The sequence below is a fragment of a genome, unplaced genomic scaffold, assembly GCF_019419815.1.
Source record: "Pyrus x bretschneideri cultivar Hongxiangsu unplaced genomic scaffold, Pyrus_bretschneideri_v1 Contig71, whole genome shotgun sequence".
Classification (NCBI taxonomy): Eukaryota; Viridiplantae; Streptophyta; class Magnoliopsida; order Rosales; family Rosaceae; genus Pyrus; species Pyrus x bretschneideri.
The window spans coordinates 259898-331986 of record NW_025999811.1 but is presented as its reverse complement, the minus strand read 5'-3'; the positions used below and the strand labels follow the sequence as shown (position 1 = coordinate 331986).

Genomic DNA, 72089 nt, shown 5'->3' with positions numbered 1-72089 from the left:
ACCTTAAATGATGATAAAACTAAGAAGGTCGTGTACCTTTCCTTTTTCTGGAAATACAAGCATGATAAAATAAATGTTATATGGAGGAGATTTGGAAGTCCGAAAATAATCTGAGGTGGAGGGTACCGACCTGTTATCTTAACGGGTTGTGTCGTGTCACACCCGTTATCTTAACGGGTCCTTAACAGGTCGTGTCACTTTACCCAATGGGTAAAGTGACCTGACCCGTTATGACCCATTATGACCCGTTAAGAATTTTTTTTTTTTTTTTTTTAAATTTGCACATACCACACATTGCCACATAAATATTACTTCAAAACATTAAAACATTTCTCGTTCAAGTACTATATCTACACTCGAAAATAAAAGCCTAATAAAAAAAAATAATACATACACTACTAATATATTACAAATATTAAATGTGCAAGGATAAAAAGTTTTTGTTTTTAAGATTGTAAGTCTTTCTCAAAAGTTTACACCTCCATTTACAAAATCTTCAATTTACATTGTATTCAATTTACACCTACATCTATATAATTATTATAGTTTTTACTTTTTAGGGATATAAAATTATTAAATTAATGTATATAATTATTAATATTATAGTTGATTCATACTTTTATTAAGTATATAAATTATAACATAAGATTTTGTGATATCCACATCCACTAGTGTAAATATTTTAAATTGAAGATCAAATTTATTCTTTGTATTCATATAGGGTTAAGGAGTGTAGCTGTAAAAATTCATCAAAATCAGAGTTAAAATAACCGTTAAATCTTGATTTTTCATTTATAACCGTCAAAAAGCTTTGTCCCATTACTTGATCTCTGAATGTTTTTTTTTTGTGATTTTTTGCTGATGTGATCTCCAAGCATATACAAACAATTTTGACGGTTTGGATCGTTGAAATTAGTTTTGGAGAATTCGTAAAATGATAGATTGACTAACACTTAGAGTTTATTTATACTTTCATTAAGTATAACATAAGATTTTGTGGTATCCACTTGTGTAAATATTTTAATTTGAAGATTGAATTCATTCATTGTATTCATATAGGGTCAAGGAGTGTAGTTATAAAAAATCATCAAAATCGGAGTTAAAATAACCGTTAAATCGTGATTTTTCGTTTATAACCGTTGAAAAGCTTTGTCCCGTTACTTGATCTCTAAATGTTTTTTTTTTTTTGTGATTTTTTGCTGATGTGATCTCCAAGCATATACAAACAATTTTGACGGTTTGGATCGTTGAAATTAGTTTTGGAGAATTCGTAAAACGATAGATTGACTAACACTTAGAGTTTATTTATACTTTCATTAAGTATAACATAAGATTTTGTGGTATCCACTTGTGTAAATATTTTAAATTGAAGATCGAATTCATTCATTGTATTCATATAGGGTCAAGGAGTGTAGTTATAAAAAATCATCAAAATCGGAGTTAAAATAACCGTTAAATCGTGATTTTTCATTTATAACCGTTGAAAAGCTTTGTCCCTTTACTTGATCTCTGAATGTTTTTTTTTTGTGATTTTTTGCTGATGTGATCTCCAAGCATATACAAACAATTTTGACGGTTTGGATCGTTGAAATTAGTTTTGGAGAATTCGTAAAATGATAGATTGACTAACACTTAGAGTTTATTTATACTTTCATTAAGTATAACATAAGATTTTGTGGTATCCACTTGTGTAAATATTTTGAATTGAAGATCGAATTTATTCATTGTATTCATATAAGGTCAAGGAGTGTAGTTATAAAAAATCATCAAAATTGGAGTTAAAATAACCGTTAAATCGTGATTTTTCGTTTATAACCGTTGAAAAGTTTTGTCCCGTTACTTGATCTCTGAATGTTTTTTTTTTGTGATTTTTAGCTAATGTGATCTCCAAGCATATACAAACAATTTTTACGGTTTGGATCGTTGAAATTAGTTTTGGAGAATTCGTAAAACGATAGATTGACTAACACTTAGAGTTTATTTATGCTTTCATTAAGTATAACATAAGATTTTGTGGTATCCACTTGTGTAAATATTTTAAATTGAAGATCGAATTCATTCATTGTATTCATATAGGGTCAAGGAGTGTAGTTATAAAAAATCATCAAAATCGGAGTTAAAATAACCGTTAAATCGTGATTTTTCGTTTATAACCGTTGAAAAGCTTTGTCCCGTTACTTGATCTTTAAATGTTTTTTTTTTTTGTGATTTTTTTCTGATGTGATCTCCAAGAATATACAAACAATTTTGACGGTTTGGATCGTTGAAATTAGTTTTGGAGAATTCGTAAAACGATAGATTGACTAACACTTAGAGTTTATTTATACTTTTATTAAGTATAACATAAGATTTTGTGGTATCCACTTGTGTAAATATTTTAAATTGAAGATCGAATTCATTCATTGTATTCATATAGGGTCAAGGAGTGTAGTTATAAAAAATCATCAAAATCGGAGTTAAAATAACCGTTAAATCGTGATTTTTCGTTTATAACCGTTGAAAGCTTTGTGCCGTTACTTGATCTCTAAATGTTTTTTTTTTTGTGATTTTTTGCTGATGTGATCTCCAAGCATATACAAACAATTTTGACGGTTTGGATCGTTGAAATTAGTTTTGGAGAATTCGTAAAACGATAGATTGACTAACACTTAGAGTTTATTTATACTTTCATTAAGTATAACATAAGATTTTGTGGTATCCACTTGTGTAAATATTTTAAATTGAAGATCGAATTCATTCATTGTATTCATATAAGGTCAATGAGTGTAGTTATAAAAAATCATCAAAATCGGAGTTAAAATAACCGTTAAATCGTGATTTTTCGTTTATAACCGTTGAAAAGCTTTGTCCCGTTACTTGATCTCTGAATGTTTTTTTTTTTTGTGATTTTTTGCTGATGTGATCTCCAAGCATATACAAACAATTTTGACGGTTTGGATCGTTGAAATTAGTTTTGGAGAATTCGTATGCCATCAATCAAGTTCCGTGTGTGTGTGTGTGTGTGTGTGTGTGTGTATATATATATATTTATTAAGTAGATTTAAATCTATTTATTTTGTACGTATAAATTATAATTGACTGGTACACGGAATAGTACATACATCACGTGTCACGTGTGTCATTATAAAAATAGTGAGATATGTCATGACAGTCATGTGTGTGATAAAAAGTTAATAACTTAAAAAAAAAAAAAAATTTCTCACCACTTCTATTAATTTTCATTTTTCCCTCTCTTTTTTGTTTCCTTTTCAACTTTTTCTTATCATTTTCACTTTTCCCTCCAACATCTTTCCCTAATTCCCTCACTTTTTTGTTTCATTTTCAACTTTTCTTAACATTTTCATTTTCCCTCCATTTTTTTTTTCAAAAGGGCGGCAAGTTGGCAACGGCAAGAAAATGATTATTGAAATTTGAATGGAAAGAAATCACATCAAATTTCAATGGATGCAGAATCATGCAATGCATCATGCATATTAAATTATTAATTAATAATTATTATGGTTTTTATAAAATTTAATATATATATATATAATTATTATAGATAGACTTAATATTTTGGGGGTATAATTATTATAGTATATATAATTATTATAAATTATATATATATAAATATATATATTTATTATAATTTTTAGGGGTATAAAATTGTAAAATTAATGTATATAATTATTATAGTATTTTTTTAGGGTTATAAATTATAAAAATAATATTCTGCTTATCGTGTATCGTGTTACCCACGTGTATACCCGAACCAACCCGTTATCTTAACAGGTGCTTATCGGGTTACCCGATTCGTTATCGTGTCGACCCAAACACCTGTTAATTTCGTGTCGTGTCGTGTCGGATTATCGGGTCGTGTCAGAAATTGCCAGGCCTAGGTGGGACCGACATTACCCTTCTTAATGCTTGGAATTTTGCTACCAAAATTCTAAAAATTATGTTGTTTTCAAACACTGTATAATATCAAATCTTTTTGGGATATCACCATCGCTTCCAAGATTGATTTTTCATCTCTCTCGTAGTCATACACACACATATATATGTTATATTTATTAGGGTTTAAGCTTCAACCAAACAAACATGATAAAATAAACGTTATATATGCCATATGCCATTCCCGAAATTATCTGTGGTGACAAAAATAAAAAAGGAAACTAATAGATTTATAACTTTATAGAACCATGTTAAACTTTTGCCGAAATATGTATGTGGCTAAAAAAAAGTTCGCCATCATGCCATTGAATACATACATATGCCGGACCAGGATCCTCTCCTAATCTAAGGATGAGGATCCTCATGATCAAGGGATGTGAGCCGTTTGATGAAAATCCAACGGTTATAAACAGGAAGGTCCCTTTAAAGTTATAATAATTATAACCGTTGAATTTTCATCCAACGGCCCACATCCCTTGGTCATGAGGATCCTCATCCTTAGATTAGGAGAGGATCCTACAAAAACTTCCAAATCATGACGAATATACTTAATGCCTTTTTCATAACTTTCTAATTTTAACATCCCAAATTATATGTCCACAACCACATGGGAGACTCAATTAATTAAGGTAGTTGCGATAAAGCTAATAACATGTATAAACCCAATAGGATAATGAAATCGAAAAAAGATGCAATATCAATTAATAGTCTGTAATATTCCTTCAAGTCAAAGGACAAGTTTTAATATACATAGCTATCTCAAATTTCAATATGAAATTTAGGTTAAAACACAATTCACGTAGTAAACCAATTTCTTTTTGCCGTGAAACATGAGTATGGAAATTGAGCAAAACTTAAAACATGTCATCGATTCAAGACATCAATTTTTAGGGTTTACCGGGTAGGTCTTTAGTTGTATTATGACCTACTCTGATACCAATTGTTAGACTTCATATATTTCATAAACAACTAAAAACACTAACCTGAAAGAATACATAAATTATGCTCAATTGATAAAATACTCGAAGTCAACATGGCATGTAGGAAAGATGAACCATCTTTGATAGAACCGTGCGGAATAGGCTCAACCATGGTCTTCTCCTTCGGTGGAAATCGTATTTGAATCCTTAGTTGACCAAAGTCTTCTGCACACTCAACACTCTATACTCGAACTAATGGGGCGTTCATATGAGTTTTCTATGTGTTGTGAGAAGGGACCTTAGCCTTGTATTTATATGAACTTAACCCTAATGAATCTTACCATAATAATGTCATTAGAATTCCTTGCAGTCCAAGGATAATTGATACACCAAATCTCATTCTAAATAGGATAGAATTAGGAGCCCTTTTCCCCAAGGAAATCTGAAATATATTAACTTTACTTGGGGTATAAGCTATAGCTATTAACTAAATCCTAATCTTATTTATATTCCAAGCAATCCTTAAATTAACTGTGTAGACCTATTAACCATTGGATTATGGTCCAACGTCCAACAAACCCCTCTACGCTTTAAAAAAGTAACTAATGCCAGCTACCGAAAGGAATTATAATGCAAATCTAGTCGCCAGTCCAGATGGAAGCCGGGAGGTGGTAGTCCGCTGCTCGCATAGAGAAAATGGAGTTGCAGAATCTGTACAGTGTCAGGTATTTGAGAAATTGGTTACCAGTGTTTGAAGAAACTAGATGTAGTATTGGTTGTGATGATGATTTTGTAAGAACATGCATGCTTGAAATGCAATCTGGACTTTTCTTGTTTGGTGAACATGAACGACGTCCTATTGCTCTTTTTGAGCAGTTTAATTTAGTGGATGAGCCAGCTTTCTGTGCTAGCTAGTCGTATTTCTCTGACATTTACATCTTGATTGATATGTTACTGACACGTACCTTGTCTGGCTGTTAAGCCCTTAAAACATTTGAGAGAGGCGCCTTTCTTAAAAATTTAATCTTGATAGCTCGTGGGGCCGTTGTGGCTTATTCTGTGGCCATGGTTTTGGAAATTAGGCACCCTACTCAAGGATTTAAGTCTTCCTGATTCTATATTAATTTGTTGGGATAATTATACTCAATAGCTGAGAGTCGAACAAGATGATCTTACTTCAGTTTTCCTGCACTGTGGCACCAGTTAATTATGTTCTAGTATACGTGATGAAATTATTTGCTTGTGTGAAGTAAGGAAAGCAGAAAAATGCTAATATGAAATTATTTGCATGTATCATGTATTAAGATGATATACATGAGCTTGTACCCCAATGGGGAACTAGTAAATTAACTTTATGATCATTTAGTAACTGCATCCATAGACACTTAACTACAATTCAGATTGATTAATTTTTTTCGTTTGCTTAGGAGAAGGGGAGCCTCCATGCTTTTTGCCTTGGTGGTTGTCATTTCTATCTTTGGTGTCTCTGCCGGAAATGTTTTTCATCTACATAGAGCCTTTCCAATGAATCACCATGTCAAGCTAGAGCAGCTCGAAGCACAGGATACAGTCAGGCACCACCAGTTTTTGGGTGGGGTTGTAAACGTGTCGGTCGGCTTACCAAAACATATAATCTTTTCATACTTTATCCTGTGTTTTGTATGGTAAGGTTTAGCGGACGGGTAATCTCAGTTTTAGGTTTTCCTTGCTTCAAACTGCGCAGGACATTTACTTATTTGATTGCGGGAAATTGATCCTATCTATATGTTGGAGGCTGTTGCATTGGAACAGGCATAATTATAGCAATTTGTGTCACTACCTTATCACATTCTACTCGTGTAACTTTTGTCTAGATTTTGTAGAAAGTTATAGCAATTTGAGGTAGTACCATACATAACTTATATAAATTTTCTCAGACATAAATATGGCAAGTTCTTTTATCATCTTTCTCTTCTATTTTAGTCTCTAATTAGGTTTTACCAAAATTTTAATTGTATAGAAAGTCAATGACAAATTTTCTTGCATGATTTTATGAATCTAGGATCTATTTGACGAAGGTGAAAATAGGCTCTCCACCAAGAGAGTTCTATGTGTTGATTGACACGGGCAGTGAGGTGTTTTGGGTTTCCTGCAGTTCATGCAATGTATGCCCTAGATTTACTGGACTTGGGGTAAGTTTTTATTTTGTTTTTCTTTCGTTGTATGCTATTTTTTTAATGTTTTTAAACTTTGCCAGTTCAAATCTCTGCTACAACAGTTTAGAGAGATTTTCAGACTGGTACAAAATTAATTGTCTATTGTAGATATTGATGTATTTATTGGCTAGTGTCCTTAGTGGTTGGTTGTATATTGCCTTATGCAATTGGTCCAGGTCATTAGAGTGTTAGAAGTGTTTGCGAGGAGGTTACAAAGGGCGTATGACTTGTTAGCTAAGTAAGCTTACACTCTAATTGTATAAATAGCTCGTTTGACTTGTAACGATTCCTGATTTCATTTTATTGAACACAAAGCCTTTCATTCTCTTACTTCCTATTCCTCTTTTATTCTTTTCATTTTCTCAAAGGGTAAATCCCACAAAGAGTAATCCTGAGCAAGTAAATCCCATGAAAGGTAATCCCTGCATTCATTGTTTTGTTTTGGTTTTCTGGAATAAAGTTTCTTGAAGCCGCTCAATGATGAAAGCAAATGGTCTCTTTGAATTATTTTCTGCTATGAATATGATTCCACCTCATGCAAGCTACATTCCTAATGCTCCTGTTTATCCTCAACCCCAAGCTCTAGTTTCAATGCCTAATGCTCATAGTATTGTCGGATAGTCCCTGAGACCCTTTCCTTCTCAGTCCACAAACACATCCAGCTCTCAGTCCAGAAATCAACAGGCTCCATTTCAATGTGTACAACTCCTATATATAGCAGCTGTTTTGGTGAAATTCCATCAAAAGTCTACAGAGATGTTGGGACTTCATAGTCCTCTGTTTAGCAGAGCCACCTTTTGTGGGTCTAAAAGTAGAGGTGGTTTTTCGCATGCTGTTCAATATGTCCAATTCCCACAATCAGAGCCAGTTAAGAAATCTTCCGGATTGTCCATTGTCTTCACAAATGGATCTGTCCAGACATCATATTCAGCCGTAACCTTCAGAAGGGTGATAGTATTGTTCAGTACATGCCCACAGGTTGCAGACATTCTAACAAAGGGATTGCATAGTCCTGTGTTTGTGAGACAATGTGCTAATCTCAAAACTGGGGTTCCCTATTTGAGATTTGTTTTTCTGGGGGGTGGGGGCTAGTGTTAAGTGATTATTTGTATATGGCCTTATGTAACAGGTTCAGGTCGTTAGAGTGGTTACAAGTTTTAGTTAGGAGAGGTTACATAATTACTTAAAGGCTTCCGAGCTAAGTAAAGCTTAGATTCTAGTTGTATAAATAGCTCTGCAGCTTATTTGATTTGTTCCTGATTTCTTTTTACTGAATACAAAGCCTTTCATTTTCTTGCTTCATGCTCCTCTTTTCTTCTTCGTTTTCTCAAATCCTTCAACGTAGTTAATAGTATTGAAGTGTAATTTATTGTTTGGATTGAGGTCATGACTGACTATGTATATGTTTACCGGAGTTTTGTTTCAATGCTAATCTTCTCTGTTATTTCGTTTTCCCAAGTGTACTTTAACATGTTTAACAGACTCCAATTAGTCTCTATGACTATGACAATTCCTCTACTGCGGGACTGCTCCCTTGTTCGGACCAAAGGTGCAAACATTGCTCTGACGAGAGCAACCAGTGTGAGTATAGTATTTTGTATATGGGCGGATAAGAAGCCACCGGTTATTTCGTATCAGATGAGTTTTCTCTTGATATGATTCCGGTGCACTCCCAAGGTGCACATGGATCTTCAACACCCATTATTTTTGGGTGAGTAAAATAAATAATAAAATTTCATAGCATCTGTTTATTACTAATTGGCTCAAACTGAAAATGCTCAGCATCTCTTTATTAGAGCTTAATTGTTAGAATTAATGCTAAATTGAGGTATACTTTATTTAGTGTACTTTGCCTGGTAGTGTTGCCACATAGCTAGCAGTTGCCACATAGATAGTATAGCAAAAGACGAAGATGTTGTGAACATTATTTCCTTGATATTTTCTGAATCAGGTGTTCTACCACGGTGTCCAGTCTTTTTGCTGAGACCGACCTTTCACTCGATGGGATATTGGGATTAAGCCAAGGCCCATTGTCTGTCGTATCACAGTTATCCTCTTGAGGGATAACTCCGAATGTCTTCTCCCACTGTTTAAAGGGAGATGGCGATGGTGGAGGTACACTTGTACTGGGGGAGATTTTGGAGCCGAGTATTGTGTATACTCCCCTTGTCCCCAAGTAAGCACTCTATATCCTTGAACTTTTTTGTTTAATTGGAACTTTTGATGAATATTTCATCTTTTTGAGTTAACATAACTAGTTTTAATTTCTATTTCAGAAAGTCTTATTATGCAATCAACCTTGAAAGCATTGCAGTCAATGGGCAAATCTTGCCCATTGATCTAGTAGCTTCCAGTAGCATTCAAAGCAAATGCAAATGAATATTATTGTATTCAATTTTTGTTATTTAATGTGTATTTTTATTTAATCTCTCCACATTAAATTTTAATTTTATTAATATGCACACATTTAGTTCTTTAATTATAAATGAACATAGAAAATATTAAAAGAAATTTGTGATACAAAATATATAAATACATGATTGTGTTGTGCCGAAATATATATAATTGACTTTTTTGTACCTACATGATTGTACCGAAAAATATTATAATGAACCTAAATGTATGTACCGAAATATATTATAATGAATTAATGTACCTAAATATCAATACCGAAATGTATATACCGAAATGTACGTACCAAAATGTACGTACCAAAATATATGTACCGAAATGTATGTACCGAAATATATGTACCGAAATATACGTACCGAAATTTACGTACCGAAATTTACGTACCGAAATGTATGTACTGAAATGTACGTACCAAAATATATGTACCGAAATATATGTACCGAAATATATGTACCGAAATGTATGTACCGAAATATACATACCAAAATTTACGTACCGAAATATATGTACCGAAATGTATGTACCGAAATGTATTATATTAAATTAATGTACCTAAATGTCAATATCGAAATGTATGTACCAAAATGTATGTACCTAAATATAATATATTGAATTAATGTACATGAAAGTCAATACTCAAATGAGAGGTATTATGTTTGAATCTCGTGGATGGCGAATTCGATACCAAACTAAATTGTTCATTGTGTGGCTTAGCTGAACCCCCCTCGCCTTAGTGTAAAATATGTGGTTGTACTAAAAAAAAAAAAAAAAAAACTCAAATGTGCGTACCAAAATGTATGTACCGAAATGCATGTATATGTTTAATGTACCTATATGTTTATATCGATGGATATGCCGAAATATTCAAATATATTAATGTACCTAAATGAAGAACATACAAAATTGTTATTGGACTATATATTATAAAAAAAAAAATTAGTTGCCTAAATGTAGACATTAAAATATTATGATAAATTAAATTTAAATATAATTAATACATTAAAATAGGAATAAAAAGATAAATAAAACATCAAAATATAACTAATAAATGAGATGATTAAATGTACTAGGGACTAAAATTGAATTTTAATCTTACACAAAGTTATAATCTAAAACTCATCTTTTTTAAAGATTAAAATGAAGTTTTCTATTAAAAAATCTCTCCATCAATTGAGACTCGATTGGCTGGCATGGAAATGTGCCCCACATCTGGGACACTTATTAGTGCCAATTTTTCCATTGAAAAATGATTTCTTCACCACTTTTAATCTCATACATCATTTTATTTGTTAACATTGAGCTCTAACAGACCTTCAAAAAGTAAAAATTATAAGCTTGAGTAAAAGATGGTAATCTCTCGTACCTTTCATTTAGTAATAGGCCAAAATTGCAATAAAGTTTGTGACATATCCTAACATATTTAATTGGGCTGATATTTTCCCTAAACATGTATTTTTTTCTTCTTCTTCTTGAAAGTCATATTTTAGGTTCTATTTAATATTTACCCAAATTCAATTAAATTAATCTAATTGTAGGTCTGGAGAGCACTAGTAAAATAGAAATTAAATTATAAGGCTTGACTCAAGATCTGACTAATTTTAGACACCATATCATTTTAAGGCATGAAATAGAAGTAATATTAGACACCATACCATTAATGTTGCACAAATTGTATATGTTTACCGGAGTTTTGTTTCAATGCTAATCTTCTCTGTTATTTCGTTTTCCTAAGTGTACTTTAACATGTTTAACAGACTCCAATTAGTCTCTATGACTATGACAATTCCTCTACTGCGGGACTGCTCCCTCGTTCAGACCGAAGGTGCAAACATTGCTCTGACGAGAGCAACCAGTGTGAGTATAGTATTTCGTATATGGGCGGAGAAGAAGCCACCGGTTATTTCGTATCAGATGAGTTTTCTCTTGATATGATTCCGGTGCACTCCCAAGGTGCACATGGATCTTCAACACTCATTATTTTTGGGTGAGTAAAATAAATAATAAAATTTTATAGCATCTGTTTATTACTAATTGGCTCAAACTGAAAATGCTCAGCATCTCTTTATTAGAGCTTAATTGTTAGAATTAATGCTAAATTGAGGTATACTTTATTTAGTGTACTTTGCCTGGTAGTGTTGCCACATAGCTGGCAGTTGCCACATAGATAGTATAGCAAAAGACGAAGATGTTGTGAACATTATTCCTTGATATTTTCTGAATCAGGTGTTCTACCACGGTGTCCGGTCTTTTTGCTGAGACCGACCTTTCACTCGATGGGATATTGGGATTAAGCCAAGGCCCATTGTCTGTCGTATCACAGTTATCCTCTCGAGGGATAACTCCGAATGTCTTCTCCCAACTGTTTAAAGGGAGATGACGATGGTGGAGGTACACTTGTACTGGGGGAGATTTTGGAGCCGAGTATTGTGTATACTCCCCTTTTCCCTAAGTAAGCACTCTATATCCTTGAACTTTTTTGTTTAATTGGAATTTTTGATGAATATTTCATCTTTTTGAGTTAACATAACTAGTTTTAATTTCTATTTCAGAAAGTCTTATTATGCAATCAACCTTGAAAGCATTGCAGTCAATGGGCAAATCTTGCCCATTGATCCAGCAGCTTTCAGAACATTAGATGATCAAGTTACCGTTGTTGACACTGGAACCACATTGGTCTTTTTGTAGAAGAGGCATATGAACCTCTTGTTCGTGCGGTACGTTTGTTTACTTTGTTTGATTGCCATTGTCACTTGCTATTCTTTTTTTTCTTTTATATCATTTCCCTCTCATTCTTGAGTATGTGGTTGTGCAATCTCTATTCTTCGTTCGAAACTGATTTTGTGTTTGTTGTTTGTGCAGATAACTTCGGCTTCCAACTTTGTGTCTCCCATCATTTCAGGAAAGTCACAATGTTATCTGATCTACACCAGGTCAGTTCTCTCCTTTTCTCACTTAGAGTCACTCTCTTAAAGAAAACGCAATGACATAATGTATTTCCATTAACCTTTCAGTTTGGGGAAGTCATTTCCTTTGGTCACACTCATCTTTGCAGCTGCTGCGTCAATGACTTTGACACCACAAGACTACCTGCTATATTCAGGATCTCATGTAAGGTTTCCTAACCAAAAGAAAAAAAAAATGCTATTTGTTCAAAGCAAATGATTATTATTGTACTAATGATGTATGTAGTGGTAAATTAACTGGTTTGTTCTATTCTATTGGTTACAGGTTGGTGCTGCTATGTGGTGTCTAGGTTTCAAGAAAACTCGGGAAGCAAGCCGAGGCTTCACGGTGTTAGGAGGTTAGGCCTCAACACTATTAAAAATTTCAGCAAAATGTTCCAATATTTATTGTCTTTACTCTTACTATTATTATAGTTGTTTTGTAACTTGGATTGCAGATCTTGTTCTGAGAGATAAGATTGTGGTATATGATTTAGCCCGTCAACAACTTGGATGGGGTTAATTACAATTGTAAGTCTAATTAAACTACTCTTTTCGTTTCTAATTTGCTTCCCATACACACTTTTTTGTATGTTGAGTTTATGGTAAATACTCACTAATGTTGTATTTCTTTTCAGGCTCATCTCAGGTGAATTTCTCTACAGCTTTTCACCCAACACACCGAAGTGGAAGCAGTGGCTCATCAGGAGACACACTAGTCAAGTTGCTAAAAACTGTGACTGTGCTCCTCTTGATGCATTTGTTCAATCTGTATATATGATTTACACAACTTTCAGCATTCAAGCTTGTATATAGTTTTAACCTAATTTCCACCAACTTCCCTTTACTTTGGATTTTGTCAACTTTTACCAATGTAGCTTTACAATTATCTCACAACCACCCTCACTTCCGTCGATTGGAAAATTTTTTCCTTGTACTCATAATACAAATGGTACTCTACTTATTATTATATAAGTGATGGAAAATTTTACTTTTTATATTATTAATATTTTAACATAAGAATATCATCACTTGTACAAAGACACATAATATACTACTCCGTGTTCCGATCACATTAAAAAATAGGGTTTTTGAACATTAGTCCTTGCAAAAGATTAAAATTAAAAAAAAAAAAATCTGGTGCTAGATTACATATTCAATTTAATCCCTTGAAGTGTACTTTTATCAAAATTTATATTCAATTTTTGTTATTTAATGTGTATTTTTATATAATCTCTCCACATTAAATTTTAATTTTATTAATATGCACATATTTAGTTCTTTAATTATAAATGAACATAGAAAATATTAAAAGAAATTTGTGATACAAAATATATAAATACATGATTGTGTTGTGCTGAAATATATATAATTGACTTTTTTATACCTACGTGATTGTACCGAAAAATATTATAATGAACATAAATGTATGTACCGAAATGTATTATAATGAATTAATGTACCTAAATATCAATATCAAAATGTATGTACCGAAATGTACGTACCTAAATGTATGTACTGAAATATATGTACCGAAATGTATGTACCAAAATATATGTACGGAAATGTATGTACCGAAATATACGTACCAAAATTTACGTACCGAAATATATGTACCGAAATGTATGTACCAAAATGTACGTACCGAAATGTATTATATTAAATTAATGTACCTAAATGTCAATACCGAAATGTATGTACTAAAATGTACGTACCAAAATGTATGTACCAAAATATAATATATTGAATTAATGTACATGAAAGTCAATACTTAAATGAGAGATATTATGTTTGAATCTAGTAGATGGCGAATTCGATACCAAATTAAGTTATTCATTGTGTGGCTTAACCAAACCCCCCTCGCCTTAGTGTAAAATATATCTTTGTACTAAAAAAAAAAAAAAAAACTCAAATGTGTGTACCAAAATATATGTACCGAAATATATGTATATGTTTAATGTACCTATATGTTTGTATCGATGGATATACCGAAATATTCAAATATGTTAATGTTCCTAAATGAAGAACATAAAAAATTGTTATTGGACTATATATTATAAAAAAAAAAAAAAATAGTTGCCTAAATGTAGACATTAAAATATTATTATAAATTAAATTTAAATGTAATTAATACATTAAAATAGGAATAAAAAGATAAATAAAACATCAAAATATAACTAATAAATGCGATGATTAAATGTACTAGGGACTAAAATTGAATTTTAATCTTACACAAGATTATAGTCTAAAACTCATCTTTTTTAATGATTAAAATGAAATTTTCTATTAAAAAATCTCTCCATCAATTGAGACTCGATTGGCTGGTATGGAAATGTGCCCCACATCTGGGACACTTATTAGTGCCAATTTTTCCATTGAAAAATGATTTCTTCACCACTTTTAATCTCATACATCCTTTTATTTGTTAACATTGAGCTCTAACATACCTTCAAAAAGTAAAAAATATAAGCTTGAGTAAAAGATGGTAATCTCTCGTACCTTTCATTTAGTAATAGGCCAAAATTGCAATAAAGTTTGTGACATATCCTAACATATTTAATTGGGCTGATATTTTCCCTAAACTTGTATTTTTTTCTTCTTCTTCTTGAAAGTCATATTTTAGGTTCTATTTAATATTTACCCAAATTCAACTAAATTAATCTAATTGTAGGTTTGGAGAGCACTAGTAAAATAGAAATTAAATTATAAGGCTTGACTCAAGATCTGACTAATTTTAGACACCATATCATTTAAGGCATGAAATAGAAGTAATATTAGACACCATACCATTAATGTTGCACAAATTGTAAAACTTGCAACTCGTGCATGAGACGATTCGTTGAACCCAACCCTTTACAGATATGCAATTATTACAAAAATGTTTTCAGATTCATCCAACCTTATCAAGACCTAAAATTATTGAAAACAATTCTTAAGTTCAACTATATACACTCGTAGATTTGGAGACACTGCAAGTGCAAAACGATCATAATCATTTTTCTTTAGGTATTAAAAACTTGAAAACCTATGGAGAAAGGTTCACTCAAGCTGATTTTCCTTATTGCTTTATTGGTTGCATCTGCTGGTAAAATACTTTGCTCGAATAACTTTTATTTCGCTCACTTTTTCTCATATTTCCCTGATCATCTTTTCTCTTTAAACTTGTGCAACTTGCCACATACATAATATATGTTAAAAGCATGTGATATTTCTAATTAATAATTAAGGAAATAATTGTGGTAGGTGTACAAGTTTGAGTCGAAGCAGGGGACCTATGGCAACCTGGTCTCTGCAGAACAGTTGATGATTGTGATGACCCCGCCAAATGTAAATGCAACGCTGGTCTATGTGTTTGTCCTGAGGAAGTGGTGAAATTAACGTTTGAAGCCTCATCTGCATACTCGCAAGAGCATAAGGAAACCCCGCAATCAAAAGTCTCTTAATTCTCACATTAGATTGTTAAAGTGTTTGTGCGGTCCTATTAAACCACACAAGTTACAAATGTGAGGACTATTTGAATAAATAATAAGTAACACCAACTTATTTATAGTTGGTTCAATTTCATTGTGTGCATGCATATTAACAAAAATACGCTAGTAAGACAATTTGTCACATCCCGGTCCAGAACGGATCACTTCCCGGGCCCGCTCCACCAACGTAGCACAATATTGTCCGCTTTGGGCTTACCATTCCCTCACGGTTTTGTTTTTGGGAACTCATGAGCAACTTCCCAGTAGGTCACCCATCCTGGGATTGCTCTAGCCTCCTTCTCGCTTAACTTCGGAGTACGGAATCCGAAGCCAGTGAGCTCCCAAAAGGCTTCGTGCTAGGTAGGGATGAGAATATACACTTAAGGATCACTCCCCTGGGCGATGTGAGATGTTACAATCCACCCCCCCTTAGGGGCCCGACGTCCTCGTCGGCACACTTCCGGTCAGGGATTGGTTCTGATACCAAATTGTCACATTCCGGCCCGGGGCGGTCACTTCCCGGGCCCGCTCCACCACCGTAGCACGATATTGTCCGCTTTGGGCTTACCATTTCCTCACGGTTTTGTTTTTGGGAACTCATGAGCAACTTCCCAGTAGGTCACCCATCCTGAGATTGCTCTAGCCTCCTTCTCGCTTAACTTCGGAGTTCCTACGGAATCCGAAGCCAGTGAGCTCCCAAAAGGCCTCGTGCTAGGTAGGGATGAGAATATACATTTAAGGATCACTCCCCTGGATGATGTGAGATGTTACACAATCTATCACAATTTTATGTTTCAAAATACAACATAAACGTTTAATTGGGAATTTAAGGCGTTTTAATTCTCTATTCATGTATCTATTGTGATTTTAAATGATTCTCTCCAATTCCTAGTGTATTCAATAACGATTTTAAGAGATTTTATAAGAATCCACATAAATCTGGATGTATTTTATTGGGAATTTAAAGGTGTTTAGAACCGTAGTATAAGTGGTGATTTTAAGTGATTTTTAAAGTTAAAGATTCTGAAGAAAAAAAAATTAAGAAATTTTATAGTGTATTTTAAGAAGGGAATTGTTATTGGCACTCCAAAAATTTCATTCTATACTCCAAACTTTCTATATGTGGAAAGAAAAATACACTTGTGAGGAGTGTAGAATGAGATTTTTGGAGTGTCACTAACACTTCCCTTTAAGAATACCTCTAGATATCAACAAATTGAAAAAATTATAGAGAAAAGGTTTGCTCAATCTTGCTTTCCTCGTTGCTTTATTGGTTGAATCTGTTGATAAAACACTTCACACAAATATTATTTATTCACTTGTGATGTAGCTACGGCACGGTGGCAGCCGGTGCTCCGAGCAGTGCCAAACCCAATGATAATTGCGGAAAGATTCCGACGCAAATTGAATTTTGAAGATTAAGCTTTGCTTTTATTGTTTGTCGTTTTTTGCATGTCAAACATCTTATGTTTATTAAGCCGCTGGTGCTTCCACCTTTTTCTCTTCCTTTTCATGGCAACCTAATTGAAGTAGGAAAAGGTATGTATGAGTAGGAGCATTACAATTTAGAGAGCAATGAGTGAGGTGATTGTACAGAATATGATGATGAAACCCATCAGGCCACCTTTGCTTTGTACCCTGTTTTTAATCATCTTTTCAAAGAATGTGCAGCACGTGTGACACTTGGATCGCAATTCGCCTTTCGACGTTTTATTCTATTTTCCATACTTTAATTGCTTTAATAATAAAGAGTGATTGTGACGATGAATTAAAGAAAGAGATCGAAATACCATTCTTTGCTTAGTCAGGTCTCAAAAGCATGCATTGAAAAATTGGTACAAATAACTTTTCTTGGATGTCTAAATAATTTTTAGGGTTAATGACAAAAAATTACCTCAAGTTTGGGTCAAATGACACTTTAATACCTTATCTTTTAAAATTGACAATGTCATACCTCATCTTACGAATTTGTGTCAATGTTATACCTTCCGTTAGCTTGGCCGTTTATTTCTCAGTTAAATGCTGATGTGGCTTGATCCGGAACCCATTTTTATTAAAAAATTAATAAAAAAATTATTAAAAACAAAAAAAATCATTTAATATTATTTAAATATTAAAATAATAAAAACCCTTTTTTTTTCTTCTCTCTTCTTCTTCTTCCCTCTTCTTCCCTCTTCTTCTTCTTCTTCTTCTTCTGCAGACGAACTGGGCGTGGGCTTTTTTTTTTTTTTTTTTTTTGTTCTTCTCTCTTCTTCTTCTTCTTCCCTCTTCTTCCCTCTTCTTCTTCTTCTTCTTCTTCTTCTTCTACTTCTGCAGGGGGACGAAGTGGGTTTTTTTTTTTTTTTTTTTTTTTTCTTTTTCTTCTCTCTTCTTCCCTCTTCTGCAGGGGACGAACTCGATTTTTTTTTTCTTTCTTTTTCTTCTCTCTTCTTCTTCTTCTGCAGGGGGCGAATTGGGTTTTTTTTTTTTTTTTTTTTTTTTTTTTCTTTTCTTCCCTCTTCTTCTTTCCCTCTTCTTCCCTCTTCTTCTTCTTCTTCTTCTTCTTCTGCAGGGGGACGAACTGGGTTTTTTTTTTTTTTTTTTTTTTTTTCTTCTTCTTCTCTTTCTTCTGCTTCCCTCTTCTTCTGCGGGTTAGGTTGGGGGGGGGGGGGGTGGGGTTGGGTGGGAGGGGACGGGTTTGCTGCTTTTTTTTTCTTTTTTTTTTTCCCTTCTCTCTTCTTCTTCCTCCCTCTTCTTCCCTCTTCTTCTTCTTCTGCAAGGGACGAACTGGGTTTCCTTTTTTTTTTTTTTTTTTTTTTTTTTTTGTTTCCTTCTTCTTCCTGCTCCTTTCTAGGTTGCAGGGGGTTGAGTTTGTGGTGGGGGGAGGGGGGATGAACTGGGTTTGGTTTGGTTTGGGTTTTTTTTTTTTTTTTTTTCTCTTCTTCTTCTTCTTCTTCTTTCTCCTTCTTCTTTTCTGGGTTGCTGGGTTGCAGGAAGATGATGGGAAGAGAGAGGGGGGAGATGCACGAAAGGAGAGGAAGATGATGTTTAATGTTTTTAATTTTTTTTATGTACTTTTTTTTATTATTTTAATATTTAAATAATATTAAATGATTTTTTTTGTTTTTAATAATTTTTTTATTAATTTTTTAATAAAAATGGGTCCCGGATCAAGCCACGTCAGCATTTAACTGAGAAATAAACGGCCAAACTAACGGAAGGTATAACATTGACACAAATTCGTAAGATGAGGTATGACATTGTCAATTTTAAAAGATGAGGTATGAAAGTGTCATTTGACCCATACTTGAGGTAGTTTTTTGTAATTAACCCTAATTTTTAAATTAAATAACATTTTACAAATATGATTTACATGATGATAAAGAAAATGAACAATTTGTATGGTTGAGATACATTAATCATAGATGAAAAAACAAGTTTAGGTTCCTCCATAGGAACACAAGGATTGTCTATAATTTATAACTAACCACTCAACAATTCACAAATTAGGTTTATCCTAATCTGGCAGAGAAGGCTACTGCATGCATCAAAGTTTCGGAGAGAAATGACCACAAATTAGTTTCGTCAGTTAAGCAAGGCTCCTTAAAAAGACAAAAACTAAAAACAAAGAGAGGAGAGAGCTTTAAGAGGCCTATTTATGTTTCTGTTTCTGTTGAATTACATATTAACGGTAAAAGAAGTTAAAGAAGCTCAAAAGGTAAAGAAGCAATTGTGGAAATTGGGACCGAATTAAGGACAAACATAAAGTTACTTCTTTCCAGAGCTTTTCTTTTCTCATGTTATCAAGAGCTGAGCTGCTTCAACTTGTCATGAAATTATTCGAAGAGATGGAAAATCGCATGGTGAGTAGAGTACACATGAAAAACACTGTGATCTATGAACATGACTAGAATGTCCTTCATATAACCTCCCTTGTTTCTCTGCATTATATGTTTGTATTAGTTTGAAAGGTGCCTTTGTAGGGTCTTGGCCAAGCCCTCAAGCTTTCAATCAAAGCTAAAGCAATATTGAGTGTGCCACTTTTAGTTTAGTCTAACATAATGAATTTTAACTATCAAGTAGATTGATTACTTGCGCCACAAGTTATTGGGCTTCTGAGTTCAAATGGATTGTTTACAGATGGGTTAAATCCATAAAAGGCCCTTTTCCGTGCCTTATGGACAAGGACTTTTGAGACAATAATAACAATTATCGAAGTTACCAATGAGTTGAAAACAATCGAAACAACTTTTTGGGTTGAGTTAAGGACAATGTCACCGAGACATTTTGTGGCTCTACCCAAGATATGCAAGCAGTGTCAAATTGCTACGCCATCTACAAGATAAATCATCTAATAATCACCTCTCTCTAGACCCTCCTTTGCACTGAGGAAGATCCAAAAACTATTACCTTCTATGTTAAACTCAAATATGTTAAATGCTTTATACTAGTTAACTATTTTTCTTATGCCTGGAAGCCTGATCAAACCCTAAATTTTACAGAGTAGACTAGAGTACGTTGAAGAAGTTGAGAAGACAGTGCCCAAAGAATCAGGAACTTCTCATCTAGTTGAGAAAGACGAGATCTTTTACTTTATCTTCAAAACAAATTCTACTTACTTGATGAGTACTGGCCTTCCACAAAATTAAATAAGAGAAAACGTTATTTACTGTAGAAAATAATAGAACTCGAATTTTACATTAAACACAGCGTTCCAATTTCTTTGTCGGTAAATTTTTTTTGAAATTTAGATTTTGCGCATGAAAAAACACTGTATGAGTAACACCCAAAAAAAGAAAATAAATAAATAAATAAAGAGAAAAAAAAAGGTGTCGTTAAACTAACAAAGGATAATCCGTTTGCTTAACAAATGAAATGTAGATTATAGCCAATCCAATTCGGATTAGTACTATATATACTACCCTTGGGAGACAAATATTATCGTAAAAATTTTGATTGTTCTAGTAAGATAGTTCGAATGATCCCAAGTATACCGACAGTAAGGAGAGTAGAACTAATTAAGGGCACCCAACTGGTATTCTGATTTTCCCTAAAAAAAAACTAATATTCTGAATCTCTGATTTCTTAACATTAACTTATGTAACGCATAACAAATCATACACAAATGAAATGCCAGCATGCTAAAGGGGATTTAAAATATTAAGATAGGAATCGGTTGCCTATTGGAGTACCCAAAATTAATTGGGTCATAGGAGCAGATGGCAATAGTTTCATATAGCACAAACAATCTTAATTAAGAAAGCAAATGTTGTTTTAATGATGTTTCAGTTTTAACATGGAGAGTAATCCAACTATTTATAAACCATTGCAAACTCTATTTTTTTTCCGATTTAAGATTCATATTCTCAACAATTTACAAATTAGGATACAAGTTTGTTCTAGTCCGGCAGAGAATGCTATGCTACTGCATGCGTCAAAAGTTGAAACGGAGAGAAATGACAACAACTTGGTTTCGCCCAGCATCTTCATAGTGTCCTTAAAAGACAAAAACAAAAATCAAAAGAGGGGAGTGTTTTAAGAGGCCTCTTTCTGTTTTTGTTTATGTTGAAATTGGGTAAAAGAAGTTGAAGAAGCTCAAAAGCTTAAAGAGTTAGTTGTGGAAATTGGGACCAAAAGCACAAACATAGAGTTAATTCTTATCCACGGCTTTTCTTTTCTCATGTTATCAAGAGTCGAGTTGCTTCAACTGGTCATATAAATTAATTGAAGATAAAAGAAAACTCACATGGTGGTGAGTACACAACTGTACAAGTAACATGTGGTTAAACTAATGAAGGATAATCCGTTTACTTAACAAATCTAATGTGAATTATAACTAATGCAATCCTCCGATTTAGTAATTTATACACAAACATACGAACACACACACGCACACGCACATACATGAACACTGAAAGAGTAAAAAGCTATGCTAGGAGCAGAAGGGGAGGGAGTGACTGTGGACTATAGTAAGCTTTCAGTTTTTAACAGGAGGGAAAGGGAAGGGTGGTAGGAACAGCAGAAAATGTCGTCAATCCTTAAAAGTCGAACGTCGACCAAGAAGAAAAGAAAAGGCAAACAAAAGCTCAAAAAGTAGGTATAGGACCACAATACATATAGGCCCCCATTCAAATGAGTTCCCCCTTTGCATAATACGTGTGTACCACTACTAGCAGAGAGGAGAAGGCCTGTTTCTGCTTAGGATTAACAAAAGAGGCTTCAAAGCTTCAATTGACAATTCAGGAAAATAATGGACCCCAAAAGTAGAGACCCTTCTCAAATTTGGGCTAAAAGCTAGTTCTCCAATCCAATCCATTTACTAAGCTCTTCAATGCTGAGGACTTGCACTTGCTGCAGGAGAAAAACTTCCACCTTGTGCACCCACAAATATAAAGCTACAGAATACAAGAGAAGTTAAAATAAGAAACTTTCCCGGACTTTTCTCATGCTCTCTCTCTCTCTCTCTCTCTCTCTCAGGAAGAAGAAATAAGAATCTTCCCATATATACAAAAAGCAACAAGGACACAACTACCGTAATCTATTTTTGTCCCGATATTAATTTCATTACTTTCAATTCAAAACTTAATTGCGTTCTTAATTTCATGATCGAGCGGTGTTTATGCCTTTCAGCCTTGCTTTGTGAGGTTTATTTTTTTGGAAGGGTCTTTAATAAAAAGCTAACTAGCTCAACAAACCAGACTGGAAACCATAAACCACATTTCTGGTAAAAAAAACATTCGAAGATGGATCAAGAAAACCAATTTTAAACATAAGTACCTTAATTTCTGTTTCTTGCTTGCTAGCCCCTCTATGCTTTAAAAAAGTAACTAATACCAACTACCGAAAGGAATTATAATGCAAATCTAGAGTCTCCAGCCCAGATGGAAACCGGGAGGCGGTAGTCCGCTGCAATCGCATAGAAAAAAGTAAATGATTTTTAAATTAAAAGATGTATTTAATTAGGATTTTAAAGATGTTTAGTATTAACTGGCGATTTTAAATGATTAAGTGAAAGATTTTCAAGCAAAATAGAGAGATTTTACAGTGTATTTAAGAATACCTCTAGATATCAATAAATTGAAAAGAAAAAAGAAAAAAAAGAGTAAAGGTTCGCTCAATCTTGCTTCCACGTTGCTTTATTGGTTGAATCTGTTGATAAAATATTTCGCACAAATATTATTATTCACTTTTGATGTACCTATGGTGCGGTGGCAGCCGGTGCTCCGAGCGGTGCCTAACCAAGTGATAATTGCAGAGAGATTCCAACGTAATTTGAATCTTGAAGATTGAGCTTTGTTTTTATTGTTTGTCGTTTTTCGCATACCAAACATTGTTAGTCAAATCTCAAAAGTACACATTGAAAAATTAGTACAAATAACTTTTCTTGGATGGCTAAATGATCTTAAGTTGAAAATTTTTTACAAATATAATCTTTAATTACATGATGATAAAGAAGATAAACAAGTTGAATAATCTTTTACAAATATAATCTTTAGTTACATGATGATAAAGAAGATAAATGGTTAGTATGGTCGAGATACATTAATCATAGATGAAAAAATAATTAGGTACCTCCTTATGAACACAAGATTATCTATAATTTATAACTAACCACTCCACTTCTTAAGAAAACTCCCCATCTCTTTTTTATCTCCTGCATGCATATCGTCAAATACATTCCAACTTTCTTGATCAACAATGACCTAGATGAACAAGAGAAACCATTACAATTCGGTACGATTGTAGCGGTACGATTGAATCGATATATAAGTTTCGGTATGAATGCATCGATACATAAGTTTCAGTACGAATGTATTGGTACATATGCTTCAGTACGAATGCATCGGTACATAAGTTTCAATACAAAAATCGGTACTAAGTTTCGATACGATTGCTTCGGAATATAAGTTTTGATACGAATGCATTGGTACATAAGTTTTGGTACGAATGCATCGGTACATACGTTTCGGTACGAATACATCGGTACATAAATTTCAGTACGAATATATGGTACATAAATTTTGGTACATACATAAGTACGTAATATGCATATGTATACACACACACACACGTATGTAATATGCATATACATATGGAAAAAGTTTCGTTCAACCTGATTTTGCTTGTTATTTTATTAGTCTCTACAGGTAAAATATTTGCTTGAATATTTTTATCATATTTCCCTGATCACCTTTTATATTTCTAATTAATAATCAAGGAAATATTGTGGTATGTGTACAATGTGAAGTCGAAGCAGTGAATTGTGATAACCCCGCCATATGTAAATGCAACGCGGCTGGTTTGTGTGTAGGGAAGTGGATATACTAATGTCTGAACCCTCATCTGCATACTCGAAATAGTTTCGTTCAGACCCTAATGAGGAAACCTGTAATCACAAGTCTTTAATTCTCTCATTAGATTCTTGAACTATTTGTGCTGGCCTATTAAAGCACACAAGGTACACATGTGAGGGTGAGGACTATTTGAATAAATAATAGAAGTTTTACGTTTTGCGTGCATGCATATCAACAAAAATACGCTAAAAAACAAAGTATTACAATTTTGATGCTTCAAAATAAAAGTTAAATTGGAAATTTGACGCGTTTTAATTCTTTTTTATATATAAAGAGAAGTTGGCATTAGCTTTATATTGATTCACTATGCCAGGCAAACTCATGGAGCAGGCTTCTATTGAGGACTTGTCCTCTAACCCCATAATACCTTTGAGTCCCCTATTTTATGGAAGTACTTCGTTGGCAAAACTTTTGTTATATTTAAAAAGCAAATGTTGTTTGAATGATGTTTAAACATGGTAAGTAACCAAACTACTTACAAGCAATTGTAAACTCAATTCGTTCTCCTTTGTAAGGTTCATATTCTCAACAATTCACAAATTAGGATTTAAGTTTATCTTCGTCTAGCAGAGAATGCTAAAGCATGCACCAAATAGAAACGAAGAGAAATGATCACAAATTAGTATAGCCCCGCATCTTAATCGGCTCCTTAAAAGACAAAAGCAAAAATCAAAGAGATGAGAGAGTTTTAATATGTATCTTTCTATTTTTGTTTCTGTTGAATTAGGATAAAAGAAGTTAAAGAAGTTCAAAAGCTCAAAGAAGCAGTTGGGGAATTAAGCACAAACACAAAGTTACTTCTTTTCCAGGGCTTTTCTTTTCTCATTTCAAGGGTTAAGTTGCTTCCAACTTGCCATGCAAATCAATCGAAGAGAAATGGGAAATCCATGGTGTTGAGTACACTTGTAAAATACGTAACATGTGGTGAAAGTGGGCAGAGGACCACAACACCAGCCCACAAGGCCTGTAGAGAGGAGGAGGCCTATTTCTGTTCAGGGTTAACGAAAGAAGCTTAAAAGCTTCAATTGACATTTCTGGAAAACAATTAATGGAACCCAAAAGTAGTGACCCTTCTCAAGTTTGGGCTTAAAGGGCTAGCTCCAATACAATCCATATATTAAGCTCTTCAAGGCTGAGGACTTGCACTTGCGCTTTCTGCAGGAGAAAAATTTCCACTTTATGCACCCATAAACATAAAGCTACAATATACAGGACAAGTTAAAATAAGAAACTTTCCCGGGCTTTTCTTTTCTCATGCTCTCTCTCTGACAGCCATTTCCTCAAAGATAATCTTTCATTGTCCAGATATTAGATGCATTATTTCGTCTTCAACGCTTCAATTTTCTTCGATCTTTAATACCTATTCCATATTTCCAGATTTCAAGGACCGGGTTCCAAGTATGAAGCCTTCAATTAATTAAGTGATCGTATATCAATTCTTTAAGGACGAGTGAAGAACTGATTTCGAAGCAATTTCCCAGAATTTCGAAGCAACTTCTCACTCCCAGAAAGAGTGGACGACTGATTTCGAAGCAATTTCAGTCACAGACTCACAGACAGACCTCTGAGGCTCTGACCTACTCGCTGCAGGCTGCACTTCAGCATCCCCTGCACTGCACCATCCGGCGTCCTGCGTCCACCACCAGAGTCCCAGAGTCCCAGACCCAGACCAGTTGGACCAACCAGACCTTCAGACCCTGCAGAGTGCATACCCAGGGCCAGACCATTGTTGTCCCCGTTCGATTCTTTCCCTCAGCCTGTCAGGTCTAAACGCCGCTCCCTATAGACTTTTTTATTTCAATTTTCTTATTTTTTTCACTTTAATTTTGTTTCAGAGAAATTGAATTGTAGTATTTTTACAAATTTGTTTTAGGTAAAGGCTAAAAGCAGGTGAATTTTTTCATGTTACTGGCACGTACCTTGTCTGGCTGTTGAAGCCTCTCAAACATTTGAGAGAGGTGCCTTTCTTAAAAAAATAATCTTGATAGCTCGTGGCTCTGGTTTTGGAAATTAGGCACCTTTCTCATAGATTTAAGTCTTCCTGATGCTGTATTAGTTTGTTGGGTATAATTATATTCAATAGCTGAGTGTCGAACAAGACGATCTTACTTCAGTTCTTGCTCTGTGGCACCAGGTAATTATGTTCTGGTACAGGTAGATGAAATTATTTGCATGTGGGTAGTAAGGAAAGCAGAAAAATGCTCATATGAAATTATTTGCATGTATCATGTATTAAGATGATATTGAGCGTGCACCCAACTGGGGAACTAGTGTTGATTGTGATGATGATTTTGTGATATTCACTGATATTCTTTCTTTGCATGGCAGGATATTTCATACTACGATGGGGGCTGCTCAAATACTTGCGGCCTGTCTCGCCATCCTTATTTCGTCCTTCGGTGTCCATGGTAACGTTTTCTCACTAGAGAGAGCGTTTCCTAGGAGTCACCATATCGGACTTGACGAGCTCCAAACTCGTGACCGAACCAGGCAGGCCCACCTTTTTAAAAGAGTTGTGGGTGGTATAGCCAACGTGTCAGTGGTATATGAAGATTTCTACGGTCCTGAACATGTCGGGTAACTGTTTAATCTCGTAGGACTTTGAGCTTTTAAATTAAATAAATTGAATCTTTCTTACTTGAAAAAATAAAGCAGCAAGAACTCTGTTATTGACCCCAAGTTTTGATACTGATTTTTTTTTTTTCCAAGTAAGTTTTTGTTTGTTATAAGTGTCTTAATTTCCGTTGAATTTGCAAATTTTTTGCTTTAGCCGACATTGGTTGGGAAAGTTTTTATTTTGATTTAATTTCTTAAACGATGGGTGTTTATTATTTGCTTAATTTAAAGCTTGCACAATCTCCATATAATGCTGCCGATATAATCTTTTGTTTCAAAGTTCACTATATTTGGTTAATGATTCTGAGGTTTCTTTGTATTCATTTTTTCTTTCAATCACTCCTCTATTTTAGTCTCTTGGTAAGATTGAATGGTTAATGGTATAAAAACTTGAAACTTTTTTTTCATTTTCTGTTCTTGCATGAAATCACTAGGGTGTACTTGACAAAAGTTAAACTCGGCTCTCCACCAAGAGAATTCTATGTGGAGATCGACACAGGGAGCGACGTGCTATGGGTTTCATGTTCATCATGCAAAGTTTGTCCTCGGCATACTGAGCTCGGCGGAGTAAGTTTTTGCTCATTTTTTAGCATATTTGACTTTTCTTTGGTTAAATTTCAATGACAATGATTCAACTAAACAAATTTTTATACTTGTGGAAGCTAAAATACCCCTAGCAGAATTTCGATGCGACTTTTAGGAGCTCTTATACCTTTGAGTGTCCCTGGTTAGAGTGGTTCTATTTAAAATTTTAAAACTAGCATTCATCTGTGTTGGTAGGTGGTACACCACGCAATAAATTTCATCTTTCAATATTTTAGTTGTGTATAAAAGTAAACATTAGGGTACACTACTGTGTGTGTCCCCCCAACCCAATTGACAATACTGACTGAGATGGCCCGAACCGCAGTGGTGTCGTATTTGGTGAAGAAAAAGGTTTCCTGTTCCTTGGCCGCAATGCTGTGTTAAGAACTTAAGATCCACGGTTCATTGGGCCAAAGTCCGCAGTCTTGGCCCACTCTTACTCCAATCCGTCAGTCTTGGTCTTTTGAATAATAGTCGTTAGAGTAGTAGAAACAGAACACTCATATCATACTTATATTCAAACATCAGGACATCAGGCATACTAAACGTTGTATGCCATGTTAATCTACTCAAATTATTTGATAATTATCCTAAATAATCTATGCATGTTACAGCTTTCGTTCAATTTCTACGACCCTGCCAACTCATCCACCGCTCGCCCAGTTCCTTGTTCCGACAAGTTGTGCAAAGCTTCTTTAGAGACCGAATGCTCACATCCGACAAAACAGTGCAGATATAATCTGAGATATGCAGACGAAGATGAGATAGCCGGGTATTACATGTCGGATGAATTATATTTTGACATGATACCGGTTCAGTCTCATGTTAAAATTGAGTCTTCAGCGACCGTTGTTTTCGGGTGAGCTATCTTAACCTTTCTTTTCTAACAATCAACATTAAGAGAGAAAAACAGAACGAGAAATTTTTTTTCATGTTGTCTATTGTTGCATTGAAGCTAAACTCTTATTGGTTTGGTAATCAAATGGATTGGAAACAGGTGTAGTACCTCCGTGGCTGGGCTTTTGGAGGGAACTATAGCTTCAGTCAACGGAGTATTTGGATTTGGCCAAGGACTAATGTCAGTTATATCACAGTTGTCTTCTCAAGGGGCAACTGCTAATGTGTTCTCCCATTGTTTGAAGGGAGATGACAATGGAGGGGGTATACTCGTTCTTGGTGAGATTTTAGAGCCAAGTATCGTTTATACCCCTCTTGTCCCAACAGTGTATCTCTCTCTTCTTAAAATTTATTTTATTTAATTGAAAATTTTGGGATAGGATGTTTGATTTGTGAATCATCTTCTTGATTAGTCCACTTGTCTTCTCGTCATTACATGTCAATTAGTTGGGTATGTTAGTCCATTAAGTAGCTGAGTGGTTTGGTTGAGCCTTGGCTTGCAGTAGTGTGATATACTGACTTCCTTGGTAGCCCGGGAGTCTGAAATGAATGTTGGAGAACAATCAGATTTCTATGTATTCTAACAGAACACTGAACTATCAATAGTAACACTAACAATTAACAACGAGATTTGCAAAGATTTTTTCTTAAATAGAGTTTAGAATTCACGAGAAACTGACTTGAATGGTTGATAGAGGCTAACAGACTTGCTAGATGCTAATTCCTACAGTTCCAACTCCAACTACATGTCCTAAGTTTATAAGGACTAGTAGAAAGATATAGCTTTCCAGTTAATGTAATAACTAGTTGCTAATTATTATTTCAGGCACCCCTTTTATCAAATTAATCTCGAAACTATTTCTATCAATGGTCAAATCGTGCCCATTGATCCGGCAGCGTTCACACCATCACGTGACCGAGCAACAGTGGTTGACTCGGGAAGCACTCTTGGATATATTGCGGAAGAGGCCTATGATCCGCTTGTTCATGCTGTAAGTTTGCATTCCATTTGACTTTTCAGTTCAAGTTTCCTTCCAGTTAAATTTATATAGTGTGGGAGGAACGTATAGTTAAATTCATATCCTTAGTAAAAACTGATTTTGGTTTGTCTGTCTAGATAACTTTGTCTTCAAAGTATGTGAGTCCCTTCCTTTCACCATCAGGAAAACAATGCTATCTAGTTTACACCAGGTTCTCTCTCTCTCTCTCTCTCTCTCTCTCTCTCTCTCTCTCTCTCTCTACCTCTCAAAGGACTTTGAAATGAATGACATTGTCTACTTTTTAGTGTGGCCGAGGCATTTCCTACGGTTAGTCTTAATTTTGCTGCTGGTGCATCTATGGTTTTAAAACCAGAAGACTACCTTTTGTATAAGGGACCTGATCAGGTAAGTTTTCCTCCAGGCTCCAGCTTATTTTGTAAAGATATCTTATTTCGAGTGGAAGTAATACTGTTGCAAAATGTACGGAATTAATAAGTGCATTCTTTTGTCACAGAATGGTTCTATTATATGGTGCTTTGGTCCCCTTAAATCTGAGGGAGAGAACCGTGGGTTCACAATTTTAGGAGGTTAGTTCTCGAAACAATGTTATACATGTTATTATAATGCTGCTGTATGGATTTTCAATTTAATACATCTCTCCGCACCATTTTAGAGTAAAAACACCAAATCTCAGTAAAATCATCAGAAAGCATTCTGCAATACATAGATATTGTATAACAAATATAAGGTTCCCTGCTACAATACTATTTGTGCTTATATAAGTTACATGACATAACAATGAAGTATAGAACTTATGCGAACAAAACGAACTAATTTAGTCCTCATTAGAACCGAGCATCCAATTACTTTTAATGCTCTTCTCGCTCATATTTTTCAGCCTAAACAGTAAAGTGTCGAACAGATTCATACCAAAAGCCACCAAAGTTAATCAACAAGCTTCAAAATGTGTATTGATTGGTTACGACCCCATAATTTGCTAAAATCCACACATAGAAGTGTCTAAACGTGTCATATCACAGACAAAAGCCCCCAAAATTATCTCCAAGGTTTACCGCACAAGAAAAATCTATAGAAACAAATAGAACTCTTACTCATCACGCAGAGAAGGGTGCGTGTTGTGTAGTGTTCTTTTGCTAGAGTTGGAGAGAGGGGTCAGGATTTGCTGCCTCTTTTTGTTTTGGCTTAATATAGTTGTCCCAGTGTTCATAGTGTTTGTAAGTTAGACAGTGTTACAGTTTACGGAATGAATGCTACCGTTAATCCTTCTGATATACTTGTTTGAAATGTGTGTCCTCGATTGCAGATCATGTTCTAAAGGACAAAATTGTGGTATATGACATAGGCCGTCAGCGGTTGGGATGGGCAGACTACAATTGTAAGATCATAAACTTTGGAAAGATATCCTCTTCGGATTCTTTTCTCTTAATTCATCAAATTATGGGATCCGGACTATTGAAATTTGATCCAACGGCTACAGTTATTATAACTTTTCGCTTTTTCTCGTTCCCCATGAACCTGAAACATATCGATCTAATTAAATAAATCGTTTCAAATTCTCTTTCCAGGCTCGTTGCCGGTAAATGTTTCTGTAGCTTTACATGGGAGAGATCCGACTGGGAGCAGCTCATCTAGAAACCTACCGTTCGAGCAGCTAAATACTGGGATTCTACTTTTCTTCATGCATTTATTTATCATATTTATGTGAGACCCCATAGACATGTGGGTAGGTTATTAATGAATGATGACAAACGAATTGGTATTAAGTTTTTTTTTTTTTTTTATAAAAAATAGCGTTAGTGAGTTAAATTTATATTTGTTAGGAGGGATAAGTGAAGATCTATTATTGGTGTTAAACTTTTTATAAAGGATAACATTACTTGGTTATTCTACATTAATCAATATCGTATTATTATTGGTATGACAATAAAAATATCCTACCTTCATTTAATTAGGGCAAATAATTAACTTAAAAATGATAAATTATTTAACGATATCTGGTTTGATTCAATATGGATGTAAACCACGAGAAAATCTCTTTATTCCAAAAATGTACCAAGTCTTTTTCTCGTTTCTTTATTTGTTTGTGGTTTTCACATAAAAATTAAAAAGGAAAAAGGAAAAGGAAAAGGCTGGTATTTGGATGTGATTTGCAAATTAATTTGGCCATATTTTTTACCATTACGGTTCCATAAATTTATTGCTCGCAAATCCTAAACCACGAGAAAATCTCTTTATTCCAAAAATAGACCAAATTTTTTACTCGTTTCTTTATTTGTTTGTGGTTTTCACATAAAAATTAAAAAGGAAAAAGGAAAAGAAAAAGGCTGGTATTTGGATGTGATTTGCAAATTAATTTGCCCCTCTTTTTTGCCATTACGGTTCCATAAATTTTATTGCTCGCAAATCTCTTTACATTAAAGACTACAATCTATCGAGATACGTAATTATTGACACAATTTGAACTTTCAAGTATATATAATCATGAATTAAGAAAGAAGTATCAGAAATTTTATAGCACAAAACAAGTCTAAAAATTGTTATATCTTCTGCTAGTAATTAACAAATTGAATTGCCATGGAGAAAGGTTCACTCAAGTTAGCTTTCCTCATAACGGTGTTGATTGTTGCATCTCTTGGTACCATATTTCTTGACTAATTTTTTTTTTCACCCATTTTTTCTCATATATTTTTTTTTTTTAATCTATCTTTTCTCTTTCATCCTTGCAAATTTTCCGCATATATAGCATAAGAGCATGTATATTTTTTATTTAATAATACAAATTATATTCGTGGCAGGTGTGAATCTTGGAGTCGACGCAACTGATACTCATATTCCTGGTGTCTGCAGACAACCTAAGGAATGTGATGGCCATAATTGTCAATGCATCGGTCAAAGATGTTATTGTTCTAGTGAAGGAGTGAGAAAGTTCATGTTTAAAGACTCTTCTACACAATTGCAAGAGTAGAAGAAAATTCCGTAATCAGAAATCTTCAATTCTTGCATTGACATCTTAAAATATTTACGATGCAATAAAGCACACAAGTTGTTGATGCGAAGACCATTTAAAAATAAATAAAATAAACTTATTATTCATTATTTAGTTGTGACTTCATTGTATGTATATTAATAAAATGAAAAATACGCTAAAATGACATAACTTACATACTCAATTTAGATGGATAATAATAATACAACATATGTTGCTTGGTTCAAAATTGATATGGCTAAAAGTTAACAATGGGGCATGTGTTATATCCCTATTGCCACATATTATTGAGTACGATTATGGGTCATCAAATGATATCAATCGCTATTGGTCAAGGATCCATGTAAGAAACAATTCTCAACGTTAGCTATATGCAGTGATAGTATTTATCGAATAGTAATTAGTAGGACGTTTTATGTAATATTAGACCATTTTATTTATATTGTGCTTAGTATTAAACTGGATAAAAAATGTCAAAGAAAAAAAACAAATTTCAGAAAATCATGACAGTTAAAATGAAGAAGAATAGAGATAAGTAAACAATAATAATTGAAAAAAAAAAACAACTGTCACGGACAAAAATCCAGAAGAAGGGAAGAAACAAGACCAGGGAGCCGCCCAGCACTCACCACCGCCACCATACCATTGAAATCAAAAGCTCACATTCCATTACTCCTTGCAATCACTGCCACCAAATCTCCATGGTTTCTAATCTATTGAAATAAAATACACAGATGAAACTTTCCCAATTTTGAGTTTAATTCCCTCACAGCAAAAAACTACTAATTAATTAATCCCAAAATCCAAATGAATCCCTCAATTATCCATCTGCCACCATGGGTATGAAAATGAAGACGTCGTTGTGGCTGCTAGAGCGGCGGGACTGTGGCTACACGCAGTCTAGTTTAACGACTTTCAAGATCTTTTTCTGGTTTGTTGGTCGGTAGGAATAAGTTTCATGGCTAGGTTATTCGCCGGACGGAAAGCTAGAGAATTGTTGTTGGGTTGGAGAAGAAAAAGGAAGAACGACATTATAATTTCCCAATTGAGATGTTCAGACAAGTTCGTGAGAGAAAGGAAAGAGAACGTGAACATCGGATTAAATAAGTGGAATCGGTTAAATAATCTAGTGCTTATTTAGTATAGAAGGGCACCAAACGACTAGATTCGTATTATTAATCAAATCTGATACCTTACACGAACCGTCAAACGAGACCGTAGTAAGTTAATACAATGCAGTACTTTTTTTTGTTTCATGATGTGAATCAATAATTTTAGATTTCCAGTGCATTGGAGTTAGGAGATGCCCTGGCTAACCACAACTCTCTTCTTTGGATTTTTGCTGCATTTGTGGGATGGGATTAGAAAATGAAGTCTGCGCAGTTCTAACGTATGTTTTAACGTATGTCTTAAATTAGAGAGACATGATACTACTTTGACATTTTATCTGAAATCACAGGCTTTAACGTATGTTTGAATCCAATTCCCACACAATCATAAATTCAGCTCAACCACAGATTATCCCTCTGTCCGTCTGTTGGTTATGACCACATCCTTCTGATCAAATTCTTCTATGTTGTCTATATCTCGTATGCAACATTTCAATTAAAATAAACTTCTTTAGTCTTGGGCTTTTGTAATTTGTACAAGGGATATTAGTTGATCAAGTTACACTTACCGGTCCAAATATGAGATTGGCAGACCGACAACTTCACCGACCACCATTTACGGAAAAAGAAAATAAATAAAAAAGATTATTATTGGTCAATCTAAAATTTGTATTATGCACTCCACACAAATGTATTTTTTTTTAAATAAAAAATTTAAAATGTAAGATGAAAATTTTGAAGTACCAATTATAATTTTAATAAAAATGATACGATATTTTTTCTTGACAGGTACTATTGAAATAAGTGCGAAATTCAACTATATGTCATTGTATACTAGCACTCTTGTTAACAACAAAATAATCTGGATAATTTTGGACGTCATGTTATTTAAGGTATAGAATATAACTAATATAGTTTGAAATCTGCGTCGATTGACTTATATATACCACTACAGTTCAATTAATTTTTATATTTATCAAATTATTTGAGATATGAAACAGAATTAATATGGTTTGCAATTTTTTACCATTACGGTCGATAAAATTTATTACTCTCAAATCTCATACATGAAAAAATACAATATATCGAGATACGCAAGTATTGAAACAATTCTCAACTTCAGCTATATTTAATCGTGGATTGAGAAAGAACTCTCAGAAGTTTTATAGCACAATACAAGTCTAAAAATTGTAATATCTTCCTCTAGTAATTAACAGATTGAATTGCCAATTTGCCATGGACAAAGGTTCACTCAAGTTTAGCTTTCCTCATTACAGTGCTGGTTGTTGCATCTCTTGTTACCATATTTCTTGACTACTTTTTTTTTTTCACCCATTTTTTTCTCATATGTTTTTTTGTATCTTTTCTCTTACATCTTGCAACTTTTCCGCATACATAGCATAATAGCATGTATATTTTTTATTTAATAATACAAATTATATTCGTGGCAGGTGTGAATCTTGGAGTCGAAGCAACTGATTTTCATATTCCTAGTGTCTGCAAACAACCTAAGGATTGTGATGGCCGTAATTGTGAATGTATCGGTCAAAGATGTTATTGTTCTAGCCAAGGAGTGAGAAAGTTCATGTTTAAAGACTCTTCTACACAATCGCAAGAGCGGAAGAAAATTCCGTAATCAGAAATCTTCAATTCTCGCATTGACATCTTAAAATATTTATGATGCTATAAAAACATACAAGTTGCAGATGCAAAGACTATTTAAAAATAAATAAAATAAACTTATTACTCGTTATTTAGTTGTGACTTTATTGTATGTATGTCAATAAAATGAAAATCCGCTAAAGTGACATAAAATTTGACATAACTTACATACTCAATTTAGATGGACAATAATAATACAACATATGTTGCTTGTTTCAAAGTTCATATGGGCTAACAATTGACCATTGTATCTCACGTTGGTTTTTTCTATATTTTTATCGTCCATACTTTAGTCCATTGCATTTTTTTCTAGTGTTTGTGTTACCAAGTGAAGGTGATGTTGGTGTTCATGGGAATGGGTCTTCTGGTCGGGATTGGGATGGTAATACTCTTGGTAATACCAATGATTTTTTTGGAAAATATGTTGCACTACCACCACAAACATATCTATCTCACTAGTGGAAAACTGATATTAATCGGGTTGGTCAAAGGTTTATTGGAGGAGAAGGGGGATGTATCTAATTTAAGAGTTAAACTCCATAAATATTTCAATGAAAAAGGGTTTAGTATTGTATTTTTAAAAAAAAAGAAAAGGAGAGGGTGATAGCTGAGACCCCATAAATATTTCAGTGAAAAAGGGTTTAGCATTGTATTTTAAAAAAAGAAAAGGAGAGGGTGATAGCTGAGTGTTCCAAAATTTGTCTACTGCTCAGTGCCACAAATCTTGTGGTATTTTTCTTCATTTGGAAGTGAGAGATTTTAAATTCAAATTTCGTGGATGACGAATTTAATTCCATATTAGGTTGTTCATTGTGTGACTGAACCGAACTTATCATTCTTTTAGTGTAAAAATATTGATGTTTTAAAAAAAAAAAAAAATCAATTGACCATTGTAAACAAAGGGGCATGTGTTATATCCCTATTGCCACATATAATTGAGGACTATTGTGGGTCATCCAATGATATGAATCATCATTGGTTAAGGATCCATGTAAGAAACTATTCTCAACATTCACTATATGCAGTGATAGTTTCTTAGATTTTCGTGCATTGGCGTTAGGAGATAGGAGATTTTTCAATGTGGTCGGTATACGGAATAGTACATCACGTGTCACTATACAAATGATGAGATATATGTGCTAAAAAATTAATAACTTAAAAAATAAAATTTCTCACAACTTCTATTAAAACACGTGATGTACCATGTTCACCCCAACTCTCTTTTTTTGATTTTCAATGCTTTCATGAGATGTTATTATAAAATGGAGTCTGCGTAGTTCTAAATTAGAGAGATATAATACTAGTTTGATATTTCATCCAAAAGCACACAGTTTTAACTTGCGTTTGAATCCAATTCTCACACAATCATAAATTCAGCTCAACCACAGATTGTCCATCCATCCGTCTGTTGTTTATGACCACATCCTTGGATCAAATCTTCTACGTTGTCTAAATCCCATATGCAACGTTTCAATTAAAATAAATTTCTGTATTCTTGGGCTTCTGTAATTTGTACGAGGGAAGGGATACGAGTTGGTCAAGTTACACTTACAAGTCCAATATGAGATTGGAAGGCCGACAACTTCACCAACCGTTTTACAGGAAAATAATATAAAAGGATTTTATGATATTAAAATTTTTTGAACCAAAAATAGGAAAGAAAGAAAGATATTTATTTAAAATTCTGTCCTTTTTAATCATTGGGCACTCAAAAGTTAAAACCATTTCACCAACCAAAACCCCCAACCGGTAGGTCATAGGTGCCGGTTACCCCAAACTTACGGGAATTTAGTCCAAAAATATTACAAATCCGTCTCTACCTTTTAGCTTTTAGTGTTTTTTTTTTTTTTGGTTTTTGTGTGCTTGTGTGTTGGGCGGGAACTGGGAACTAGGAACCGCACGTACCTTAGCCCTGTTACAATACGTGCCACTTTTGCTTAGTTGATGCCAAGTCATCGCAAAAGCCATGGCATGGTGGCAGCCATGGATTTAAACTTCTTGGCCTTGCTGTTCGATTGGTTCGTTAAATTATGTTCCCCACTGTTTCCTCAAGAAACAAACAAGTGCATTGGTCAATGACTCAATTGGGTTGGTGACCAGGCATCACTCATCTTAACCCTCTTAAGCCTCTCATCCCGAATTCTTGTGGACCAATTATAATGTCTCGTTTGGTGCAGGTTGAGATAAGAATAAGTTAAATCCTTAAATCCGACTAATTTATTCTACGTGAGACTGTCATTTAAATTAATAAGTTCAATCACACTCGTTATTTAATTTAAGAATTAGCCTAATTTGTCGTATATTGTGCCTCATGGAATACATTCGGTTGTTAATAATTATCACAATATGGATATCATATTACATGAAAAACGTAAATGAATACGATAGTTGATTTAACTTCTTCTTTTTTTATTTTTTTATTTTTTTTTTGTATTTATGGAATAACTTTTGTTTTTGTATTTCGGACAATATATGGAATTAAGTTAGAGATATCTTAAAACTTGTACGTGAAGAATTATTTGATTGACAAGGATTCTCATAAATAATAAGATTCATTGAGTACAATCAACAATATCTTCTCCTCTACTTTAATTTATTGAGTTTTGTTTTCTTTTTGTTTCCAACCAAAGCAACCAAAAAAAAGAAAAAAGAAAAAAGGAATGTGGGGTTTTTGTGTTATTGTCTTCTATTGCTGAATTTTTAAATGTGGCTCACTTATTAATGCCAACTTTTACATAACATACTTAAAAACAAGGAAAGGGATCCTCTTCGGATCTCTTCCGCCAAATTCAACAAGTTATGAGATCTGGGCTATTGAAATTTGATCAAACGGCTACAAACAGGGGTCTACTTTAAAAGTTATAATAACTTTAGCTGTTAGATCAAATTTCAATGGCCCGGATCCCTGAACTTAGTGGATTTGGTGGAAGCGATCTAGAGAGGATCCCTTTCCTAAAAACAAAGCTTAGCTGCTGAATAATTAACAACGGTTCTGTTAAAAAGTTAATGTAGCTGCTCCTTGATTTGATACATAATGTTCAATTTAATTTTTTTTTTCTAGAGAAAAGAACTTAATATGTACCAAACAAGGAATTAGCCACATTGATTTTTTTAATAAGAAATATTGTTAATTGTTTAGTAGCCAAACTTCGTTCTTTGAAGATCTTATTGTGACCTAAAAATAGAAGAATGATTAGATGAATTAGATGCACGGTCACTGTGACATTCTAAATCTACTGATACAATATCAAGTGTAGTAAAATAACATGTGACAATATGTTATTAGACGGAAACACTATTTTTCTCTAAATTGCTCTCCAAAAATAGGTGCCCGCGTTCCCTTTTCAAGAAAAGAAATGATGTTATGGAGGAGGAGGACACCTGGTGCTTTCAGTTCTCAGCTCAAATGTTCTCACTATGTTGTCGGTGGCTCCACGAAGACTAAAATGCCATTACCACTAAAATTCACGGTCTAATTCCAAAAGGCCTTTTTAGTAACTTCACTAGTAATTGTCCCACTTTCATTTATATGTTTTGGATTCATTAATGGGGTTAGGAAAATAATGGAGAAAACGATTGAAGAAGCAGATGGCTCTTCCTCATTTGTGAGTGGACAATTTTTTGAACAAACCGCCCAAGAATCCGCTCATGGTAAATTGGGTTGGGTCGGTGTTAAATCATTTTATTTGTTAAATAATGAGACCACATTTACACTCTTGAATGCTTTTGCTACATCAATCAATATTGTATTTTTATTTGTTTGACAAAAAAAAAAAATATTGAACCTTCATCAAAAAAGGCAAATAATTAACTTAGAAAAGGTAAAGTATTTATAAATATCTCATTTTGATTTGTTGTCGATGTAAACCTCAAGAAAATCTCTTTATTCTAGAAATAAGAACTTGACTTCGCTACTGAAAGATCAGCAGCAGCTGCTTACGACCAATTGCGGTTGAACACGTGTTCAAGTTTTTATTTTTTTAATCAAGACGACACTGTCTAACCGTGATTGGTCGTACGCAACTGCTGCTGATCTGTTCAACAGCGAAATTCTATCCCAGAAATAAACCAATATTTTCCTTTTTCTCATTATTTTATTCGTTTGTTGTTTTCACATTTATAAAATAAAATAAAATAAAATAAAGTGAAATAAAAAGGCTGGTATTTGGTATTTGGATGTGATTTGCATGCATATACATCAAAGCCAAGCCAGTGAAACCAAAGAAGCCAAGCCCTGTGAGCCGACTACCGGTTAGGGTTGGTGAAAGACAAGCAGCAGCCGGTAGTACCTACGGCCCAAGTACTAGATATTCTCACCAAACCCTGGATTAATCTTGTCCCTGGATTCGTTCACATCCAACGGCTGATCATTTCGCAACCATTCGATGGGGACCAGGATCCTCTCCTATCTAAGGATAAGGATCTTCATGATCAAGGGATGTGAGCCGTTAAATGAAAATCCAACGGCTATAAACAGAGGATCTCTTTAAAATTATAATAATTATAACCATTGGATTTTCATCCAACGATCCATATCTCTTGTTCATGAGATTCCTCATCCTTAAATTAGAAGAGTATCCTGATCCCGATGGTTAATGACCGACGAAGATAAAACAAATCGAAACGGAGGCGTCCGGTAAACCGGTGAGGATAATTAAATAGTATAAATACGAATAAGAGGCATTTCGGACAATTGCAGTCGTTTGATCGTCTTCCGCTTTCTCTGCGTTAAGGGTGTGGTTCGAAAAGCACAGCCCCCTTCTTCTTCCCTCCAACTTCCTCCACTTCCAGATCCGCGCTTCAGAGGTACCATTTTAGCGCTTTTCTCTGTTGGGTTTTCGTTTTCCTTGTCCTTGCTGTTTGTGGTTTGATTATAATGTGAGCGGGCTGGCGGTTTGTGGGATTTTTAGGGGGACTTTATAAGTTTCGCTTTGGAAAAAATGAAAGATCTGGCAGGTTTAACTCGATGTGATTGTTTTTCGTTAGCATTTTGCCCTTGTGTTTTGTGATTTGACAAGTTAAATTCAAGTGTTTGGGTTTTGTTTCAGTAAACCTTGCAGATCTGATAATTTGTAGTTTTATGGGATTTTCATTGTTCCCTGTGGCTGTAAGTTTATGTATTCTGAAGATTTTTCATAGACTGGTGTGACTTGTAGTACTGTCCTTCTTAGTAGAACCCTGTTAATGGTGGATATTTTAGTGAACTGCCCTTTATTCTTGAAGATGAGCTTGATGTTGTCATTCATTGTATCTGTTTTGGAGTGCAGAATCTGTTGGGCTTTATATCTGATGTGATGTGATGCTTAAATGCTTTAGGGATATGTTTGTTCACTCTGTATTTGCTTTTCTGTGGGAATATTTACTTTTGTTAAATTCGAAAGTACAATTGATGTTGTATTCAGATTTACGACAACTGCGAATTTGGTGATATGCGGGTTTTTAATCTTTATTCTTTCTGTAGTTAGAGCTATGACTTCTCTTTGTTGCTTATATTTATACGGATGTGTCTTGGTATACTTTTATCTTGTGTAGAGAATGGAGACTTTCCTATTCACATCTGAATCCGTGAACGAGGGTCACCCCGACAAGCTGTGCGACCAGATCTCTGATGCAGTGCTAGATGCCTGCCTTGCCCAGGACCCTGATAGCAAGGTTGCCTGTGAGACATGCACCAAAACCAACATGGTCATGGTGTTTGGAGAGATCACTACCAAGGCCAATGTTGACTATGAGAAGATTGTCCGTGACACTTGCCGCGCCATTGGATTTGTTTCTGATGACGTGGGTCTTGATGCTGAAAACTGCAAGGTCCTGGTTAACATTGAGCAGCAGAGCCCAGATATTGCCCAGGGCGTTCATGGTCACTTTACCAAGCGACCTGAGGAGATTGGTGCTGGTGACCAGGGTCACATGTTCGGATATGCCACTGACGAAACCCCTGAATTGATGCCTCTTAGCCATGTGCTTTCCACCAAGCTTGGTGCTCGCCTCACTGAGGTCAGGAAGAATGGTACCTGCCCCTGGTTGAGACCCGACGGCAAGACCCAAGTTACCGTTGAGTACTACAACGAAAACGGAGCTATGGTTCCAGTGCGTGTCCACACCGTCCTTATCTCCACCCAGCATGATGAGACTGTCACAAACGATGAGATTGCCGCTGACCTCAAGGAGCATGTCATTAAGCCTGTTGTACCTGAGAAGTACCTTGATGAGAAGACAATTTTCCACCTTAACCCCTCAGGCCGCTTTGTGATTGGCGGTCCTCATGGTGATGCAGGTCTTACTGGACGCAAGATCATCATTGACACTTACGGTGGATGGGGGGCCCATGGTGGTGGTGCTTTCTCCGGAAAGGACCCTACCAAGGTCGACAGGAGTGGCGCCTACATTGTGAGGCAGGCTGCCAAGAGCATTGTAGCAAATGGGCTGGCTCGCAGGGCCATCGTGCAGGTGTCTTATGCCATTGGTGTGCCAGAGCCCTTGTCGGTTTTCGTTGACACATATGGAACTGGAAAGATCCCTGACAAGGAAATCCTTAAAATTGTGAAGGAGACCTTCGACTTCAGGCCTGGTATGATCACCATCAACCTCGATCTCAAGAGGGGTGGCGGTGGAAGGTTCTTGAAGACAGCTGCCTACGGACACTTTGGAAGAGACGACCCAGATTTCACCTGGGAGGTTGTGAAGCCCCTCAAGTGGGAGAAGCCTCAGTCTTGAGAGATGGATCAAATACCGCCCCTGCTGCCGAAGCTTTTGCATTAATTGGCACCGGATGAATAATTTGCGTGTTTTAATTGCTGCTGTTGTACAACTTAAAAAGCAAATTTCTAATGTTCTAATTTCATACTTTTTATTTTTAAGGTATTTTTCCCCTATTATTTGTTCATCTTTCTATTTCTGTAACATGATATGTTCAACACCGGTGTCTGTATAAAAAGAAAAAGAATTTTGTCGAAATTGTTTTTAGAGAAGAATTAACACATAATATGGTTTCACCGACATGGTATCCTATGTCAATGAAATAAAATTTCTAAATACAAATATTTTCTTTATAATGGAATTGAAATTGGAATGAATATGGAGAGCAGAAAACTCGAACTTCAAGCCAAAGTTTGTACGAAATTTGCCAAAGTTATTTTGTATTTGGATAAAAATTTCTAAATTATATAGCTATTTATTAATTGTCTGCATCTACTAATCATTTTCATTTACCATGTTCCTTGTAAATTTTGAATATATTTTAAGCAAAACTAATGAAAAGTCTTAAAAAACTTTAGTTTTAATGAAAAATGACAAATAAAGGTGTAAATGAATGATACCAGGAAAGGTAAAAATGTTATTTTTCGTTAAAAGTGAACAGTATCAAGAGTGTTTCGTTAAAACTTCTTATATTTTATTCATAACGTATGCATTACTTGCCACATCATATGTTACACTAATATGACAAAAATCAGAGTCTCCCAAAAATTCTTTTTATTTTATATCTACAAGTGATAATAAGGAATTGAACTCGAATTCAAGATTTTGTGTAAAAAATAGACGGTTCTTAATCAACTAAGTTGCAAACTCCTTTTAATGTTTTGACCTTTTAAAGGGTTAAAGCGCTGCGAATGCAAAAAGAGGGTACCAAATACTGATATAAGTTGATCGAAAACAAAAGTAACTGAATAGTGCACATGAGATAACAAGGTGAAAGTACAAAACAACAAGTACAAGTCGATTGAAAATACAAAACAAGAAGTACAGTTCGAAAAATAACTGATTAAATTTTGACGGGGGAGAATATATCTATGCATTATTGATGTAGGTCCTTGCTCGACTAATCAAATATCCCCATGAATCATGATCCGTCATCACAATAGATACTCACAAGTGCCAACAGCTGCCATCCAATCAAATATTACAATTGCATTAGTAATATGAAAGACCGAAACTCAATAATAATTATATAAATAAATAAAAGGAGAATTGGAGCAAAAGCGGCAGGGGGTTGGAGACGTACATGGATTCTGAGAAACAACTAAGCCGGTGCCATTGAAGTGGCAGTCCCAAAAGTGCTTTCCGGTGGCCCTGAAAAACAGATTCATGGCAACAGAAGCATGTGAGACGGCATTCTCTGGGCTGAAACAACCGCCACCTGGCTGAATCGGCCTGCAGTCTATTCCTGCTTGGCCGCAGCTATAATCAATGTTCTGCCGAAGCTTTTCAACATCTGCCGACGGTTTTGCAATGCACCATGTTAATGTTGCAGCTGCCCCACCGTTTCCGATATCCTAAGAAGACGATCAAAATCTTCACTTCCATTTCTTAAATCAAACAAATAAATCTCCTTGGAAAAAAAATTGTATACATCATACCCTTCCTATGATTGCAAACATCTTCATCAATTGCTTCCATATTTTCTGAATAATTTTTTTTCTCAAATTGTGCTACATTTTCTTCTAGATCCAAGCGATTTTAGGGTTTATTGCCTTTTAGATTTTAGGGCTTCAATAAAATTGTTTTTAGATTTTAACCTGAATGATTTTCAAAATCTAATATAAGTCCTTATTTTTAAAACTTACCATGTTTAACACATTTATTATTTATAAACTTACCATTCGAAATTCTTTACCTATCCATAATTAATGTTTTTTTATTTTACGCTCTAATCATTTTAATAGACAAGATTTTATTCAAAACTACGTACAAGCCATCTACCGTATATCATTATTTTCCTTTTTTTGTCCTAGTTTTCTTTCTGGATCCATTGGAAGACCTATGTAATGACAACACATTTGGCAAGCACATGAATAAATTTTCGTTTCTTAGTGTTGACTACAAAAATTACAAAACCTACGTGGCGCGCAGGCCGAGTAACTAATGAGCTAACTACGTCCTTCGGTTGAATGCGGGGCGTGCCAACTCGTCGGCCGAGCTCGGCCGAGGAGTAAAATGTGATGTCGCGTTGGGTGCGCTGTTGACTTCTGTATCTTGCGATTGTGACCGAGGAAGGAACGCTCTCGGCCTCTGGGTTCTATAGCCTGAAGACAAGGCTACTAATTCTACGGAGTTCACAAGTCGTCGGACCCTGATTCGGTCACTGTGATTATATTCGTAAGAGTATAAGCACGCCGAATCGAGACCAAACTATATGGGCACAAGTACTCGAATGTGATGTATGTCTTAATGGTAAACGTAGTTCGGCCGTCAGAATGCCGAACCCTGAAGCTTACTTGCGAGTATCCAATCATAAAACCACTCGGCGTCCAATGCGCCGAGCAATGCAATTCGTAACACCCAACTATGCCGAAAAGGCTTAGTAGGATGACCTCTACTAACAAGAGTTCGAAAACCCTTCTCGGCCGAGACTTGGATAGATAATCGGTCGACCTCGACGCAGTGCTGTTTATCCAAACTGAAGGTGCTCCTCGGTCGGCTGATTCTGCGGCAGCAGTGCTGTTTATCCAAACTGAAGATGCTCGCCGGGTGCCTCCACAGTGCTGTTTATCCAAACTGAAGATGTGTTAGCAGGAAAGGAAAAGGAAAAAATCTCAAGATGTTTGAGAGGTTTTGCGCAGGGCAATTGTGTGCTGATTGTGAAGGGTCTTTTCTATTGCGTAATTTCTTGTATTTATAGCACCTCGCTCCTTGAATCCCATTCTGATTTGGATTGGGAGTCCTTGTCCCATCTCACCTTTAACTCGAACAATCCTAGTCCTACTGGGATTCTGAATTCTCCTCCTTTTGAAGCTTTATCCCTTGCCGGTCGAGAATCCTGGTCGCACCAGGATTTCCTCGACCTTTCCTCATTCATCTGGACTACTTAAGATAGGATCTGGCCGACCCTGCCAGCTGGTCCGGGTTTCATTATTTGGCCCATAGCATGTGTCATTACCTTGGGCCGAGCACATCTTGCTGCTCGGCCCAATCATAATATTTTGGGCCCAAACATTGCCCCCTCGCTTCTGAGGTCGCCGACTGTTAACTCTTGGTCGAGCCTCGGCCTTGAAGAAGCGAAAACATTTATTGCTTTTTTGGACCTTACTTCATTAATGACCATTATTCCTGCATATTTATGAGACATGATTGCACCTTCCTCGTTGCCCCCAACGCGTGGCCACGTGTCAATCTTCCGCCGCTCTTAAAAGCTTCAATCATGGGCCTCGAAACCGTGCACTAATTGAACCGTCTTATCCTTATTAATACATTGAACCTGTCGCCGCACGCCATCGTGCGTCCTGGATTTTCGACTCCTCGATCCCATTTTCGCAGGTTCCCAAAATATCCGAAATGATTGCAGGCTTTCCCGGTTACATTTCCCCCTAATTTGAACTAACGCTTTTCGAATTCCAATCCCTTTCGAAATTCAGGTGTTTGATCTTCAATCTGAAAAGCCTATAAATACCCACACTTTACTCTATTCGTATCTTACGCTTTCAGAAATCCCAAACTCTCAAATTTTAATCATCCTTGCTCGTTCAGACCAAACCCTCTAGTTTTCCTTTCTGCAATCTTTCCAGTTCTTCCAGATTACTCTAATGGCTTCCTTTATCGCGAAACTTTCCGAGGAGATCAACAAGTGCAAAGACTTCATTGATCGGAGCACCGTCAAGACGCTGCGATTTGAAGAGGACATGGCCACCACCCACCAGATTCTGGGTCCCCTCTTCAGAGACGCAGTGCCGTCGTCCGTTACTGACCTGCTCAAGGAGCAGTGTTTAACACCCCTGCTGCAGGGGTTCGACTGGTCAAAGTGGACTCTGGCGCGGCCTCAGGGAGCCTGGCCCTCGACCACCACGGCTTGGGCTGCCTGGGTCAACCGGATGAGCGCATTCTTCTCCAAGGAGTGGAAGGCTCTTGGCATCTATGATGCCATTATGCTGTCAACCATGGAGATTGCCATGGATAAGGAGCTGCTCCTGGCGGCCCTGAGTCTATGGTGTTCGGCCACCAACACCATGGTCTTGCCTTTCGGCCCTCTCGGCCCCACAATCCTCGACGTCTCGGCCATCCTTGGGACTTCCCCGACCGGCCTTCCCATTGACGCCGCCCTTTCTGGATACCCTTCTCCTCTCGACCTGAAGGCGCTATTCGACGAAAGGGTCGTCGAAACACTGAGCCGGGGTGATCGGGAGCCCTCAAGGGAAGAAGTTCAAAAACTTCACAAGAACTTCTTCAACTACAACACCCTCATCCTGCATTTCGCCGGTCGAGGCGAGGAGGGCCTGAGGAAGGGAGAGCACGAGGCCTTCCTCTTCTACTGGTACAACAAATTCATCTGTTGTACCAGGTCGAACAAGTGCCTGGCGGAGAACATGCCGGTGGCCCAGGCACTGGCCAATGGTCGCTTGCTGGCGCTCAGTCCAGCCATACTCGCCAACCTCTACCGTTGCCTGGCTGAGGCGACCATTGGCAAGATTGACCCGCACCAGAACGGACCCCTCTGGGTGTTCCAACTCTGGTTGCAGGTCTACTTTTCCACCCTTCGACCGGAGGTTCCTGCCTTCGATCGACGGAACGGCCGCCCTTGGCCTTCAACTGGCCTCTCGACCGGCGCCTCCTCACCGAGCCGACGAGGTCTTCAAACACTTCCTCAGCCTCGACGTTATCTCGGATGACGAGTTCCTGGTGTGCCGGCGCCAGGAGTACCCTTCCTCGCTCAGGCTTCCTTCGGCAACGTGGGCCGCGTCCGAGGATGCGGACATTCGTCAGCGATGGGGGTCGTTCGTTGTGGCTCGTGACCTTCCACTGGGTTGCGATGCCCGCCGAGCGGGCTGGGAGGTCTACCACCCCAATTTTGTCGCCCGGCAGCTCGGCTATCTCCAGGGCAGCCCAGTCCCCCTGCTCGCTTCTCGGTCACTCCTGAGTCGGGGACGTCTTACCGGCTCATCTGAGAGGGAGTGCAAGACGTCCGACCAGGAGTTCCAAGAGAAGTGCAAGAAGTTCCGGATTCGGCCGGCGGTTCCTGAATCTTTGGGAACCGACACCTTCGGGGACTGGTGGGAGGAGTACACTGGCGACTTCTTCGGCGCCCCGGTCGAAGATCTGGTGGAGAAGATCTTCGGCGACCGTCCTCGGTCGACGTCCTCGGCTCAACCTAAGGAGCCGGCCCAAGGTAGTTTTTCCGCCTTTCTTTTTCTTTTTTGTAACTTGATCCTTGTTACTAATCACCTTGCCCTTCAGGGAGTCGTGTGCCAAGGAAGGTAGAGGTGGTCGCCGCGGTGGCGAAGGCGAAGAAGGTGCAGAAGCCCATCGCCACCGAGCGGGCAGTTCCGGCCAAACGCCCCCACCGAGCGGCCGAGCCGGAGGTTGATGCCCCTCGCCCTTCTAAACGCGTCAAGAAATTGGCGAAGAAGGGCGACCGGGAAATTCATGTCGTCCCTAGTGATACTACAGGGACGGCTGCTCCTGCCGGCTCTCCTCCTTTGCCGGATGCCCCAACTCCACCAGTCGTCTCTTCTCCTGAGGCCACGGCCGCCCCCATCGGCGCACCAGCTTCAGCCTCGGAGCCGGTCGTGGCGCCTGCCGCGGGGAAGTCGGCAGCACCTGTCGAGGGACCCTCTTCTCCAACGGTCGTTCTGGAGGTATGATTCTACTTCTCCCCTCGTTCCTTTAGGTTTTTGGTCATGACACAAGTTTCTTTTTGTTCAGGATGTCGAGAGCGAGAGCGAAGAGGTCCCCTTGGCACGCCGTCGCCGACCAGTCAACTCTCCTCCCGTTCATCCTCCTCCGGTTGTGGAGGCGACTACTCGACCGACTCCTCCTGCGGCGGATCGCGGCAAGAGACCCATGGCCGACCCTGAGGCCACGGCCGAGTCGCCGATCCACCCGCAGGATGAAGACCTCCCCATTCCTCCGCAGGAAGTCTCCTCGGCCTATGTAAGTCTTCACTTTTTGTATTAATTTTCCCATGACATGTTCTTAAAAGACTATTAAATGTCAGGTGCCCGAACAGTCATTTCACCGACAATTTTATGCGCCGACGGGCGTTGTCTATATTTCTTGGCCACCGTCGTGGCCATCAAATGTAGATGACCTCCATCGGCCGCGTGAATTGAGAAGCGGTCTGAGGTACTGGGCTCGGCCATTAAGTTCCCTGGGTTCGAGCAATGACCCAGAGGGCATGGCCGAAGTCTCCTCTCGGCAGGTCTAAAACAATCCTCTTTCTTTTGATGTACTATACCACGATGTTTTTACTATTCTTCACAAAAATTTCCTCTTATGTGCAGCCATCGTGGGAGTTGGAGCTTGACGCTCTACTCCAGAGCACGACCGGTGAGGCCGGCTCCTCCGCTGCTCCTGCCGAACCAGCAGGAGCCATGCCCGAGGCCGAAGTCTTCGTGAAGCTGCGCGAAGTCCTTTCTCTCACTGCCTCCTAAGCTCTCCGATGCCAGGGTCTTGACTCTGTTGGAGAGTGTCTTAACGACCTTGCCAGTGGTGGTCACCTGAGCCCGGAGGGCATCTCTTTCCTTACCGATCTCCTGGAGCGGACTCGACACCACTTTCTTATCTTCGAGCGAGCACTACAAGCCGAGGATGACCTGAAGGTGGCCAAGGTCGCGCAGGAGGCTGGCCGAGTGGAGTTGGAGGCAATCAAAGCAAGGAAAGCGAAGCTGACCGAGTTTGATCGCCAGATCTCTGACCTCGAGCGTCAAATTTCTGACCTTCGACAGCAAAGGTCGGCTGCTGCTTCCGAGCTCGAGAAGGACTTTGAGGCTAACAAGGCTCGGCTGACGGCCTTCGCTGCCGGTGCACGGCGTATCCAGCAGCTGCAATGCAACAAGAAGACACGGCAGGCTGAGATAATTTTGAGCGAAGCGAAGTGGCTGGAGCTTAAAGCTGCCCTCGAGACTTTCCTCCCTTCGACCCCTTAGGAACCCATCATTGTATTTGTATTTGTTGTAATAATCTTTTTGCTATCAATACAATGGTCGTTTTGCTATCAATACAATGGTCTTACTCTTGCATTTCCCAAGTAATTGGATAGTACTTATTTAAAAACTTTCCATTAATCGGTAATTTGTGAACTGAACCCGTCCGATCTCTGAGATGATATGCCCCCTTGCCGAGGACTTTGTGAACGACGAATGGCCCTTCCCAATTCGGCGACCACTTCCCAAATCTTGGGTCTTTAATCCCAACAGGCAACACAGTTTGCCAAACCAATTCTCCTTCGCCGAACGTTTTTTGTCTTACACGCTGGTTATACGCTCGTTCGGCAATTTCCTTTTGCGCTATCAACAAGTTACCCGCGTCGATTCGACTTTCTTCTAAATCTTCTAATTCTTGCCGCATCGCTTGACAATATTCAACACTGAACAAGTCACTCTGCTCGATTACTCGTAACGAACTTATACTCAACTCGACCGGTAACATGGCGTCGTGTCCATAAGTTAACGCGTAAGGGGTGGTTCCAGTGGCCGACCGGGGTGAAGTTCGGTATGCCCATAACGCTTCATTTAACTTCAAGTGCCACAACCCAGGTTTCTCTTTTACCATTTTTTCAAGGATGCCGATCAACACTTTATTGTTTGCCTCGGCCTGCCCGTTTGCCTGTGGGTAGTACGGCGTAGATTGCTCGAGTCGGATGTTCAAACTTGCCGCGTATTCCTTAAACCTATCGGCCGTGAATATAGTGCCATTATCAGTTATGATCGTTTCTGGCACGCCGAATCTGGTCACAATATTTTCCTCTACGAAATTGCATACCTCCTTGGCCGTTAATTCGGCGTATGATCTTGCCTCGACCCACTTAGTGAAATAGTCAGTTACTACCATAATCCACGCGTGTTTCGCTGCCCCCGATGATGGCGTGATTTTGCCAATCACGTCCATTGCCCAACCTCTGAACGGCCATGGTTTAGTGACCGAATGTAGCAATTCGGCCGGGGCTCTCTGTACGTGTCCATGAATTTGGCATGGTACGCATCTCCGTGCATATTCGATGCAATCCTTTAATATATTGGGCCAAAAGTAACCGTGTCGTCGGAGCAACCAACGCATCTTTCGTCCAGACTGGTGTGCTCCGCAAATTCCTTCATGTACCTCAGGCCATTGCTTGGGCAGCCTCGTCTGGGCCGAGGCACAATAGCAGTAAACCATCCTCGCCCTTGCGATATAATTCATTTTGATACGACACGTAATTCGTGGCGAGGACCTTCGTTCTCCGGTCGTGTTTCCCGTTGGGATTATCGAGGTACCGTAACATCGTTTTTCTCCAATCATTTGGTTCTACCTCGACGACACATATTTCTACGGGGTCTCCTCGTTCTAGTAGGGATGGGAGCGACATTACCCTGGTACGTATTACGTGTGTGCACTGGAGAGTTTGCCGATTGATCAAGGCCGGGTACGATTGCAGGCCTGTGGCTGCGATTCGGCCGAGCTTGCCCTCCATGAGTTGTGCTTCGGAGGCGATCTGGGCGAGTTCATCGGCATCGGTATTGTAGATTCGGGAAATGTGTTCAAACGTGATCCGTTCGAATGACTCGGCCAGGTAGGTGGCGACCATGTGATATGGCGCTAAAGTACAACTCATGCAACGAAAAATGCCGTTCAATTGGTTAATCACAAGTTCGGAATCACTGAGGACAAGAACACGAGAGGCCCGTAGATCGTGTAGAACGTGTAGGCCGATAATGAGGGCTTCATATTCAGCCTGATTATTCGTGCAACTGAAATCCAACTTGAGAGAAAAATACCATCGGCAGTGGTTGGGCGACTGAATTGCAATGCCGACACCCGCCGAAGTCGAAGTGCTGGAGCCATCGAAATGCATGGTCCAATGGTTATCGCGTATGTTGACTAGACCGATGTCGACATCGCCTCCTTCAAAACCGTATGGGGAGGGGTGTTGGGCCAAGAAGTCGGCGAGAGCCTGCCCTTTGACGGCCTTTTGGGGTACGTACTGTAGGCTGAACTCGGATAAGGCGAGCGTCCATTTCCCGATTCGACCTTTGACGATAGGTCGAGTGAGCATGTACCGAATTACGTCTGTTTGAGCAATGACCTGCGTAACTGATGGGAGCATGTAATGCCGAAGCTTAGATGCGGCGAAAAACAAAGCTAAGCAAAGTTTTTCGACGGGTGAATAATTGAGCTCTGGGGAATTCAGATTTCGGCTAAGATAAAAGACAGCTTGTTCACGTCCTACATTGTTGTCTTGCGCGAGGAGACACCCAATGGATTCGGCAGCTGCCGAAATGTATAATTTAAGGGGTTTGGTGCGACAAGGCGGAACCAGCACGGGTGGGGTTGAAAGGGCCACCTTGATTTGCGTAAATGCACTTTAATGCTCTTCGCGCCATTCAAATTTATCAGTATCCTTAAGTTTAAGGAGAGTGGAGAATGCCTTCATTTTGCCGGCCGAATTGGCGATGAAGCGGCGAAGGAAGTTTATCTACCCAAGTAGCGATTGCAGCTGCTTCTTTGTCGTGGGAGGTGGGGCGCTAATGATGGCGCGGGCTTTATTTGCGTCGACTTCGATGCCGCAATGGTGCACCAAAAACCCTAGGAAATTACCGGCCGAAACACCGAAAGCACACTTAGCTGGGTTCATTTTGAGATTATTCTTGCGCATGCGAAGGAACGCCTGCCGCAGATCATCCAAGTGCGTTTGGCGGCGTTTTGATTTTACCACCACGTCGTCGATATAAATTTCGACGATGGTTCCGATTAAGTCGTGGAAGATCATGTTCATGGCTCGTTGATATGTGGCGCCGGCATTCTTAAGGCCGAATGGCATGACTACCCATTCGTAAGTGCCGAGTGCCCCTGGGCAACGGAAAGCTGTCTTGTGGACGTCAGCTTCGGCGATGAAAATCTGGTTGTATCCCGCATGACCGTCCATAAAAGATAGCAGTTCATGATTAGCTACGGCATCAATGAGCAAATCTGAGATTGGCATTGTATATTCGTCCTTGGGAGTAGCCAGATTTAGGTTACGGAAATCGATGCAAATGCGGAGGGCACCGTTTTTCTTCAACACGGGGACGATATTGGCCAACCATTCAACGTACCGAGCGGTCCTAATAAATCCGGCCTTAAGAAGCCGAACCAATTCTTCCTTAATGCCGAGTTGTACCTCGGTCGAAAACCGGCGAGGAGGTTGCCGAAAAGGCTTACAGCCATCTTTGATGCTGTTTGGACCCAAATTTACGCTATCGGCCTGAGCAATCGAGACCGTAGAATGAGTAAAATTCTGAGCCATTGGATTGGAAGAAGGTTGAGATAATTGATTAATAATTTGTCTAGATAATATTATGATTTTAATAATCACAATATTATCTGGGGAATTATTAAGAAAATTATTTCTAAAAATGTGGAGATAATTGAGGAGTCCAAAAGATTAAATGCTACCGGATTAGAAGATCAAAGGTGGCTTCAATGTCGTGCGGCTATGCATTTTCAAAAAAGGTGTTTTGGATTTGTGCATGTGGTTGGAAGAAAAGGATGTGGCATGCATGGTTGCACGGGCAAATAGGTGGTGATAGGCTTTGGCCTATCATGAGATAAGGAAATGGCCACGTGGAATGCATCCAGAGGATAAGGAAGGAAAAACATGGGCTTTTTGAAAAATGGTGATAATACCGAAGCAAATTTAGGAGATGATGGCTTTCAGTCAGTTTGAATTGAAATCAAATTCTACTAGTGAAGCCGCACCATGCATTTGCTTCTATAAATACAAGGCTGCGAACACCATTCAGAGGACCTCCAATTCAACACACAACTGCCCTGCGCAAAACCTCTCAAACATCTTGAGATTTTTTTATTTTCTTTTTTCCGCCGACACATCTTCAGTTTGGATAAACAGCACTGTGAAGGCAACCGGCGAACATCTTCAGTTTGGATAAACAGCACTGTTGCCGTAGAATCAGCCGTTCCCGAAGCACCTTCAGTTTGGATAAACAGCACTGCGTCGAGGCCGACTGGTTATCTATCCAAGTCTCGGTCGAGAAGGATTTTCAAATCCTTATTGGCAGAGGTCATCTCATTAGCCTTCTCGGCCAAGTGAGGTGTTACCAGGTTACTACATTCGGCACCTTGAGAGCCGAATTTGATATTGAACTTCGTAGAACTAGCAGCCTTGTCTTCAGGCTCGAGAATCCAAAGGCCGAGATTTGTTCCTTCCTCGGCCGCAGTCGCAAGATACAGAAGTCAACAGCGCACCCAACGCGACATCAACAAATTTTACTCCTCGGCCGAGCTCGGCCGACGAGTTGGCACGCCCCGCATTCAAACGAAGGACGTAGTTAGCTTATTAGTTACTCGGCCTGCGCGCCACGTAGGCTTTGTAATTTTTAGGGTCAACATTTTGGCACGCCCAGTGGGACCCAGTGCTAGAACTACGAAGTTCATATGATATATCAAGATTCCAATCTGGCTCAACGTAGCCGATTGTACGAGCGCCTAGAGGAATTGAAAAAACATAATGAAGAACGAAAGAGATCTTTGGAAGTGGAAAAAGTTCTTCGTGGCCATAAAGAATTGCAAAAGTCATTCGCTTACATGTTGAGAATAAAAGCTCATGTTACCCTGCAAGAGCAATGGGTAAATGAAGACAGGGCTCGATTTAATGCCTGGCTAGATGGAAAATATTTTCCTTACGTTTTCGACTACAAATCAATTCCATTTGAGGAATGGTTGGTTGAAAAGACTGGGGGGCAATTTTCCGCTTCGGCCGTAATCAGACATCGGCCTAAGAAAATTGTTAATTTGGTCGAGGAACAAAGGCCACCTATCTTTTCGGCCGAGACTAAAAGTGTGGTAGGCCTAGAAGAAAATGTTCAAGTTTCTGAGCCAAAAATTGACTCAGAAAATGATTCTTTAGAGGAGTGTTCCAATGACGACCAATACCGATACACGACTTCAGACCATAAAACCACATCAATTGATATGTTAATTGGAGACATGGTTTTAGATGCCGAAACTACGCCAATCAATATGATTATTGGTGATAAAGCCGATAGGGAGAAATCCCATTCGGCTAAGTTGTTCGAGTTGAAAGCCGAAATTGGCGAAATTGTTATGCCTGGGGAGCATAATAATTGTCCAACACATTTGGCGGCCGATGGTAAAAAATATTTCACCAAGTCAAAAATATTTGGAGAAAATTCTTTATTCGGCCTAGAGCAAAATCAATTTGAGAATTTTGATATTAAAAGATCTCAGCTTGGAATAAAACATCGTTGGCCTCCTCCTGATTATGGTTCGGCCACTTTTATTTCCATTTGCTAAATTATTTTCTTAACCATTCGGCCTCTCGGCCGATACTTAAGAAAATCAGGGGGGCAACAGGCATTAAGCCTTTGTAGAAAGCTAACCAATGACCACCATGTTTATTAGACACATAATAAGTGGTATGCTCGGCAAATGTCCTTGGTTTTTAAAAAAAATATATATTTTTGCAGAAGGCCACCTGTGCTAAGTGGTAGGCCTTCACGTGGTTGGATATTTCAAAAAAAAAAAAAAAAAAAAAAAAAAAAAAATGAGACAACTCTCGGCTGTCTAAGCCGAGGCCAAGAAAATCAAGAAGATGCTGATCATTCGGCCTTTCGGCCAATACTTTAAATGGGGATCGGTCGAAGAACTTCCAAATGACTTCGGCCTGCTTCCACCAAGCCTTGGTCGAGAAATATATATATATATATATATATATTTATATATATATATAAAAGAGGTGATAGAAATATGCATGCCCGACAACATCATTCCAAGGCCAATGGGCCAAGTTTTGATTTTGTTTTTTGTGGTTTTGGATTCATATATATGTGATGATGGTCTTCGGCCACTTTAAGACCTCGGCCGACAATGAAGTTCCTCGGCCACGAAACGTATCTAGCTAATGTTCCTCGACCACTTTTATTAGTTATATATAATTAGTTATGTATATATAGGCAGGCCGAGCTCCAGGAATGGTTTTCATCGTCTTCGACCCTAGTTCTACTCGGTCTCGGCCCCACTTTATCCTCGGCCCACTTTACAAAACTATATGGCCGAATATATATAAAAAAAAAATATATATATATATATATATGTTTTGGCCGAATGGTTTGTGTTCGCAGTTCCAAGACACGAATAGTGAGATGCTCATTCGGTTAATAAAAGGAGGCCGTTGAGACTGGCATGGAGCCCATTGGTGGAAAACATATGAATTTCCTCAAAGCCGAGTGATGGTGGTTTTGATGATGTGACTTTAACCCAATGCTTCTTGAACTCGGCTCATTTCTCTCGGCCCCATATGGTTTAGCCACTTTTACAAGTCACTAACATATATATACACGAACACACATGCCGAGCTCGGCGAGATGATGCTCGGCACAGGTTTGTTTTATGTGTGTGTGTGTTTGTGTGTATGTGTGTGTCTATATATATGTATATATATATATATATATATATATATATATAAATTCCGAGTTAGATGAGAAGCGGTGGCCCATTTGGTGAAACATAATGAATTTCCGTAAGGCCGAATGATGGTTATTCGGTGGTGGTTTTGATAATATTACATGGGTGTTATTGCCAAAAAGCAAAGTTTCTTTTTCAGTGACACGATGGGATTTTGTTGGCTACGAACAATTAATTTCCTTGACCATTCGGCTTATGAGCCGAAGCTCAAGGAAACTGGGGGGCAATGTTTGGACCCAAATTTACGCTATCGGCCTGAGCAATCGAGACCGTAGAATGAGTAAAATTCTGAGCCATTGGATTGGAAGAAGGTTGAGATAATTGATTAATAATTTGTCTAGATAATATTATGATTTTAATAATCACAATATTATCTGGGGAATTATTAAGAAAATTATTTCTAAAAATGTGGAGATAATTGAGGAGTCCAAAAGATTAAATGCTACCGGATTAGAAGATCAAAGGTGGCTTCAATGTCGTGCGGCTATGCATTTTCAAAAAAGGTGTTTTGGATTTGTGCATGTGGTTGGAAGAAAAGGATGTGGCATGCATGGTTGCACGGGCAAATAGGTGGTGATAGGCTTTGGCCTATCATGAGATAAGGAAATGGCCACGTGGAATGCATCCAGAGGATAAGGAAGGAAAAACATGGGCTTTTTGAAAAATGGTGATAATACCGAAGCAAATTTAGGAGATGATGGCTTTCAGTCAGTTTGAATTGAAATCAAATTCTACTAGTGAAGCCGCACCATGCATTTGCTTCTATAAATACAAGGCTGCGAACACCATTCAGAGGACCTCCAATTCAACACACAACTGCCCTGCGCAAAACCTCTCAAACATCTTGAGATTTTTTTATTTTCTTTTTTCCGCCGACACATCTTCAGTTTGGATAAACAGCACTGTGAAGGCAACCGGCGAACATCTTCAGTTTGGATAAACAGCACTGTTGCCGTAGAATCAGCCGTTCCCGAAGCACCTTCAGTTTGGATAAACAGCACTGCGTCGAGGCCGACTGGTTATCTATCCAAGTCTCGGTCGAGAAGGATTTTCAAATCCTTATTGGCAGAGGTCATCTCATTAGCCTTCTCGGCCAAGTGAGGTGTTACCAGGTTACTACATTCGGCACCTTGAGAGCCGAATTTGATATTGAACTTCGTAGAACTAGCAGCCTTGTCTTCAGGCTCGAGAATCCAAAGGCCGAGATTTGTTCCTTCCTCGGCCGCAGTCGCAAGATACAGAAGTCAACAGCGCACCCAACGCGACATCAACAAATTTTACTCCTCGGCCGAGCTCGGCCGACGAGTTGGCACGCCCCGCATTCAAACGAAGGACGTAGTTAGCTTATTAGTTACTCGGCCTGCGCGCCACGTAGGCTTTGTAATTTTTAGGGTCAACAGATGCGTAGCTCATGTTCGACCAAGTTTCGATCGAGGCCTGGCATTTCATGGTAACTCCACGCGAAGCAATCTTTAAATTCCTGGAGTAACTTATGGAGTTCGACCTTCGTGGCCGGTGGGAGTAACGCGCTTATAAACAATATGCGAGGATCATCGACCGTGCCTACGTTAACTTCTTCTAATGGGTCCTTGACTTGAGGCCGATGGTCCTCGAGTTCGGCCGGTGCAGCCCGAACTTTATCAAGAGACAAAACAGGGCCGTCATCTGCTTCGGCCAAAAATTCAATTAAATTGATGCCGGAATGTGGTTGCTTGGTAATGGCGTACCAATGGGCCAGCAGACGTTCCATTGTTGACAAAACCGCGGCCTGATGCTGTTCTTGCTTGGTGTGCTTAATCATCGGCATTGGTGACTAAATCTGCCAAGCCAAGTCTCGCCGAATCCTGTTGGACAGTCTCGGCGCCGACCTCAATCACTTTCTGCACTGAAATTCGCGTCGGCCGCCCATCCTCGTTAAGGCCTTTGAGGGTGATGTAGCCGACGTGATCGTCATAATAGCGAGCCTGAATCATGTTGGTCTCAAATGGTTGATTATCGGCTGGATGGACGGTGACCGATTTGCCGTCCCAAAAGATGAGAACTTGGTATAGTGATGAAGGAATGCAGCTAGTTTGGTGGATCCAGTCTCGACCAAGTAATGCGTTATAGTCGATCTTGGAATCAATTATGAAGAATGCCGTCATGTGTTGACGACCGGCAATGTTAACTTCCAATGGTAGCACTCATTTGGTCTGAGACTTGTCACCAACGAAGCTGCTCATAGTGATCCCTGACGGAATGAGTTCATTATCAAAACGGCGTACAGCCTTCATGACAGATATTGGCATAATGTTGATTGTAGCTCCACAGTCGACAAACACTTTGGAAATAGGGAATCCTTCGATGTGAGTCGTGACGTACAACGGCTTCAGGTGTTGGAGATTAACCGAAGGGGAGCGAGGAAATAGCTCGGCCAAAGCCGCCTTAAGATTGTCCGTGCTTCGGGTTTCTCTGTCGTCGTTGTTTGCAACGAAATCGACTTGTGTTGCTTCTTCGGCGACTACATCTCCGTCCAAGAAATTTGATTGGAGGGTACTGGGTTGAAATTCAGCTGGTAACACGTGGACCATACTGATCTCCATTTGTTCGAGGACCGAAGGACCCATTGGATCGTGGTCGTCGTCTTCTGCCGAACTAGCCACAGTATCGGCCGGCGGAACATCCTCGATCAAGCATTTGAGTGCCTCGGTAAGAGCCGGTATCCGAGACGTGGGAACCAAGTCGAGTGTGGTGTGGCTATTTTCCTCGACCATGTTGACTGTCGAAGATTTATGTTGGTCCTTTGTTATACGGGCTCGTTCTTCATAGGCAATGCGGGCGTTCCTTGTGTCGAGATATGTATCCAACCGTGCTATCCGTTTTTCTTCGTCGGCCGTGAGGCCGAAGAGCGATACCGCTGAGAAAACTTCGAAATGATAGCGCAAATGCTGAAGGTCATCGAGCGAGAAAGGTAATTCGGCGGTGTCGATATCTGTATAAGGATCAACTTCAAAACCAAGTACCCGAGCTTCCCGTATATGTTGGAACCTTGCCTTAATTGCTGGGTCGGAGGTTTTCTGAATGATTTGCTCGGCATCGGGGCAAGTGAGAGCTAGGTCGAGGGCTTCCTGACACGCCTTGGGTAGTCCGTACAAGTTATTGGCGGAGTATTTCTTATGAAACTCTCGCATGTATTCCAAGGACTCACCGAGGAATGGGGGATGTAGGTTGCGCCGTACTTTGATAAACGGCTCGCGCGGTGGTAATGGGGAAAGTTTCCTTTCGGCCTCTTGCGTGAAGTGTTCTAGCCGAGCTCTAGTTTCCCCAGGACGGAGAAGGATTTTGATACGTTTCTCAGCATCCTCAATGGTGGTCTCGAAACCGGCAGCTGCTACTTTCTTCCCTTCGGCTAACTCGGTCATGATAGTCGGGGTTGGCCGTTCACTTACGCTTTCCATGGCCTTCTTTGGTTGCCACTGGTTGGCGGGACTGGCCTGCGCTTCTCGTCGCCGAGCCATGCAATCGATCCGTTGACGGCGACGTTTTTGGGATTTAGATAACGCCGTATATAAACCTGTTGGGGAGTTGTAACTGTACCAGCGTTGATCCGATGTCCTGGGCAGTTTGAAAGTTTTGCGATCGGCTGATGAGCTGGAACTGTTGGTATTGCGCGAGTAATAATCCTCATTATAGAAAGGCGCGTCGAAGTTAAGGCGCCGCCTGACCGAGGCCTGGTCTCTCGGCCGAACTTGTGGGCCGAGTCGATCAAACACTTGACGTCGCGACCCAAGTTCCTTTGATGATGTCACTGGCACGGTAAGGGCCTTGGGTGGTGTTGAAGATGTTTTCTTCCCAGGCTCAACTGGTGTTTTACAATGGTCACATAAAATCTTTGATCCATGAGAATCGTCGGTATTTGACCTCATTGTAGGCTCGCAGGCGGGTGGTCCCGATTGTTCCGTGGGTGGTGCATTCGAAAAGATATCGAGCTTTAGCCTTGTTCGACCATTCCGTTGACGGATATGCTGCACCGGGACGTATTCGGCCTTCCCTTTGTTTTTTGGAAGATGAGCATCCACCATACCAATTGTTGTTGACGGGAAGGGATTGACGTCGACCGCCATCTGCTTTTCTGGAAATTTCAACTTTCCTTTCTCGATCCAACTTTGGATTGTATCCCGGAATACGACACAATTATTGGTCGCATGCTTATTAGAGTTATGATACTTGCAGTATACCTTTCCCTTCAATTCATCGACCTTAGGTATAATATGTCCTGGCCGAAGCTTGATGATCTTTGCTGCCAACAATTGATCAAAAATTGCATCGGCCTTGGTAATGTCGAAGGTATAGACTTTCGAAGACTTATTCATTTCCTCGGCGGCCGAATGGGCTTTGGTGTCTTTGCCATTTACTTGAGCCAGAGCCTTGCAGACGTATGGCTTGTCTATTACTATCTCGGCCGCATCCACACTAACATACTGATGGTCCCCGCTTTCAGCCGAGGCATAGCTAACCGTGGGGTTCTTATACAACGTTCCCCGTGAAGGTGACTTTGATATCTTTTCTTCTCGGAGCAGATAATCATACTGTTCGACGTGTTGAGCAAGTTCGTACATATCGCGAATGTTTGCCCCCAAGAACTTCTTTTTGTACTCCACGTCTAATCCGTTGAGAGCAATCCTGACAAATTCCACTTCGGGGAGTGGTACTCGGCACCAATTCCTGGCCGACTTGAACCTTGTTAAGTACTCCATTGGAGATTCGTCGGATGCTTGAGCCATCCTGGCCAAAGATGATACGGACATCTCCATCCCTGGCCGATATAATTGTTCATGGAACTTTTCGACCAACTCCTCCCAACTCTGCACAGAATTGGGTGGAAGATTAATGTACTAGGCGAAAGCGGAGCCTGTCAATGAAAAATTAAACAAATGTAGTTTGTAGAAGTCGCTATTGACGTCCCCACACTGCGCTGTGAAACGAGCTACATGTTTTAATGAGGACAAAGACGATTCCCCGGCGAAGAGGCTGAAATCAGGGATCTTAAATCCTCGTGGGTATTCAAACCTTTCTACGTAAGCCGAGTATGGATGAATGAATTTTGGAAACTTCAGCCCTTTCTTCAGGGCTGAATCAATCATTCTCTGGACCTTGGTCATGTTCACGGAAGCGGCTTCTTCTCCCTGGCTTGGTCCCTCAGATCTATTTCCTGGTCCTCTTCTTTCCAAGGTGACTGGTTGCGGTCGAGCGGACCCTCTCTCGGCTGGTATGGGCACGTTCGTCGAGAGCTGCCAAGGTTGGCCGACCTGGCCATCTTTGAAGGCTTTACTAACTAATATTTCAAGCATTCTGGTCTGTGTATCGTTGTTACTTCGTATTGCTTCTAGTAAATCATTCATCTTTTGACCAATTGACTGCTCGACCTGACGATACTGCTCATCAAGTCGTCTCCGAAGAAACGACCTAGTTGGTGGATCAGAGCCTTCTCCACCATCGTCGTCGCAATCTTCCACTATCCCCTCCACAAACATGGGCGTCGTTTGATTCGGGATCGCCGCGTTGTGAGGTTGCTCGCCGAGACAGATCTCATTTTCTCGGCGTGTCACACTTGTAGCCTCGGGTGGCATAGCAATGATCGGATTTTTTGCTGGGTGTGAATCCTGCCCAAGGCCTTGCACTGGTAAGTCAGCTGTTGACTTTCCCATGGTTGTTCTCTTCTTGGTAGACCATGTCTCAACGGTCATGAACTCCGAAGGTTTAGCACAATGGTCCCACTGGGCGTGCCAAAATGTTGACTACAAAAATTACAAAACCTACGTGGCGCGCAGACCGAGTAACTAATGAGCTAACTACGTCCTTCGGTTGAATGCGGGGCGTGCCAACTCGTCGGCCGAGCTCGGCCGAGGAGTAAAATATGATGTCGTGTTGGGTGCGCTGTTGACTTCTGTATCTTGCGATTGTGACCGAGGAAGGAACGCTCTCGGCCTCTGGGTTCTATAGCCTGAAGACAAGGCTACTAATTCTACGGAGTTCACAAGTCGTCGGACCCTGATTCGGTCACTGTGATTATATTCGTAAGAGTATAAGCACGCCGAATCGAGACCAAACTATATGGGCACAAGTACTCGAATGTGATGTATGTCTTAATGGTAAACGTAGTTCGGCCGTCAGAATGCCGAACCCTGAAGCTTACTTGCGAGTATCCAATCATAAAACCACTCGGCGTCCAATGCGCCGAGCAATGCAATTCGTAACACCCAACTATGCCGGAAAGGCTTAGTAGGATGACCTCTACCAACAAGAGTTCGAAAACCCTTCTCGGCCGAGACTTGGATAGATAATCGGTCGACCTCGACTCAGTGCTGTTTATCCAAACTGAAGGTGCTCCTCGGTCGGCTGATTCTGCGGCAGCAATGCTGTTTATCCAAACTGAAGCTGCTCGCCGGGTGCCTCCACAGTGCTGTTTATCCAAACTGAAGATGTGTTAGCAGGAAAGGAAAAGGAAAAAATCTCAAGATGTTTGAGAGGTTTTGCGCAGGGCAATTGTGTGCTAATTGTGAAGGGTCCTTTCTATTGCGTAATTTCTTGTATTTATAGCACCTCGCTCCTTGAATCCCATTCTGATTTGGATTGGGAGTCCTTGTCCCATCTCACCTTTAACTCGAACAATCCTAGTCCTACTGGGATTCTGAATTCTCCTCCTTTTGAAGCTTTATCCCTTGCCGGTCGAGAATCCTGGTCGCACCAGGATTTCCTCGACCTTTCCTCATTCATCTGGACTACTTAAGATAGGATCTGGCCGACCCTGCCAGCTGGTCCGGGTTTCATTATTTGGCCCATAGCATGTGTCATTACCTTGGGCCGAGCACATCTTGCTGCTCGGCCCAATCATAATATTTTGGGCCCAAACACTTAGTATCCCCTTCTTTTTATGGATAAGATGTGGTCCTTTTCCGGCTCAAAGAATGTCTAGTTAAAGAGTAAGATGTATCATTAAACGAGCAAAGCCATGAACATTACCTGATCAGGTCAAAAAAAAAAAAAAAAAAAAACCAAGATTAAAGTTTTGTAAAAACGATAGAGAAAAGAGAAGGTAAAAATATTTAACTGCCCCATTTCCCTAAAATATGTTGGGAAATTTGGGCTAAAATCAACTTTTCTAGCTCTTGTAGCAAAGCTAGTTTTACCTAAAAAGGCTAGTGTCACCACATTTTAATGCAATTCCACTTCATGTATATGCAACGCTGCAACAAGGCGATAATGTGGGTTGTGGATGCATGCACTGATTGGGACAGAGAAGAGCAGATATTACAAGTACAGTATAAACGTGTATAATGACTTTGAGCGCACCTGTGCAGCAGCAAAGCAAAGAAGAAGAGCTAAGCCCATTGCGACCATTCCCACAGGCCTCTTTGTCACCTCCATTTTCTCTCTTACTCTCAATTAGGTCAGTCGATGGCCGGTCGCTGCCGAGAAAGAGTGATAGCAAGCTCAGTTGATGGCCAAGTATGAGGAATACACAGGAATTTATATAGGGTTCTTTAGATATAGCCCCTTAAAATTCCTATTTTCCAAATAAAAATCCACCTAAATTTAACATTCAAATAAAACCCAAATTTCAAATAACCTACCATGTAGACAAATATATGACCAACTATTACAATACATTTACAACTTATGCCACAAAATCCTAATTTACTCATCCTAATTATGATGACCAATTAAATCCATATGGATATTTTTCCTTTCTTGTATCATAAATATTAGCAACATATGTAAATTAGTTTACCAAATTAAAAAAAAAAAAAAGAAGACATATCTTGTACCGAAAAAATAATATTGTTTGAATCATGTAATTACCTACATACAAATTAATTTACCTACTTATAAAATATTATAGTAATTTACTTGCATTTTGAATCATGTAATTACCTACATACAAATATTATACTAATTTACCTACATTTAAATTAATTTACCTACTTATAAAATATTATACTAATTTACCTACCTTTAAATTAATTTACCTACTTATTAATATTATACTAATTTACCTACATTTAAATTAATTTACCTATTCCAAAAAAAAAAATAGTGATATTAGATAATAATGTTCGAAGGTTGTGGGTTTGTGCTTGTAGGCAATTAAACAAACTTTTAATCTAATGCACATAAATCATGTAGGTAAATTAGACCCTTTAAATTTTGGTTTGATGGAATAGGTAAATTAGACTATTTTGTAGGTAAAAATTGTGTGGAACATATAGCTTTTGTTTGGTGTATTAGGGATTGGAGTATTAGCCGAAGTTGTTTTACGTTTATTGTTGTGTTGGTAGGTAAATTAACTAATATATTTAATGCACAAAATTATGAAATTAGTATTATTATTTTTCAATTGGCACGTTATAACAATTTGAAAGTTATATATTGAATATACAATGAATGGCATGAATTATTTTGTCAAATATATAAAATTAATTAAATGGATATAACAAGTAACTGATCCAAAAACCCCATCCAAGTATTAATAGGGGTAGTTTAGGCATTCGAAAAATACACAATCTGAAAAGTCAAACTTAATTAAAGAATTTGTTTAGTTAGAGGCTAGTCAATGGCTTTATTCAAGTAAACAAAATGGGATGGGTTTTAGTAGAGGAGAATATAGTTTCAAGGGTAATATCAAATTTTCAGATTTATATACTGACTGAGGAGAATGCTTCAGAGATGGGTATGATTTCAAATACCAAACATGTCCTTTTGTAATTAAGGGTATTTTATATTTCTGAAAGCAGGAGATGAAGTTCAAGAGGGCAAAATTGTCCTTACAAGGCATACAATTATACATGCATGGACAATTGTGAAAAGGTAGGAATCTGTGAACTGGGATTTGGTGGAAAAGTAGAGAAGTTGAATAGTTTAATGGAATATCGACAAAAAAAAAAAAAAAAAAAAGAAGTTGTTTTATGGAATAACGACATATGGTCGAGCTGAGGAAGGTGCCTGCAAGTGCTAGCTGCATTGCTTTACTATTTTGTTGCTTTGTCATGCATATATGCACCCGTTTTCTCGAGGTATTGCCAATTTGGCAGTGCGTACGTGATTACACGTTGACAAACTAATGAACTATGCATCGTCATGCGTTGTGAGCTTAAGCCGGTTATGCCATCAGTGACGGTGTTTTCAAAAGCACTAAGCAAAAGCCACTGCTAGCATCTATAAAGCAAAAGAAAGATGATCTTCTATTTCAGAGCTTTTCTTTTTTTGGTTTCCATTTTTATTCTTTCTCACACGACAAAGAAAGAAATATGTTAAGGTTTTAATCAACTGAAAATCGAAGGAATTGGTCTAGTAAAAAACGAATTAAGATTTAGAATACGGCTCAACTCTGGTTAAAAACTTTCATGTATGCATTTATTGGGACTGACGATTCTGTTTTAGCATACCGTTGATCTGAACGTTAAATATACGATGCCGCCTCATGTAGTACTAGATTTACATGAGAAAATGACTAATATGCCGTCAATATGTATTGAAATAGCTCATGTATTAAAATAATAATAATCAATTGAATGTATGAGCCCAAAAGGAAAACATATTAAGACTTAAAGCATGGCCAAGTATGGAAATAGAAAAGGTTACATGAAAACCAACCAATCAAAGTAAAGGTTTGAATCCGACTCGTTCCTATTTGGTTAAAGACCTAGAAATTACGACGCAATTAGCAAGTTCGCGCGTTACAATTAAACATTCGGAACTTAAGGAAAAGGAAATGAATGGGGACTAAGAAATTACAAAGAATTTGTAGAGTACCTACCTAGAACTTGAATGAAAGGGGCTTCAATGTTGAAAGTAGGACTCCATAAAGGACAAGGATTGTCTGCCCCTCTCACTTCCGATGTCCTTCCATGCCTTCTTATATTATGTGATCACGGTTAAGCCACGTCAACATTTTATATTGTTTTTTTCATAAAGATAATAAGACAAAAATGAATATTAATATAAAATGTTGACGTGACTTAACTGTAACCATACAAACAGGAGGGCACATGAGGACACCGGAAGTGAGAGACAATTCTTGTCCCTCCACAAATATGAGGATGATGTCCAACTGCTACCATCAATATTTCTTTGATTATTAACTAGAAAATATCACATACTAATACAATTATGTATGAGGAGAAGTTGCAGAGTTGGAACAGAAAATGTAAAGAAAAGATGAGAGAGGTTAGGTGAAAAAAAAAAAAAAAAAACAATTGTTCGAGAGAAGTATTGTACCTGAAGGTGCAACAATCAAAAGCACATCGAGGAAAACAAGTTTTGTTGTACTTTTCTCCATATATTCATTTTGTAAATAAAATTTTGTAAATTAAATGACATAGAAATTGATGATTGAATTATTTTTAAGTATCAATATATATACTATTTTTTATTAGTAACACATTATTTAATTTGTAATTTTTATCTGTCTAACATTACTAGATATAAATACAATGTCCAGAATGATGTGTTTGAATAATTATTTATTAATCTACGTACCTAACTTTGACGGGGAAGAAGAGTTGTCTTGTAATGTCGTTGCACGCGAAAGCAAGCGATTCAAGTCGAATTTGAAGAAAGGAAACAAGGAAGGAAGGAGTCAATGGACTCATTCACGTTTTCTCATTCACAGTAACCAGTCAAGTTTGGCCAACACCAAATTTAAACATAATAAATATACATTCTTAAATTCTAAGATTACCAAAACAAAATATTCTAAAATATGAAGTAATAATAATTACAAAGACTTCAGCCTCCTTCCCTCTTTCGCTGGTGTCCTCTTATCCTGCGCACCCCTTCCAGCTTAGCCTGCGCCGCGCTTCCTCTGCCGGATTTGGAGCTCTCAGATCTCTCTCTCTCTCTCTCTCTCTCCACACACTCACTGACAGACACCCCAGACAAGATTAGTCTCTTGTAATTAGTTTACAACAACAGCAAGCAGCACCGGCGTCTCCTTTTATTTTTCTCTAGTTTTTCATTCCTTCAGGTACGCTCTCTTACGATCTCTCTGTTTTAAAGCTTTCTCATTTTCCGTTTCTTTACTCGAATTCTCAGCTGCTGATAACGATCTACTCATTTTTCACCTTTTTTATTTTATTTTTTGGTTAAAAAAATTACGAATTTTTGTTTTTGGTGGCGATTTGTTTGATCTCCGTGTTCGATGGCTGAACTGAATTTGATTACTGATTACATAATACGTACTGAAACTTGTATAATTACATTTTTAATAATTTTAGTTTTGTTTTTGTGTGGGTAAGGAATCATGAGCTGCTTCGGCTGTTGCGAAGACGATGGTATGCATAAAGCGAACGACCATGGAGGTCAATACACGGTGAAAAATCCGGCAGGTAATGATCCAATCCACTCTCTTATAGCTGAGGCCTTGTGTTGCATCTAGCCTCATACATTTCAACTAACTATTATTTCTTAGAGTTCCGTTTTTCGGAAAGTTTGTAAATTTTACTTCATTTCCGCTTGTATCTGTTTGTTTCCGTCGCCAATTTTATCAATTTCGTACTGAGTTGAATCTCGTCGCAGGAAATGAGGGAAGTCATCATGCTTCAGGAACTGCACCCAGAGGATCTCAACCCGTAAGGGTCCAGCCCATCGAAGTTCCTACGATACCAATAGATGAACTAAAGGAGATTACAGAAGGCTTTGGGACCAGTGCTTTGATCGGAGAGGGTTCATATGGAAGAGTATACTACGGGTTGCTTAAAAGTGGGCAGCCTGCAGCAATCAAGAAGTTGGATGCCAGCAAACAACCTGATGAGGAATTTCTGGCGCAGGTTAGACAAGAGAACCTGTTTTTATCTTTGTTATTGCCGTGTTTTTGAAACAAGTTAAAATTCATTTCTAAATCGACGAATGACGGATACAGGTTTCTATGGTGTCAAGGCTGAAACACGACCATTTTGTTCAACTACTTGGTTACTGCGTTGATGGGGTTTCACGTGTTCTTGCCTATGAGTTTGCATCTAATGGATCTCTTCATGATATTCTGCACGGTATGTAAGAGAAAGATAAAAGTGAAACCTTAAGGGTACAATTGAGTTTAATGTTTCCATCTAGCCGCGCAGTCTTTATTGATGCATTTTTGTTTGCAAGGAAATCAACTAAGTTGCTTTTTATTGTCTAATCTTAATTCTAGCGAAAGCAGTTTCTTTCATTGAGTGAGAATAGACTACTTGAGGGCTGTTGTATTAGCTGTTACTCTACGGTATTTGACCTGATTATTTTGCTAATGCAGGAAGGAAAGGTGTTAAAGGGGCACAGCCTGGTCCAGTTTTGTCGTGGGTGCAACGTGTGAAAATTGCCGTGGGTGCTGCAAAAGGGCTTGAGTATTTGCACGAAAAAGCTGATCCCCACATCATTCATCGCGACATCAAATCGAGCAATGTACTAATATTTGATGATGATGTTGCTAAGATTGCGGACTTTGATTTGTCCAATCAAGCTCCTGATAATGCAGCACGTCTTCACTCCACTCGCGTGCTAGGAACTTTTGGTTATCATGCCCCTGAGTAAGCTTTTAATAGTTCTTCAAAGATTTCATCCAGTAATGATCTGCCACATTTGCTCTATTCTAAACTTGAAATCAGAGTATGTTGTTCTTGATTGCTGAGGATCCTTTGTTGAAAGAATAAATACACGTTATTTTAAAATAACCAACCTCAGTTTTAAAGGCTAGACAATAACGCACCTAATTTACTAAATACTGCGTCCTGAAAGTTTGGTATCAGGGTGCATGTCATGATCCCCAATATTCAGTAATTTTATTTGTGGTTTGTAGATATGCAATGACTGGACAGTTGAATGCCAAGAGTGATGTTTACAGTTTTGGTGTTGTCCTGCTTGAGCTTTTGACTGGACGAAAACCTGTTGATCATACACTACCACGGGGGCAGCAGAGTCTAGTAACATGGGTACTGTATCTGTGCTCTTTATGCACAGCACGTGCCATTTGTTTTTTGAATTGTATAGATAAGAATATGTTCTCGTTCTTGTTATTATTTTGAATTGTAGAGATAAGAATATGTTCTCATTCTTGTTATTATTATTTCTTTGGGGGGGTCAAGTGAACTGATTTTTAAAGTATTTGGACTGTGTTAGGCTACACCAAAACTTAGTGAAGACAAAGTTAGGCAGTGCATTGATTCAAGACTAGGAGGAGAGTACCCACCAAAGGCGGTTGCAAAGGTAATAACTAGATCATGTACATACATAATACACACATGCATACATGCACAAATATGCAATTCCGGTTATTTCTTGTTTCTATTGGCACGAGGGTGGTGTTGCTGAACATCCATCCTTTCCATTTCTCCCCATACATTTGTGTGTTGACTGCATACCACAATATTACTAATACTGATTATGCGATCAAGCATCTATAACTGAGTGCTTTTTTCTGTCTTGATTATAGATGGCTGCAGTTGCCGCCCTGTGCGTGCAATATGAGGCCGATTTCCGCCCAAACATGAGCATTGTTGTCAAAGCCCTCCAACCCCTGTTAAATGCTCGGCATGGACCCGCCGGTGAATCACCAAACTTGTGAATCTCCCGATCTCCGTGTCTCTCTCTTTGCCTCTATAGGTGTGTCATGTGTGCATGTATGAGTAAATCAGCATGCAATTATTGTAACAAAGGCATTGTGTTCTGAGGGTGGTGGTATATTGTTTGCACAATGTTCTATATGCTTGATTTTCTTCTTTTTTCCTCTTTTCGAAAGTTGTGTACCATATTGCTTCATTATTTGCGGTGTATTTGATTTGTTCATAATGCAAGGGGGTCTTTTTCTCTTAGCGGACGTTCTCGTTTTTCATTTGATGCTTTCTTACCCACCAAATTTATACAAGTGAAAAGAGAGCTTCTATGTTGTTCTGTGTGTCAGCAATACATGTGTACTCAGTAAGGTGAGGGCATTTGGTCATAGCAACATCTCCGCTGCCTACGAGAGCCGAATCTGAAAAAGCTCATAACCTGTCACTGTCCGGACACAGGGCTGGTAGAAAATCTCGAATTTAGAATATGAGCTAAATTTAAAGTAAATAACCAAATAACACTTTACTTTCTATATAATTCGTTCTCATCCTTTGTACTCTCTTGATTGTCTAATAACCTGCATAAACAATGGAGAGATGAACTTCAACAATTTAATAGGGACATAACCTTGTCACACTAAATTGACATTATTTAATTAAGTGTCATGGCATCATACAATCAAATATCAAATTATTATCGATAGCAATGCAGAGTGCAATCGGTTACTGATCCAAGATTTTAAACTTGGAAGTCTCAATAATAATAAAAAATAAAAAATTTGTAGACAAAAATAATTGAAAAGTTAAATGATAATATGTTTTCATTCATAAATCATACTCAAAATAACCTTACAAGCTACAAAATCCTAATAAAGTCGTCCATGACAAGGTTTCATAGTCTAAAAATGTTTTGAAGCTACATGAATTGACAAGATCGTTTGGAAGGAGCTATTAGCTTAAGATTTCCCGGAGCATTTTCCGACACAAAGGCCTCTATTTTCTCATCATGATCCACAAGGAATTGCAAGAGCTCTAAATAGCTCTCCCTATCATTCGAAGTATTTCTTTCATCATGGCCACGAAAAAGAAAGCCTTGTTGCAACAAGAACTTAGTGCAATATATTGATGCATTCAAGCAAAGATGATATAGTTCATACACTCTTCTTCCAATTGTTTGATCACAATTGCTTCAATACATGTCTTTTGATTCATTAGATAATTACCGCTTCTCTAGCTGTATTGTGGATGCTACAATAGGACCAACATGTTTGTCAAAACATCCTCTTGCATTCTTCCAATTCTTGAAGCCTATCAATAGGACCAACGTGTTTTGGGCCAAATCATTTAAAAAAAAATTATTTTCTTCTTCACGGTCGTCTTCTTTGCGAAGACTCCACTGTAGAGCTTAAACACAGAGCCAGAGGACCAGCTTTTAACTTCGAGAGGTCCTTGGGACATTTTAAGCAAGGATTTCAGATCACCGAGGGGTCCTGGGACCACCTAGGTCCCTCTATAGGTCCACCATTGAGTGCAATGCAAATTCTTCATCTATATCCGTTAATTTGTATAACTAAACACCCAGGTCTTGCACATTCCATTACGTGCTTATACTACTTGATCGTGAGTGACTAATTATACGAACTAACCCTCGTACCATTTGTTAGTTATCTTGCCTAACTCTTTGTCGCCAGTCTCAGATTATCCAATAAAAACCATGTGCACTTTCGGCTGATATGAGATTTGATACTAACCAAAAGTTAAACTTAACTACAAAAAGAATTTACGACCGGGTCGTGACATAACCGCAAGCTCAAGCTCGGCTCTGATAATTTTTTCAAGCTCGTGTTCGGCTCGTTTGTAAACTAGACATGAGCTTTTGATTTTCACTAAAACAAGTTTGAACTTATGTTTAATTGGACTTAATTTTCATTAAAACCTAATAAAACAAGTATTTCCTAAAAAAGAGAAGAAAAGAAGCATACATATAAATACATGAGTAATGTTATTCATACCATGTTTTTGTACCACATTTTCATACCACCTTAGGTGGCATTTGAGTTGAACGAGCTACATCATTTAATTTCAATTTTTTATTAATTAAAACACTTAAATAATGTTAGGTGGAAGAATGAGACTCCTTGTGTCACATCCCGATCCGGGGCGGATCACTTCCCGGGCCCGCTCCACCACCGTAGCACGATATTATCCGCTTTAGGCTTACCGTTCCCTCATGGTTTTGTTTTTGGGAACTCACGAGCAACTTCCCAGTGGGTCACCCATCATGGGATTGCTCTAGCCCCCTTCTTGCTTAACTTCAGAGTTCCTACGGAACCTGAAGCCAGTGAGCTCCCAAAAGGCCTCGTGCTAGGTAGGGATGAGAATATACATATAAGGATCACTCCCCTGGGCGATGTGGGATGTCACACCTTGTATACCACAATCATCATTTAATTAACAATCTTTTTATTAATTATTGATTAACATTTTGATTAAATGTTAATTAATTTAGATGATGTGGTTGTCCAACTCATCTGCCACCTAAGATGATAAAGAAATGTGGTTTAAAATTGTGGTAAGAATAACATTATTGTAAATACATTTATTGTTGGAAAATAAATACTGTGTTGCAATCATGTTTAGAATATGAATGTGATTGTGTAGTGTATCTAGAGATATCTTTGAATATTCCCTTTAGTAGTTAATATATCATTAGAGTTGTAATCCTAAAAAGGTAAGGATTTAACATATCCTATTGAGGAAAATAAAAATCTTTTCTCATTTTCTTCATAATAATTTTATAGAGTATATATATAACAACTCCTAACTAAAGTTACCACAGAGTAAAAGTAAAGGAATTATTACTACAGTAACTCTAGCTAACTTTTGACTCTCTATTATTCTCTTCACACCCCCTCAAGCTAAACGGAGAAGGTTGAAGTGAAAGCTTGGATCGGAGATCAAGAAATCGTTGGCGAGGAAGAGATTTGGTGTGAATGTCCGCTAGCTGATCTTGACTACATACAAACTGAAATTCGAGAAGCTTGGCAAGAACAAGCTCCCTAATATAATGGTAGTCAA

The 72089-nt window shown here is 38.2% G+C and overlaps 4 protein-coding genes and 1 pseudogene across 4 annotated transcripts; 4 read left to right on the top strand and 1 right to left on the bottom strand.

Annotated features, from left to right (window-relative positions):
• The first annotated feature begins 5549 nt into the window (after nucleotides 1–5549).
• LOC103956936 lies at nucleotides 5550–13210 on the top strand (annotated as a pseudogene).
• A 12571-nt stretch (nucleotides 13211–25781) lies between these two features.
• On the top strand, nucleotides 25782–31170 carry LOC103956935 (aspartic proteinase 36-like). Its single transcript, XM_009369001.3, has 11 exons — nucleotides 25782–25969; nucleotides 26534–26782; nucleotides 27256–27388; nucleotides 28021–28265; nucleotides 28404–28631; nucleotides 29130–29295; nucleotides 29421–29494; nucleotides 29589–29688; nucleotides 29798–29870; nucleotides 30608–30679; nucleotides 30870–31170. Exons 2-11 carry the CDS (start codon nucleotides 26550–26552, stop codon nucleotides 31007–31009), a joined length of 1464 nt encoding a protein of 487 aa, XP_009367276.3. The 5' UTR covers nucleotides 25782–25969; nucleotides 26534–26549; the 3' UTR covers nucleotides 31010–31170.
• An 8544-nt stretch (nucleotides 31171–39714) lies between these two features.
• LOC103956841 (S-adenosylmethionine synthase 1-like) lies at nucleotides 39715–41939 on the top strand. The gene is made up of 2 exons (XM_009368882.3): nucleotides 39715–39867; nucleotides 40594–41939. Exon 2 carries the CDS (start codon nucleotides 40597–40599, stop codon nucleotides 41776–41778), a length of 1182 nt encoding a protein of 393 aa, XP_009367157.1. The 5' UTR covers nucleotides 39715–39867; nucleotides 40594–40596; the 3' UTR covers nucleotides 41779–41939.
• Nucleotides 41940–42756: 817 nt separating this feature from the next.
• Nucleotides 42757–63061, bottom strand: LOC125472685 (major pollen allergen Ole e 10-like). Its single transcript, XM_048574394.1, has 2 exons — nucleotides 62782–63061; nucleotides 42757–43334 (listed from the first exon to the last, which is right to left on the bottom strand). Exons 1-2 carry the CDS (start codon nucleotides 62854–62856, stop codon nucleotides 42996–42998), a joined length of 414 nt encoding a protein of 137 aa, XP_048430351.1. The 5' UTR covers nucleotides 62857–63061; the 3' UTR covers nucleotides 42757–42995.
• Nucleotides 63062–66170: 3109 nt separating this feature from the next.
• Nucleotides 66171–69272, top strand: LOC103933546 (pto-interacting protein 1). Its single transcript, XM_048574479.1, has 8 exons — nucleotides 66171–66454; nucleotides 66726–66815; nucleotides 67006–67256; nucleotides 67349–67475; nucleotides 67718–67991; nucleotides 68261–68393; nucleotides 68581–68667; nucleotides 68894–69272. Exons 2-8 carry the CDS (start codon nucleotides 66731–66733, stop codon nucleotides 69023–69025), a joined length of 1089 nt encoding a protein of 362 aa, XP_048430436.1. The 5' UTR covers nucleotides 66171–66454; nucleotides 66726–66730; the 3' UTR covers nucleotides 69026–69272.
• Nucleotides 69273–72089: the final 2817 nt, after the last annotated feature.

What these genes read in the sequence shown, in the direction of transcription:
- LOC103956935 (XM_009369001.3), top strand. Translation starts at nt 26,550, where the DNA reads ATGGGGGCTGCTCAAATACTTGCGGCCTGTCTCGCCATCCTTATTTCG. An exon ending in ACCCCTCTTGTCCCAACAGT is followed by an intron (nt 28,632 to 29,129) that starts GTATCTCTCTCT and finishes TTATTATTTCAG; the next exon opens with GCACCCCTTTTATCAAATTA. An exon ending in ATGATCCGCTTGTTCATGCT is followed by an intron (nt 29,296 to 29,420) that starts GTAAGTTTGCAT and finishes TTGTCTGTCTAG; the next exon opens with ATAACTTTGTCTTCAAAGTA.
- LOC103956841 (XM_009368882.3), top strand. Translation starts at nt 40,597, where the DNA reads ATGGAGACTTTCCTATTCACATCTGAATCCGTGAACGAGGGTCACCCC.
- LOC125472685 (XM_048574394.1), bottom strand. Translation starts at nt 62,856, where the DNA reads ATGGAGGTGACAAAGAGGCCTGTGGGAATGGTCGCAATGGGCTTAGCT. An exon ending in TTTGCTTTGCTGCTGCACAG is followed by an intron (nt 43,335 to 62,781) that starts GTGCGCTCAAAG and finishes TCGTCTTCTTAG; the next exon opens with GATATCGGAAACGGTGGGGC.
- LOC103933546 (XM_048574479.1), top strand. Translation starts at nt 66,731, where the DNA reads ATGAGCTGCTTCGGCTGTTGCGAAGACGATGGTATGCATAAAGCGAAC. An exon ending in TCTTCATGATATTCTGCACG is followed by an intron (nt 67,476 to 67,717) that starts GTATGTAAGAGA and finishes TTGCTAATGCAG; the next exon opens with GAAGGAAAGGTGTTAAAGGG. An exon ending in AGCAGAGTCTAGTAACATGG is followed by an intron (nt 68,394 to 68,580) that starts GTACTGTATCTG and finishes GGACTGTGTTAG; the next exon opens with GCTACACCAAAACTTAGTGA.